Here is a 72,089-nt window from a genome sequence, read left to right as displayed (position 1 = left end):
GCTTACCATAGTTAGCCTTTGATTAGTGAAATGTATGTATGCGTAGAATTATGGGAGAAAGCATGATTAGGTCTTCGTACATGATGTTGGGATGAATATACTCTTAGGTCGGTATGACTTCTGATTATGTGGGCTTGTCGCCGTTATTTTACGCATTATGACATGTGATGTACTTGTTGATGTGATTGGGTGATGTGAGGTGATAGATTATCTATGATGATTGAAACTCTGAATTGTTCCCATTTCCATGGTTGTGATTTATGCAAGTCTTGTTATGACTTATGGTGCTTTGTGATCTCCATTCCATATTCTTTGGCTTTTGATTCATTGATATCTCATTCTTGCATTCATACATTCATGAATGACGGAAATGTTGTGGAAAACAGTGTGATAAAAGAATCATGGAGCAATTGATGGAAAAAGACTTTGGAAACATTTTATAAAAGTTGAAGATGAAAGTCACCTCTAGGCTTTGTGCGGAGTGGCTGGTTTTATGAAAGTGAAAGATGAAAGTCAACTCTGGGCTTTGTGCGGAGTGACTGGTACATGGACACCATGGGTCCCCTGCAGGTCACGACTGTCGTGACGTCGAGATTCCGTCCGGAGCATGTGTGTACAGGTTGTGTTATTGTCCATTGCATTGCATTGACATCCATCTCATTGCATTGCATATATTATCATCTTATTTTATATCTATTGATCGGAATGGTTGTACTTGTGCTGTGGCTATTCTGAGGAAATAGTGAAAGACTTGGCAGACTTGTATTTACTTACTTCACCATAGGCTATGACTCAGCTATTGATCATTTGTGATCTGTGTGGACGTTTGTCCCTGACTGATTCTGTGTTTTATATGCGTGAGCTAATCTTAGTCGACCTATGATGCTTACCAGTACTTGTAGTTTGTAGTGATGCTACCTTGCTACATTCTTTTTTGAGTATAGAGTTTGTTATAGATTCCACATCAGGTCCTCATGTGTGAGCTTCCCGAGGCAATCAGTTGGAGTTTTCAGGGTGAGCCATGTTCCGATCCGCTACCCGAAAAACTCTTCTATCATGATATTTTTCCCTTGTATTCGAGACAGAATTGTTCAGACTTGATGTACTTCTACTATTCAGACTTATGCACTTACTTAGTAGGTCTTGTACTGTGACTTGAGAAAATTTCTTGGGTAGTTGTTGTATTTCCACACTTACATACTTTATATGATGTAGAGACTGCGTAGAATATTCTGTTCCTTTTGGTATGCTTAATTTGAATATTGAATAAGGGAAGGGTTTTCCTACGAAGGGGGCTAGTATGGGTGCCCGCTCGACCCATGAGTTGGGTCGTGACATAGTGTATGGCTTTGCTTCACTCTCAGCTACTCAGCCCACGATGACCGTAAAGGAACAGGAGATGCTTGATCGATTTAGGAAGATGGATCCTTCCTGATATGATGGAGACCCATAGGATGGTACTTATGAGTTCCTGATTAGATTTCATGAGGTTGCACAACCTCGGGTTAGTGGAGTCCCATGGAGTGGACTACAGTACTTTTCAGATTACTGGACCCACCAAGCAGTGGTGGAGGTCGTATGTTGAGACCAGAGCAGCAGGGTCCCCTCCTTTTACTTGGGGTTCATTTACTCAGGCGTTTTTTAGGAAGTTCATACAACATAGTCTGAGAGAGCGGAGGATGGCTCAATTTGTGGAGCTACTCTAGGAGCGCATGATTGTGACAGTGTATGAGGCACAGTTTCATGCATTATCTCACTATGCTTTGAAAATTCTTCTAGATGAGACTAAGAGGGTAAGGAGGTTCACCAATCGATTGAGTTGTCCTCTTCGTTCGATTGCAGCACAGATAGCTGCAACAAGGTTTTCTTTCAAGCAAATAGTGGATGCAGTTTGAGAGGGAGTTCATTAGTCGTGAGGATTATGAGGAGCGGATGGTCTAGAAGCCCTACTTCAGCACTTGTGTTGGTACATCATCTAGAGGTAGTGGTCACTTTGGTAGGAGTCGTCACCATCAATTCAGCAAACTCGTTTATGCAGCCATGCTAGTATTTAATGGAGGAAGGTATAGACGTACTTCTTATGGTTCAGGGCAGTTGTCCCAGAGTTCTTATAGGCCAACTGGCCAAGGTGGGCATTCGGGTGCCGGTCATTCTCAGGGATCAATGTCACGACCCAAATCGTGAATCGTGATGGCACCTACATTGTCCACCCAGGTAGGCGAACCATTCCCAAATAATTTTAGTCATTTATAAGAATTGTGCGGAAATAAACAATGATTTTGCTAACCGATTAAAATTATATAAATGATAAGGGCGAAAGTAATAATAATCTTAAAATCTGGTCTGGACTAGCACAAGAGCCACTATTACATAGATACAAGCCTGATAGAAAGTACAAATCTCAAATATCAATACTGTCTCAGGAAATACAAAGTAGACAGTTAAATACAACGAAGAGTCTCTGGGTTGCGGATCTAGCCCAAAAGCTCACTCTGGAATCTCTTCCAAGTAGACTCAGATCATTCTCGAGGACGGGAACTGAAACTAGTAACAAACTATGTACTCAAAGGAAGAGTACATCAAGAGTAGCTTCAGTAAGAAATCAACAAGTAGGCAGATAGGCAATCAAGCATACTCACAAATCATATTATCATAATAATCAAGGACTTCCACCCATACATACGTCATACAGAAAATCACTTTCCAAGTCATAAGCCTAGGGGAAGCTTCCAAACCAAAAGTCTGTCGAGTCTTAATACTCTCAAACCGATAATCACGAATCCAAGTTCTGAACATAGGAAGAGTCACTAATCTAAAATCTGGTCCAGTCCGTAGTCAGATCTATGCCAAAACAATGGTACAAACAACCCATACTAAATCAGAAATAAAGAGCCATATGATTATGCGGGATGAAATATAATGATATGCAATGCGATACAATGCAATGCACTGGACAAAAATCTCAAACCTGTACACACATGCAAAAGGCTTTGTTCGCACAATAGTGCTCAATCATGGAATAAATCAACGAACCAGTTCAATCAGCATAGAGAGTCTATCACACCCTTTACTTCTAAATATAGCAAGTGCCCCTCACAACTAAGTCTTGTGTCACAAAGTGCCCCATTTTCTCATGTATCATCATCAGTACCAAGTCATAATTCGATATCATTATACACGTGAAATGAGAATGTATGCCATGCATGATATTATCATCAACAGTAAATCATAATCAAGATTTCAATCGTGTGTTTTCATAATTATAAAACACGATTCAGGCTTAATCTCATTATCCTTCCTTTCTCCGATGATAAATGACACAACAAGAGAGAAATGAGTGCAACACGTATCACAACACATCAGTTAAGGCAAAAAGCCTAATCACAATGACAGGGCAACAAGCCACAATCAACAACAACCAACCTAATAGAATTCCATCCCAACTCCATACCCGAAGGCCAAGCATGCTTTCCCCATCAATATCTAACTCCCCTATATGTTTCAGAGTCTAACCGAAAGGTAAGCCGTAACCTACCTCGATACCGAGCTAGTGCCACAAACTGCCTAACCTAAGCTTTGCCCTTCCGAAGTGCCTTGGATCGCTCGTAGTCTAACAATCATCAATGCTAAGTAAGCAAATGACTACAATAAACCAACTAATCGGAAGAAGAATCGATTTGGGAAAAAATGCCCAAAATACCCCTATAGAATCATACCGGTAAAATAAAAAATTAAGGGTGAAATTATCTTACCCATTGTCCCAACAATCATAATCCTTAATTACATGGGTCTTTAATCACATTAGACCCTTCAATTTCATCAATTAGTCAAAAACCCCAAATTTGGGTTTAACCCTAAGTCTCATCATTAGATTCTTGACCTATAGAGAAATTCCATCCTAGAATGTGTTAATCTACAATTTTAGATGATATAAGCAATAATTAAAGCAACACTTAATCAATTTATAAAAAGGGATCATGAATAATACCTTAAGTCTCATCACCCCCATACTAGGACCATAAACTACCGTGGAAACTCAAAGAAGAAGGTAGTAAAGCTAGATAGTAGATTGGAACTAACCGCACGTGATGATTTCCCCTAATATCTTCAAGCATCGCCTCTCCTAGCTCTTGGAATTAGGTTTTACGCGTTTTTGGACTAATGATTCGAACTTAGGAAGCTAAAATAAGGATCTGGTCCAGTCGATCCGCCATGGTGGTCACGAGGATCGCTAAGGCAGTCCGGCCCTAGTGGTCAACCATCCGCCATGGCAAAAATTCATTAAAACATAAGCCTTCGCCATACGGTCAAGACCCGCCATGGCGGTCCGGCTAAGGCGGCGCTAAGCCCGCCATGGCGAACACGCCAGAAGCCAGAAAATATGTTTTTTTACAAGTCAACCCCAAAATCCCGACATCAATCTGAGGCCTCCCATACACAAACCAGATATGCGCACACACGTAAAAATAAGCTACTAACTCACTCGTGGCCTCGGAATTCTCAATGGAGGATACCAAGTCAACCCCCAAATAGATAAAATCAAGTTTCCAACAAAGTGCCCAAAACGCTACCAAAGTCCTCGGGAACTGAACCATCCACCCCACAAAGTCATAATTGACCCTCCGGACTGTCATGACCCGATTAGGGGCCATGACGGGTACCCGAGGATAACCACCGAGCACCGCTTGTACCATTACTCATCGTATTCATTAAGCGTACATTTATTTATTTTATACTCATATCATAGGAAAACCGTTTTTCATTTGGAAACATAACTACTTTTATATACATAAGCCCTTCGGCTATCAAAATAATAATATATATAAGATAGTAACATCATGAGACCATACTACCCACACATGCGTATCTACGAGCCTCTACTAGAGTACTAGACATATGGACGGGAAAACACCCCGTCGTGCCTAAAGTACATATATATATACACAAAAGAATCAACCAAATAGCACCTCCGGAGTAATGGAGTGCTCCTGTAAATCTGCTGATAACTTCTACGAGTCTGGATCACCTCCTTGTCTACCTGTGGGCATGAACACAACGTCCAAAGAAAACGGACGTCAGTACGAACATTGTACAAAGTATGTAAGGCATGAATGAAATGAACATGATAGAGAAATCATAAGTCATAAGGTGAAGATACAACCTGCGTAACTCTTAAGGGTGGATACATTTCATACATATATCATATATATATAATTATAGTACATGTATCATCATAGCGCATACATCATCGTATCATATAAATCATCATCGTTAACCCGCGTCAGGGTAACCATCATATGCCGCCCACTAGTGGTGATCATGCCTGGCCCTCTAGGCTCGGTGTAAACATAGCAGTCCGCCTTAGCGATGACATGCCCGGCCATTTAGGCACGGTGGAATCGTATGCAGCCCTCCTTCGCGGTGACATGCCCAGCCAACTAGGCACGGTGGAATCGCATCGTCATATAATCAATCATAAACTCATCATTATTACATGTTATACCCCGTATTTTCAGAGCATGATCATGACACGTACCTCACCGTAGTAATGGAGTGTCAGAGACGTCCCATGATGTTTTGGAAGGCACAAGCCATGGAAAGTACGTAACAATGAAGAAAAAGGGTGAATTGCGATCTCGTAAGTCGTAATCGGGAAAGAGTATTTTGAAACACGAGAAGATGGCCATTATTAGTATAATAAGTGATAAATATCATGTATGGAGAGTTTCGGAATATTTCGAGATCGAGCAAATTGAAGAAAATTAGTTCAACGAAAATTTAAGAAATGCCGGGCGAATTTTTAGTCAACTTTGGAGGCGTATATCTCATAGTATATGTGGATTTTTAAGGTGTTTCAAAAGCCTAAAATGAAGTTCGTCGAGTCTAGTTTGTAATGCAACAAACCGCTCATCGATAGGACGTCGGAGTAGAGAATTATAGACGTTACAAACTGAACTGTCGCGCAGAAACAGCACTGCTACAGTACTGCTACAGTACTGTAGCTACAGTGATGCCGACTTTGGCCACTTATAAAAGGGATTAAAATCCCATTTTTCAGCATCAAAAACTCCAAAACCTTCCAGAAATTTCAGCAAAGGAAAAAGGGTTCTCATATCACCAAAAGTGAGGATTTTGAGTTAAATTAAAGCTACGGAGTATTAATCGAGGTCCAAGCAACGTGTGGTGGTGATTGTAGTATTGTCTTGCGGCGGAATTGGCTTGGATTCAAGGTGAAGGAGTGAAGATATAGTATTATTATCAAGATAAAGGTATGAATCTCTTGCCATTAACGTTAATATTGGATTATTTATGGAAAAGGTGCTGTAAATTGTGAAAATTAAGTCCGTTGGTGGAAGTATGGAACAAACACCATGTGGGATATTTTATGGAATAATTTGATATGGGAAATGATTTTATTGATGTTGGTATTGGTATTGTTATTGTTATTCTTATGGAGTTGGGAAGATTTTGGGTGGAATGGTATATTAGTGGGCTATTTTGAACATTGTGTGGATTGTATGAAATGTTTTTAAGTCTTGTTTGAGTGGGTTTGGATTATTACCTAAATGTGTGAGCATTGGTGCTAGCTTGATCGTATGAGGTTGATTTGAATGAAAAAGGGAATGTTGTCAAATTATGTAGGAAAGATTGTTGGAGTTGGAATCATGATTGTTGGTAATGTTGGGTTGTTGTTGTTGATATTTTGGGTCGAGATAATTCTAGGGGACGTTGAATTTACAGGGGAAATGCTGCCGAAATTTCGGTAGACAATATGAATTTAAGCTTGAAACTTACATTTGGCAACTATGACCAATTGTAGATTTTGGGCGAAACGGGAATTGAATCTGGACGAGCGTAATGCGCAACTAAGGTATGTAAAGTCTTGCCCTTCATTCTTTGGCATGTTCTAAACATAATAGGCTCAGCCGCGAGCCTTAGACACGACCCTATTCCTAGAAATCCGAGATTGAAATTGGCTCCATTTCATTCAATGAGAGTGAATTGGTCTCTTAATATTTCGTCGGCAAAATGACCTATATGTATGCAGCCTTCACAAATGAAGTCGGAATGCCCTAAAACTCTCACGGATGACTCCATATGACCTATGATCCATAAATTTACGTACGCCACCTCGGTTCGGCCCAAGGTGGACCCACAAATCCTGATATTTTCTATATGGCTTTAGCTAACTCAATTCTGTCCGGAATTCACGGGTAGCTTTTGGTTATTATTCTGTTTACTATGTGATAAGTGTTATAACTACCTTTATGAGTCTTATAAAATATTTTTGACATCTGGAACGTTTTTGGAAATCTTATTCTGATATTCTGGATAACTTAAGTACCTTCTGTATTTTTCGGATATACGATTTTGGCATACATGAATCTTGTGTGATGCATGATTCTGGCATGTGTGATTTATGTTCGGAAAGTAATAAATTTGGCATTCTGTTATTACCTCCGTTGCCAAGTCCCGAGCCGGTTATAGTATTGTGCGCACTGTGTGATATTGACCGCTGGATTCTTGACCGCGGTATGCCGTATTTGTGATATTGACCGCTGGATTCTTGACCGCGGTGTGTGCGACATTGACCGCTGGATTCTTGACCGCGGTATGCCGCATTTGTGATATTGACCGCTGGATTCTTGACCGCGGTATGCTGCATTTGTGATATTGACCGCTGGACTTCTGACCGCGGTATCTGCGACATTGACCGCTGGACCCTTGACCGCGGTATGTCGGGTTTGGGATGTTAACCGCTGGATACTTGGCCGCGGCATGTGTGATAGTGACCGCTGGACTTTTGGCCGCGGCAATTGTGTGTTTGATTTTCTATGTGTATGAGACGGGAATGTTTTTAAAAAAAAAAGGTAAAGCAGTTTGGCATTCTGATTGTCGTATTTGTCTTCCGGGATCTGATATATATGATATCTGTATCTGTATATGCTTATGACTCTGCATGCAAGATTCTGTCTGTTACGCTTCTGTATGTCTGATCTGGATTATGACTCTGTCTGTTACACTTCTGGAAGTCTGATTCGGATAATGATCCTGTCTGCCTCACCCCCGTATGTCTGATTCAGACTATGATTCAGTCTGTTACGCTTCTGTACCTCTGACTCTGATTACGATTATGTCAGCTATATTCTGTGCCCCGATCCGTATGGTGATTCTGCTCGCTATACCTCTGTACTTCTGGTTCGGACTATGATTATATTCGTTATATTTCTGCTTTACATACTCAGTACATTTTCCGTACTGACCCCCTCTTCTTCGGGGGCTGCGTTTCATGCCGCGCAGGTACTCCCAGGTGAGTCGAAGACAGTATAGAAGATGTTTCAGTGCAGATGGCGAGCTCCATTTGCTCCCGGAGTGCTGCCGAGTCAGAGTTTGTATGTTATGCTTTCTGGACTTATGTTAGAGACTTTGCAGACAGCGTCGTGGGTATTGGTTGTCAGTATGTAAGCGGCTCCGTCAGCCGATATGTCGGTTTGTGTTATGTACTGGATTTTGTATGATCATAGATTTGTTCGACTTGGAAGCTACGAGAAAGAATATTTCAAAAAAAAATTACTATGTATTTTATCTTATTTGATTTAAAAAGTTTGATGTGATTTTATGTGCAGCAAGAGTCTGAGGGTTCGCTCGGCCCTAAGTAAGGGTCGGGTACCCATCACACCCTAGTAAGGTTGGGGTGTGACAAAACATATCTCATAGGCATATCATAATCTTATCATAACTTAACATCATCATACATTCATCATTAATCCTACATTAGAACATGGAGGTAACCATGGCTATGTCATGGTGACATAAGGTCGTGAACCCCCGACTATGTTATGGAGTGATCATAATCGTCATGTCTCACCTTGGAAGGACTAGCATTTTAAAGTCAGTGTACACAAGGAAAATCATCAATGGAATTATACTTAGCATCATTAGCTTCATGGACATCTTATATTACTTTAGGATTCTTCATACTTATATTCTTCATCACCATTATCATGCTCGTATCGTATCTCCTTTGTTTATCGTGTGCATAGGTGGCTTCTTATAGTCATGGACTCATAATTTCCATTATTTATGAAGATCACAGAAGAATACGAAAAAATCTATGTCATAAGAGTCATGCCTTAGAAAGAAAAGATTAGCCTTACATACCTCTTTCGTTTATCTATTCTATCGTTTGATCACTCTTCTTCGTTGCTCGCGTTTCTACCTTCAAGAAAGTTCATAATCATATAAGCGAATCGATAACATAAGCGCGTTTGAACTAAGCTGGAGAAATTTAAGCAGCGTCTCCTTTATTTATACTACTTTCTCCATATCATATATCAACTCCCAAACGTCAATAACAACATTCATAATATCATCACCAATATCTTTTATCAAATTTATCATTATCCAATCCCCACAATTTCCTCTCAAGGTCATCCATAATCATGATCACAATACAACTTTACATTCGTTCTCATCTAACGTTTCTATCATGCTCTTAACATCATTCATAACATAATTACAATCACAACATATCAACATTCATGATTCATTCCAAACTACTACTCAAAATTTACACTATTCTCACTTTCGTGACCCATTTCCTATACCCTTCCACAATCCAAGTGTTTCAACTTTTCAACACCTTAAATAAGATGTAAATACCATAAAACATACCTTTGATAGTGTGGGAATGAGCTTTAAGTGGAAATACTTCACTTGAACAAAACCCTAGTTCCACTTCCCATGGAATTTCTTGACTTGGATGAACTTTGATGTGTTTCTCACACTTAGTTTTGTTCATTTGATGAAGTTGATCATCCATTTCTCAAGAGTTCTTGTATATGGAGTTTGTGGAAGGTTCTAGAGAATTCTTGAGTTGTGGAGAAGAAAAATGAAATGAATTAAATGTGTTGAGGTCCTTATATCAACTTTTAAAAATCTGTCCCGACGAAATTTTACGGTCCGTATAAGTGACTGTGAAATTGGTTCAGCAACCACCCCTTTATGTGTCAATTATGCGGCACATTATACGGTTCGTATAATTTTATACGGTCCGTATAAGTGACCGTGAAATCACCCCATCAAGAACTCATTCTATGACCATTATACGGCACATTATACGGTCCATATAATTTAATATGGTCCGTATAAGTGACCGTATAATCCCAGCAGTGAGGGACATTCACTGTGATGGTTCTGCGGACCATTATATGGACCGTATAATATTATACGGACTGTATAATTGGTTGTATAATCTGTCCCTTCTCCGATGTTGTTTCTCATCACTTCGTTTGACCCCAAATCCTTATGGGACCTTTCTTATACTTGTTTAACACCTTGTTAACAGTCTAAGGGACATTATAAATTTTCTCAAAAACATCATTAAGCTATCATTAATTCGATACTCACAAATTCTGTCCGGTACGCAACATATATCTTGCTTTCCTTGACTACTTTCATCTCCTACCTCAATGTCCTTGAAATCTTATTTAAAATCATCAAATGGTATTTATTTCTTATCGAAACATCGTATACATCGTGCCCTTCGTTAGTCTACTCACTGTACGTTAACGAAAATTTTTCGGGGTGTAACATTCTTCCCCCCATTTCGGAACATTCGTCCTCGAATGTTAAGCACTCGGGAATTCTATGAAAATTTCGCCAGAGTTTCCCCTGTAATATGGTATTACCATCCTATCACAACAACCCATAATAACATTTCCTCATAGGGCTATAACACAATAGCAATTTAAGTTGGCCACTCACGACCAATATGCATAAAGATAAAACGTACATACCTCATAATGTTGGTGTCTCATCGTGGATTTCTTCTGGGGGATGAAATAAATGCGGGTATTTGGATTTCATACTCTCTTCCGCTTCCCAAGTCATTTCTTCTCGGTTTTTATTTCGCCATAAGACTTTAACTGAGGCTACTTCCTTATTTCGAAGTCTTCGTATTTGCCTGTCTAATATGGCAATGGGCACTTCTTCATAGACTAGCTTCTCTGTCACTTGAACATCATCTATTGGGACAATTCTCGTAGGATCTCCAACGAACTTGCGGAGCATTGAGACATGGAAAACTGGATGGACCGATTCAAGTTATGGAGGCAAGTCCAATTCATAAGCTACTTGTCCCACCTTACGGATAATCTTATAGGGTCCAATGTATCGAGGACTTAACTTTCCTTTCTTGCCAAATCTCATCACACCTTTCATCGGTGACACCTTCAAGAATACCCAATCATCAAATTGAAATTCCAAGTCTCGTCGGCGGTTGTCCACATAAGATTTTTGGTGACTTTGGGCTGTCAATAATCGGTCTCGGATCACCCTGACCTTTTCTACCGCTTGCTGAATCAACTGAGGGCGTATTAGCTGTACTTCTCCTATTTCAAACCATCCAATTAGGGATCCACACTTCCTTCCATATAAAGCTTCATATGGAGCCATTTGGATACTGGAATGGTAGCTATTGTTATATGCAAACTCAATAAGAGGTAAGTGGTCATCCCAACTACCACAAAAATCTAGAACACATGCTCTTAGCATATCTTCCCAGGTCTGAATAGTACGTTCGGCTTGCCCATCAGTCTGCGGATGGAATGCCGTGCTGAGCTTTACTTGAGTACCTAGACCTTCTTGGAAGGATTTTAAGAACTTGACTGTAAATTGAGCTCCTCTATCTATGATAATGGATACCGGAATACCATGGAGTCGCACAATCTCCTTGAGAAACAACCTCGCATAATCTTCTGCTGAGTATGTGGTTCTGACTGGAAGGAAATGAGTCGCTTTCATCAATCTATCCACAATCACCCATATAGAATCATACTTGCCTCGGGAACGAGGTAACCCCACAATAAAATCCATGTTGATCACTTCCCATTTCCAAGTAGGGATTTCCATTGCTTGCAATAATCCTCCTGGCTTTTGATGTTCGATTTTTACTTGCTGGCAATTTGGACATTGAGCTACAAATTCTGCTATGTCTCTCTTCATGCCATCCCACCAATATATCAACTTGAGATCATGATACATCTTTGTTGCACCTGGGTGAATAGAATACCGAGAATAATGGGCTTCTTCTAGAATTCAATGGCACAATTCTACAACATTCGGAATGCATAGCCTGCCTTGGTATCTATGAATTCCATCCATAGAAGTTTCAAAGGGAGAATTCTCTTTTTCATGAAATGTGTCTCTGTAATGGCTGAAATGAGGATCTTCATGTTGACGCTCTTTTACCTCCATGTTCAGGGACGAGACTGTGGGATCTTTAATACCAATCCCTGCACTACCCGAATCAATTACACGTACTCCAAGATTAGCTAGTTGGCGGAGCTCATGAATTAATTCTTTATTTTCCGGAGCAATTGTAACACCTCGTATCTTAGAACTCGTGTTAGACTTGCAACATTAGAGTTTTAGAGAAAAATTTGAAAGTTTGTACGTATTGCGAAAGTGGTTGACCAGCCTACTTCGGGCACCCATAACTCCTTGATTATTTGATAATTTGAGAAAACTTAAAACATGAAAGTTGTATCCCTTTGGAATAGCTTTCCAACGGTATCTTATGGAGCTCAAACGGAGCCCTGTGCTAAGAGTTATGCCTGTTTTACTATCACTGGTCGGAGCAGAATTTTCAGATTTTGGGTTACGTTTTTAGCCTTTTCCTACTCGAATTGGGGCTCCTTATTTTATTATTGTATGAAGTAAAAATGTCCCTAACACTATTATTAACACTAAGAGACTATTATTTTTCTCTCTACCTCCATCCCTAAAGAACCTAGACACTTCAATCTTGCAAGAAACTCATTCTTGCAATCAAGAAAATTCAAGAAACCTTCAAGAATTTGGTTTGACAATCTAGTTTCCTAAGGTTTCCTCCAAGGTAAATATTTTAATCAAGAACCTTTGTGTTCTACAAGATTTATCATTTATAAAGACTAGAATAAATCCATCCATCCCGTTACCCTATAAAAATCAAGAGTTGTAAACAGTTAGAGAAAACTCTAGTATTTTTCTGTTGAGTTTCATTCCTACCAGCCATATTAATTTGGTGTTTTCGGATAATCTAACCGTTGGATCAAGCCTAAATTTTAACGGAGTGTTCATAACATATAAGTATAAAATATGAACGGTAGAGATTCGATTTGGAGGTCCGGAGCAGAACCCTTTGAGCCACGAACAGTAGCTACGAAAACCAGTGAAAATCCTCTCAAGGTTTCCAAATTCAAAGCTTTTGGAATTCTTCTTCAAAGATTCAGACTTTTCTTCAAGTTTTGGAGCGATTAAGGTATGTAGAGTTTCTATCTACGTGTGGGAACATCATTGTTCTTCCCCACGCCTCTTAATCCATAAAGTATGAATCCTTATGAAAACTAGAGTTTCTATACCATGCTCATGATAACCCTAGTGTTATATCCCGTATTTTTGCATATTCGGCAAATTCGAAATAATTTTGACTCGTAAGAAATAAGGCCATATTTTGATTTTATTAAATATATATGTGTTGTTCATGAAAAAAGTTGATCCGGAAATATGGAGGAAGGCCAAGGGTAAAATTGGAAATTTTAAAAATTAGTTTCGGGAATTACAAAATAAGACCCATAACTAATTGGGCTCAAAAGAAATGAAAAAAAAAAAAAGAAACAAAGAGGCCCAAAAAAATAGTAGTGGCCGGCCATGGGCAACAAATATGGGCCCAAGTCCATGAAAATTTTAAAAATTCATGTATTAAATAAACAAAAAGAGGCCACAAACTTTCATTTCAAGAACAACTTGAGAGAAAAAGAAAAGCAAGACTTGAGAGCACAAAAGGGGGCCATTCGGCCAAGACAAGGAGAGGAAAAAAATAATTTTTGCCCATCAATCTTTGATCCAAAAATCCTAATTTTCTAGTATTCCTACTAAGCTCAAGACCCCCTTCAACGTGATATAAATTTTGAGGCAAGAAAGTACCTTTTGTGGCAAGTGGAAAATTTTGAAAAAGGTAAAGATTATATCCTTTTTGTGTTGGAAGAATTATATATATATATATATATATATATATATTGTAGTATATGGAAATGAATGTAATGTAGGAAATTTGTGTGTTATGGATGTGTGGGTGTGTGGCCGTGTGTGGGTATAGTGAAGGGAGAAGAATGACATTTATTTAGTATGTTAAATTATGTTGTTGTGGCCTTGTGATGTAAATAGAAGAATAATGGTTCAAGATTGGTATGAAAATTAGTTGTAAGTTGTTGTAGGAAATTATGTGATTTTATTATAGTTTTATGTAATTATGAAAATGGAATTGCTAAAATATGAATTGTTGTTGTTGTTGATGAAATTGGAAGAAGAAAATGTGACGTTGTGACCTTGTCGCATTTGTGGAGATTTCGAATGGAATATGGTGATAGTGGAATTGTAGAATATTTGGTAGAATTGTATGAAATGCTTTTGAATTGTATTTGGTTGATCTTGAATGAGTAATGAATATGTGAGCATTGGAATCGGCTTGAAAATACGCAGTTGAATTGAATAATGATGAACTATGTAGAAAGGAAGGTTACTAGTGTTGGAATGCATTTTAAATTGGTTTGATGTTATTGGTATGGTTGTTGGTATTGTTGGTATGGTTGTTGATGAATTTGGCCGAGTTAAATTCTCGGGGATGTTGAATTTACAGGGGAGATGCTGCCGAAATTTCTGTAGACAAGTACTAGTTAGAATTGGATTTCTAAGTACTTGTAGCTAATAATTGGTAATTGATAATATTATTGTAGATATTGGAGAGCCCGAGACTTGATTCGGTAATTGATTAGCGAGCGATCGAGGTATGTAAAGCCTACCTTTCTTTCTTTTGGCATGACCTTTATGAAATGAACGAATGACATATGTGTATGCTTCTAAAGAAAACTCTATTCTTAGAGCCACTAGGATGGCCAACGTCTTTGATCCCCATAAGCTGTTCCATATGGTTTGCTACGCATTTGTGATGTTTGAAAGATTCTAGTTGGTATACTTCCGAATGATGTCCGAAAAATATTTGATATGGCTAAAGTTTGGATAAATGTATTTTGATATGTACATATGATTCTAAGACCCCATTTGATTTGCTCTTTAGCGATAGTTGGAAGTTTCCTAATATGATTGCTACTTGAAATTTCCAAAAGAGCTTCTGAAATGCTTTTAGAAAGTTCTGTACTTCAAAAGTTTGTAACTTTCACATACTAACTCCGATTGACCCAAAACTGATTTCTGAGCCTTCGGATGTCGTAAATAAATTTGTCCATCGAGTTTTGAAATTTGTTATGTATTTATATGCATATGGTTTCCTCACTACTCCGCTCGTGCATACTACTATGATATCGTTCGCCGGATCCCGGGCCGGTTTTGTGATCGTGCGCACTATGTTATATTCGGCAGTATGATGTGTTACGGTTCCCGAGACCTCGCCATAAGGCCGGGTACCGCTTATATACGGCGTTATGATGTGATATGGCATATGATGTGTTCTGGTGTTGTGATATGTTATGATGATACGATATGTTTGGGGATTTTACGGAGATATGAAACCTTCTGGAGTATGATGTGTTGTGGCGTCAGCGTCGGAGTGGCGACCACGTTCCTGAGCCCTAAGGATGATTTTTTTTTTATTTGCATCATATATATATATTTTCAGCACAGGTTTAGATATACTAATTCTGTATCCATTTTCTGTACTCCTCACTTCAGTTATGATTCAGATTTCTGTATTTCATGCTTTGCATACTCAGTACATATTTCGTACTGACCCCCTTTCTTCGGGGGCTGCGTTTCATGCCCGCAGGTGCAGACGTTCGTTCGTGTGACCCGCCAGTGTAGGGTACATATTCTGCTGTTTGGAGTACTCCTTTTTGATCCGGAGCTCATATTTTTGGTACATACCTTCTGTTATACATGTTCTGTATATATGACTATTTGGGTATGATGGGGCCCTGTCCCGTCGTATGTTGTTGTTATGGTTTGTAGAGGCCTGTAGACATATATGTGGGTCATGGGTCATGTTTGTTCGTTTATGTTTATGATTTGTGCCGTAGGCGGTCCCGTTTGCTATTATGGCCAAAACGGCCCATATGTTTGTATATCTGGGCGATGTGTATTCCGCCAGCCTACCAGATTTGATATGATGTTTCTGTACGGGCGACCGCTTAAGATGATATTTGTTTTCGGTATCTGTTTAAAAGAACGTGTGTTAAGTTTGAATAAATCTTTGATATGTCGATCTGGTACGTAAGTCTGTTTTGGTGTCCAAATAGGGTACCAGTCGCGGCCCACGGGGCTCGGTCGTGACAAAAGTGGTATCAGAGCGCGGTTTGTCCTCGGAATGTCTAGAGCCGTGTCTAGTAGAGTCTTGTTTATCGGTGTGTTGTGCACCACATCTATAAACAGGAGGCTACAGGACATTTAGGGTGTTACCTTTTTTTGGATCTTAGATCGTGCGATAGAGCTGTGCTATTAGGATGATTTCTTTTTCACTGATTGTCATGTTTACAGTGATACCTCCGAAGAAGGCAACGACTGCCCAGAAGGGCAAAGCAGTGGCAGGAGAGACCAGCCAGATACAGAGTGTTACTCGGGCTCGTGTTCAGACTATGCCAGTCAGAGGGTTCTGCTACACCCCCACCAGAGGATCCTGGAGCGGCTCCACCATTAGCTCCAGAGGATCCAGCGCCCGAGCCTCCAACTCCTCAGCCAGGGGCGGAGGACAGGGCGATGAGAGAGGCTGTTCAGTTGTTGATGACATTAGTAGCAGGACAGGTTCGCAGACGCAGGCTAGGGGGTGATGATGGTGACAGACGTGACAGTTTGAGGGTCCGTGATTTCTTGACCTGTAATCTCCAAGAGTTCTACGGGTCTAAGCCCGAAGAGGACCCCCAGGATTTCATCCGACAGATGCAGCGCACACTGAGGCTGGTAAGGGCTTCTGAGACTGAGTCTGTCGAGTTAGCTTCACATAGATTACGGGATGTAGCGATTAATTGGTACGAGTCTTGGGAGCTGTCCAGAGGCGAGGATGCTCCTCCAGCCGTGTGGGACGAGTTTGTTGCCGCCTTTCTCAGCCACTCTTTGCCCCCAGAGCTGCGGCGGGCGAGAGTTGACAGATTTTTACAGCTGCGGCAAAGAGGCAGGAGTGTCCGAGAGTACAACTTGGAGTTTGATTCTCTGGCTAGATATGCACCTACCATAGTAGCTGAGATGGCTGACCGGATGCACCGGTACATGATAGGGTTGGATCGCTACTTGATTGACAGCTGTATGGCGATGGCATCGCAGACTGGTATGGACATTGCCCAATTACAGGCTTATGCGCAAGGGATGGAGGACCGACACAGAGAGGATCAGTCGGGTAGAGATCGTGACAGGACGCAGCCCAAGAGGGCTAGATCAGCCAGTTATTCAGGGGAGTCTCGAGGCGGGCAGCCTCAGCAGCAGTATAGCAGATATCCCCCTCAGTCAGGCCGGAGTACACGTCCACAGTCTACAGGTAGACGATTTGACGGTGAAGGGTATTCTGGGACAGGCCAGAGCTCCAGAGCCTCGGGTTCGCAGACGAGCAGGGGTCCCAGTCAGTCAAGGCCACCTATGCCCCGGTGTTCTTATTGTGGGAGGTCGCACCCAGGAGAGTGCTATAGAGCTATGGGTGCCTGTTTTTCTTGTGGCCGCCAGGGCCATATTATGAAAGACTGTCCGTTGGCGGGTGGTTTTGGTGGTGCAGCTCAGCCGACGAGATCAGCTGCTAGTTCGTCTTCCACTCCTTCAGTTATGCGCCTTGCGGGGCGAGGTATGCCAGCACCAGCGGGCCGCGGTAGAGGCCGTGGTGGGGTTTCTGATTCTAGCGGTCCTTCGAACCGCATATATGCATTGGCTAGCCGACAGGATCAGGAGGCGTCGCCAAATGTAGTCACAGGTACATTGTTGGTCTTTTCTAGAGCCGTATATGCATTGATTGATCCAGGTTCTACTTTATCATATATTTCTCCCCTCGTTGCTAGTAAAATTGGGATAACACCTGAACCTATAGAGCCGTTCGAGGTAGCTACATCGGTTGGGGATTTTATTATAGCGAGGCAGGTATATAAGGATTGCTCTATGACTATATGTGGCCGTTGCACTAAAGCTGATTTGGTAGAATTAGATATGATGGAATTTGATGTTATTATGGGCATGGACTGGTTAGCCTCTTGTTAAGCTAATGTAGACTTCCAGAAAAAGGTAGTACGCTTCCAGTTTCCAGGGGAACCAGTTATTGAATGGGCAGAAAATACAGCATCGCCGAGAGGTAAGTTTATTTCATACCTCAAGGCCAGGAAGATGATTCAGAAAGGGTATATTTATCATTTGGTCCGTGTGCATGATACTAAAGCAGATATACCTACTCTCCAGTCAGTTCCGGTCGCTAATGAATTTCCAAATGTATTTCCGGACGAGCTTCCAGGTCTTCCCCCTGAACGGGAGATAGACTTCACGATAGATGTGCTGCCAGATACTCAGCCTATATCTATTCCTCCTTACGGAATGGCACCTGCAGAATTGAAAGAATTGAAAGAGCAGCTGAAAGATCTATTAGAAAAAGGCTTTATCAGACCCAGTACGTCACCTTGGGGAGCGTCGGTATTGTTTGTAAGAAAGAAAGACGGGTCGCTGCAGATGTGCATTGATTACAGACAGTTGAATAAGGTGACTATAAAGAATAAATATCCCCTCCCCCAGATTGATGATTTATTTGATCAGTTGCAGGGTGCTAAATATTTTTCGAAGATAGATTTGCGTTTGGGCTATCATCAGGTGCGGGTACGAGAGGCTGACATTCCAAAGACTGCTTTCAGGACCCGGTACGGGCATTATGAGTTCAGAGTGATGTCTTTTGGGCTAACTAATGCTCCAACAGTGCTTATGGATTTGATGAATCGGGTATTCAGGCCGTTTCTCGACATGTTCGTGATTGTATTGATTGATGATATTCTGGTTTATTCACGATCAGCAGAGGAGTATTCAGATCATCTGAGGACAGTACTTGGCACACTTTGGCAACAGAAATTGTATGCTAAGTTTTTCAAGTGTGAATTCTGGTTAACTTCAGTTGCGTTTTTGGGGCATATCGTCGGAGCAGATGGTATTCGGGTCGACACACAGAAGATCGAGGCTGTAGGCCTAGGCCCATGACACCGACTGAGGTACGCAGTTTTCTGGGATTAGCCGGATATTATAGGAGATTTGTGGAGAATTTTGCTTCTATTGCGGCACCATTAACAAAGTTAACTCAGAAGGCAGCAAAATTTCAGTGGACCGATGCTTGTGAACGCAGTTTCCAGTTGCTGAAGGAAAAATTAATTTCAGCTCCAGTTCTAGCTCTTCCAGAGGGGTCAGACTGGTATGTCATTTATTGTGATGATTCTGGTATCGGGATAGGTTGTGTATTAATGCAGCATGGTCGAGTTATAGCCTATGCTTCCCGGCAGCTCAGACCGCACGAGAGAAATTATCCTACTCATGATCTGGAATTAGCCGCGGTGATTCATGCTTTGAAGATATGGCGGCATTAATTATATGGGGTCCATGTTGATATCTATACGGACCACAAAAGCCTTCAGTATATTTTTAAGCAAAAAGAGTTGAATTTGCGGCAAAGAAGATGGCTTGAATTATTGAAAGATTATGACGTCGATATTTTGTATCATCCTGGAAAAGCTAATGTTGTGGCAGATGCACTTAGTCTCAAGTCTATGGGATGTTTGACCGACGTGCAGCCAGAGAAGAAGGAATTAGTTTGTGAAATTCATCAGTTAGCCAGCCTTGGAGTCCGTTTGGCCGATTCTGGAAATATTGGGATTTCTGTCCGAGAAGCTGCTGAATCATCTATTATGGAAAAGGTAAAACGATGTCAGTTCGAGGATCCTATTCTGGTACAGTACAGAGATGTGGCCCTTGATAAGGAAAAAACCCAGTTAGAAATTTCACCTGACGGAGTATTATTATATAGAGGTAGATTATGTGTACCTGACATAGCAGGGCTGCGCCGACAGATTATGGGAGAGGCACATTATGCTTGGTATTCTATTCGTCCTGGATCTGCTAAAATGTACCATGATCTCAGATGATTATATTGGTGGGATGGTATGAAAAGAGATATCGCAGAGTTCGTTGCTCAGTGCCCAAATTGTCAACAGGTTAAGATCGAGCATCAGAAGGCCGGTGGATTGTTACAGGAAATGGAAATTCCAGCTTGGAAATGCGAAATAATCAACATGGATTTCATTACAGGTTTACCACGCACTCTACGAAGGTATGATTCTATATGGGTTATTGTTGATAGGCTGACAAAATCAGCCCATTTCCTTCCAGTCAGGACTACTTATTCGGCTAAGGATTATGCCAGATTGTATATTAAAAAGATAGTAAGGCTTCACGGAGTTCCTATATCTATTATAACCGACAGGGGTGCCCAGTTTATGGCTAACTTCTGGAGATCGTTTCAGGACGGATTAGGGACTCAGGTGAGTCTTAGTACAGCATTCCATCCTCAGTCCGACGGGCAGGCCGAGCGTACTATTCAGACGCTAGAAGATATGCTACGGGCCTGTGTTATTGATTTTAGAAGTAGTTGGGATGATCATTTGCCGCTTATTGAATTTGCTTATAATAATAGTTATCATTCCAGCATCCAGATGGCTCCGTATGAAGCCCTATATAGTAGAAAGTGCAGATCTCCGATTGGTTGGTTCGATGTGGGTGAAACTAAATTGATCGGGCCAGATATAATTCAACAAGCAGTTGATAAGGTGAAACTTATCCGGGAGCGGTTGTTAACAACCCAGAGTCGATAGAAATCATATGCAGATAAACGACGTCGACCGTTAGAGTTCCAGATTGGTGACTGGGTATTCTTGAAAGTGTCACCTATGAAAGGTGTAATGAGATTCGGCAGAAAAGGAATGCTCAGTCCGCGATATATTGGGCCTTATCAGATTATTTGGAAGATAGGCGAGGTCGCCTACGAGCTAGACTTACCATCCGATCTAGAGGCAGTACATCCGGTATTTCATGTGTCAATGATCCGTAAATGTATTGGTGATCCTTCCAGAGTATTCCCCATAGAAGATATTCAGGTAACGGAGGAATTGTCTTATGAAGAACAGCCTGTAACTATTTTGGATCGTCAGGTGAGGAGACTGCGCACCAAAGATGTACCTTCTGTTAAGGTCTTGTGGCGAAACAATAACAGATAAGAAATGACCTGGGAAGCAGAGGACAAAATGAAGAAGAAGTACCCTCACTTGTTTCCTATGCCTATAGGTAATCTAAATTCCGTTATTGGTTATATTGATTAATGAACGATTTATATGTGCTGTCCAAATAAAGAACCTTCCCCAAAATGCTTGTAAGAACTATAAGGCTAATTTAACATTCGATGACGAATGTTCTAAAGGGGGGGGGGGGGGGGGGGAGGATGTTATATCCCGTATTTTTGCATATTCGGAAAATTCGAAATAATTTTGACTTGTAAGAAATAAGGACATATTTTGATTTTATTAAATATATATGTGTTGTTCATGAAAAATGTTGATGCGGAAATATGGAGGAAGGCCAAGGGCAAAATTAGAAATTTTAGAAATTAGTTTCGGGAATTACAAAATAAGACCCATAACTAATTGGGCTCAAAAGAAATGAAAAAAAAAAGAAACAAAGAGGCCCAAAAAAATAGTAGTGGCCGGCCATGGGCAACAAATATGGGCCCAAGCCCATGAAAATTTTAAAAATCCATGTATTAAATAAACAAAAAGGGGCCACAAACTTTCATTTCAAGAAGCTTCAAGAACAACTTGAGAGAAAAAGAAAAGCAAGACTTGAGAGCACAAAAGAGGGCCATTCGGCCAAGACAAGGAGAGGAAAAAAAAAATTCCATCAATCTTTGATCCACAAATCCTAATTTTCTAGTATTCCTACTAAGCTCAAGACCCCCTTCAACGTGGTATAAATTTTGAGGCAAGAAAGTACCTTTTGTGGCAAGTGGAAAATTTTGAAAAAGGTAAAGATTATATCCTTTTTGTCTTGGAAGAATTATATATATATATTGTAGTATATGGAAATGAATGTAAAGTAGGAAATTTGTGTGTTGTGGGTGTGTGGCCGTGTGTGGGTATAGTGAAGGGAGAAGAATGACATTTATTTAGTATGTTAAATTATGTTGTTGTGGCCTTGTGATGTAAATAGAAGAAGAATGGTTCAAGATTGGTATGAAAATTAGTTGTATGTTGTTGTAGGAAATTATGTGATTTTATTATAGTTTTATGTAATTATGAAAATGGAATTGCTAAAATATGAATTGTTGTTGTTGTTGATGAAATTGGAAGAAGAAAATGTGACGTTGTGACCTTGTCGCATTTTTGGAGATTTCGAATGGAATATGGTGATAGTGGGATTGTAGAATATTTGGTAGAATTATATGAAATGCTTTTGAATTGTATTTGGTTGATCTTGAATGAGTAATGAATATGTGAGCATTGGAATCGGCTTGAAAATACGCAGTTGAATTGAATAATGATGAACTATGTAGAAAGGAAGGTTACTAGTGTTGGAATGCGTTTTAAATTGGTTTGATGTTATTGGTATGGTTGTTGGTATTGTTGGTATGGTTGTTGATGAATTTGGTCGAGTTAAATTCTCGGGGATGTTAAATTTACAGGGGAGACGCTGCCGAAATTTCTGTAGACAAGTACTAGTTAGAATTGGATTTCTAAGTACTTGTAGCTAATAATTGGTAATTGATAATATTATTGTAGATATTGGAGAGCCCGAGACTTGATTCGGTAATTGATTAGCGAGCGATCGAGGTATGTAAAGCCTACCTTTCTTTCTTTTGGCATGACCTTTATGAAATGAACGAATGACATATGTGTATGCTTCTAAAGAAAACTCTATTCTTAGAGCCACTAGGATGGCCAACGTCTTTGATCCCCATAAGCTGTTCCATATGGTTTGCTACGCATTTGTGATGTTTGAAAGATTCTAGTTGGTATACTTCCGAATGATGTCCGAAAAATATTTGATATGGCTAAAGTTTGGATAAATGTATTTTGATATGTACATATGATTCTAAGACCCCATTTGATTTGCTCTTTAGCGATAGTTGGAAGTTTCCTAATATGATTGCTACTTGAAATTTCCAAAAGAGCTTCTGAAATGCTTTTAGAAAGTTCTGTACTTCAAAAGTTTGTAACTTTCACATACTAACTCCGATTGACCCAAAACTGATTTCTGAGCCTTCGGATGTCGTAAATAAATTTGTCCATCGAGTTTTGAAATTTGTTATGTATTTATATGCATATGGTTTCCTCACTACTCCGCTCGTGCATACTACTATGATATCGTTCGCCGGATCCCGGGCCGGTTTTGTGATCGTGCGCACTATGTTATATTCGGCAGTATGATGTGTTACGGTTCCCGAGACCTCGCCATAAGGCCGGGTACCGCTTATATACGGCGTTATGATGTGATATGGCATATGATGTGTTCTGGTGTTGTGATATGTTATGATGATACGATATGTTTGGGGATTTTACGGAGATATGAAACCTTCTGGAGTATGATGTGTTGTGGCGTCAGCGTCGGAGTGGCGACCACGTTCCTGAGCCCTAAGGATGATTTTTTTTTTATTTGCATCATATATATATATTTTCAGCACAGGTTTAGATATACTAATTCTGTATCCATTTTCTGTACTCCTCACTTCAGTTATGATTCAGATTTCTGTATTTCATGCTTTGCATACTCAGTACATATTTCGTACTGACCCCCTTTCTTCGGGGGCTGCGTTTCATGCCCGCAGGTGCAGACGTTCGTTCGTGTGACCCGCCAGTGTAGGGTACATATTCTGCTGTTTGGAGTACTCCTTTTTGATCCGGAGCTCATATTTTTGGTACATACCTTCTGTTATACATGTTCTGTATATATGACTATTTGGGTATGATGGGGCCCTGTCCCGTCGTATGTTGTTGTTATGGTTTGTAGAGGCCTGTAGACATATATGTGGGTCATGGGTCATGTTTGTTCGTTTATGTTTATGATTTGTGCCGTAGGCGGTCCCGTTTGCTATTATGGCCAAAACGGCCCATATGTTTGTATATCTGGGCGATGTGTATTCCGCCAGCCTACCAGATTTGATATGATGTTTCTGTACGGGCGACCGCTTAAGATGATATTTGTTTTCGGTATCTGTTTAAAAGAACGTGTGTTAAGTTTGAATAAATCTTTGATATGTCGATCTGGTACGTAAGTCTGTTTGGGTGTCCAAATAGGGTACCAGTCGCGGCCCACGGGGCTCGGTCGTGACAAAAGTGGTATCAGAGCGCGGTTTGTCCTCGGAATGTCTAGAGCCGTGTCTAGTAGAGTCTTGTTTATCGGTGTGTTGTGCACCACATCTATAAACAGGAGGCTACAGGACATTTAGGGTGTTACCTTTTTTTGGATCTTAGATCGTGCGATAGAGCTGTGCTATTAGGATGATTTCTTTTTCACTGATTGTCATGTTTACAGTGATACCTCCGAAGAAGGCAACGACTGCCCAGAAGGGCAAAGCAGTGGCAGGAGAGACCAGCCAGATACAGAGTGTTACTCGGGCTCGTGTTCAGACTATGCCAGTCAGAGGGTTCTGCTACACCCCCACCAGAGGATCCTGGAGCGGCTCCACCATTAGCTCCAGAGGATCCAGCGCCCGAGCCTCCAACTCCTCAGCCAGGGGCGGAGGACAGGGCTATGAGAGAGGCTGTTCAGTTGTTGATGACATTAGTAGCAGGACAGGTTCGCAGACGCAGGCTAGGGGGTGATGATGGTGACAGACGTGACAGTTTGAGGGTCCGTGATTTCTTGACCTGTAATCTCCAAGAGTTCTACGGGTCTAAGCCCGAAGAGGACCCCCAGGATTTCATCCGACAGATGCAGCGCACACTGAGGCTGGTAAGGGCTTCTGAGACTGAGTCTGTCGAGTTAGCTTCACATAGATTACGGGATGTAGCGATTAATTGGTACGAGTCTTGGGAGCTGTCCAGAGGCGAGGATGCTCCTCCAGCCGTGTGGGACGAGTTTGTTGCCGCCTTTCTCAGCCACTCTTTGCCCCCAGAGCTGCGGCGGGCGAGAGTTGACAGATTTTTACAGCTGCGGCAAAGAGGCAGGAGTGTCCGAGAGTACAACTTGGAGTTTGATTCTCTGGCTAGATATGCACCTACCATAGTAGCTGAGATGGCTGACCGGATGCACCGGTACATGATAGGGTTGGATCGCTACTTGATTGACAGCTGTATGGCGATGGCATCGCAGACTGGTATGGACATTGCCCAATTACAGGCTTATGCGCAAGGGATGGAGGACCGACACAGAGAGGATCAGTCGGGTAGAGATCGTGACAGGACGCAGCCCAAGAGGGCTAGATCAGCCAGTTATTCAGGGGAGTCTCGAGGCGGGCAGCCTCAGCAGCAGTATAGCAGATATCCCCCTCAGTCAGGCCGGAGTACACGTCCACAGTCTACAGGTAGACGATTTGACGGTGAAGGGTATTCTGGGACAGGCCAGAGCTCCAGAGCCTCGGGTTCGCAGACGAGCAGGGGTCCCAGTCAGTCAAGGCCACCTATGCCCCGGTGTTCTTATTGTGGGAGGTCGCACCCAGGAGAGTGCTATAGAGCTATGGGTGCCTGTTTTTCTTGTGGCCGCCAGGGCCATATTATGAAAGACTGTCCGTTGGCGGGTGGTTTTGGTGGTGCAGCTCAGCCGACGAGATCAGCTGCTAGTTCGTCTTCCACTCCTTCAGTTATGCGCCTTGCGGGGCGAGGTATGCCAGCACCAGCGGGCCGCGGTAGAGGCCGTGGTGGGGTTTCTGATTCTAGCGGTCCTTCGAACCGCATATATGCATTGGCTAGCCGACAGGATCAGGAGGCGTCGCCAAATGTAGTCACAGGTACATTGTTGGTCTTTTCTAGAGCCGTATATGCATTGATTGATCCAGGTTCTACTTTATCATATATTTCTCCCCTCGTTGCTAGTAAAATTGGGATAACACCTAAACCTATAGAGCCGTTCGAGGTAGCTACATCGGTTGGGGATTTTATTATAGCGAGGCAGGTATATAAGGATTGCTCTATGACTATATGTGGCCGTTGCACTAAAGCTGATTTGGTAGAATTAGATATGATGGAATTTGATGTTATTATGGGCATGGACTGGTTAGCCTCTTGTTAAGCTAATGTAGACTTCCAGAAAAAGGTAGTACGCTTCCAGTTTCCAGGGGAACCAGTTATTGAATGGGCAGAAAATACAGCATCGCCGAGAGGTAAGTTTATTTCATACCTCAAGGCCAGGAAGATGATTCAGAAAGGGTATATTTATCATTTGGTCCGTGTGCATGATACTAAAGCAGATATACCTACTCTCCAGTCAGTTCCGGTCGCTAATGAATTTCCAAATGTATTTCCGGACGAGCTTCCAGGTCTTCCCCCTGAACGGGAGATAGACTTCACGATAGATGTGCTGCCAGATACTCAGCCTATATCTATTCCTCCTTACGGAATGGCACCTGCAGAATTGAAAGAATTGAAAGAGCAGCTGAAAGATCTATTAGAAAAAGGCTTTATCAGACCCAGTACGTCACCTTGGGGAGCGTCGGTATTGTTTGTAAGAAAGAAAGACGGGTCGCTGCAGATGTGCATTGATTACAGACAGTTGAATAAGGTGACTATAAAGAATAAATATCCCCTCCCCCAGATTGATGATTTATTTGATCAGTTGCAGGGTGCTAAATATTTTTCGAAGATAGATTTGCGTTTGGGCTATCATCAGGTGCGGGTACGAGAGGCTGACATTCCAAAGACTGCTTTCAGGACCCGGTACGGGCATTATGAGTTCAGAGTGATGTCTTTTGGGCTAACTAATGCTCCAACAGTGCTTATGGATTTGATGAATCGGGTATTCAGGCCGTTTCTCGACATGTTCGTGATTGTATTGATTGATGATATTCTGGTTTATTCACGATCAGCAGAGGAGTATTCAGATCATCTGAGGACAGTACTTGGCACACTTTGGCAACAGAAATTGTATGCTAAGTTTTTCAAGTGTGAATTCTGGTTAACTTCAGTTGCGTTTTTGGGGCATATCGTCGGAGCAGATGGTATTCGGGTCGACACACAGAAGATCGAGGCTGTAGGCCTAGGCCCATGACACCGACTGAGGTACGCAGTTTTCTGGGATTAGCCGGATATTATAGGAGATTTGTGGAGAATTTTGCTTCTATTGCGGCACCATTAACAAAGTTAACTCAGAAGGCAGCAAAATTTCAGTGGACCGATGCTTGTGAACGCAGTTTCCAGTTGCTGAAGGAAAAATTAATTTCAGCTCCAGTTCTAGCTCTTCCAGAGGGGTCAGACTGGTATGTCATTTATTGTGATGATTCTGGTATCGGGATAGGTTGTGTATTAATGCAGCATGGTCGAGTTATAGCCTATGCTTCCCGGCAGCTCAGACCGCACGAGAGAAATTATCCTACTCATGATCTGGAATTAGCCGCGGTGATTCATGCTTTGAAGATATGGCGGCATTAATTATATGGGGTCCATGTTGATATCTATACGGACCACAAAAGCCTTCAGTATATTTTTAAGCAAAAAGAGTTGAATTTGCGGCAAAGAAGATGGCTTGAATTATTGAAAGATTATGACGTCGATATTTTGTATCATCCTGGAAAAGCTAATGTTGTGGCAGATGCACTTAGTCTCAAGTCTATGGGATGTTTGACCGACGTGCAGCCAGAGAAGAAGGAATTAGTTTGTGAAATTCATCAGTTAGCCAGCCTTGGAGTCCGTTTGGCCGATTCTGGAAATATTGGGATTTCTGTCCGAGAAGCTGCTGAATCATCTATTATGGAAAAGGTAAAACGATGTCAGTTCGAGGATCCTATTCTGGTACAGTACAGAGATGTGGCCCTTGATAAGGAAAAAACCCAGTTAGAAATTTCACCTGACGGAGTATTATTATATAGAGGTAGATTATGTGTACCTGACATAGCAGGGCTGCGCCGACAGATTATGGGAGAGGCACATTATGCTTGGTATTCTATTCATCCTGGATCTGCTAAAATGTACCATGATCTCAGATGATTATATTGGTGGGATGGTATGAAAAGAGATATCGCAGAGTTCGTTGCTCAGTGCCCAAATTGTCAACAGGTTAAGATCGAGCATCAGAAGGCCGGTGGATTGTTACAGGAAATGGAAATTCCAGCTTGGAAATGGGAAATAATCAACATGGATTTCATTACAGGTTTACCACGCACTCTACGAAGGTATGATTCTATATGGGTTATTGTTGATAGGCTGACAAAATCAGCCCATTTCCTTCCAGTCAGGACTACTTATTCGGCTAAGGATTATGCCAGATTGTATATTAAAAAGATAGTAAGGCTTCACGGAGTTCCTATATCTATTATAACCGACAGGGGTGCCCAGTTTATGGCTAACTTCTGGAGATCGTTTCAGGACGGATTAGGGACTCAGGTGAGTCTTAGTACAGCATTCCATCCTCAGTCCGACGGGCAGGCCGAGCGTACTATTCAGACGCTAGAAGATATGCTACGGGCCTGTGTTATTGATTTTAGAAGTAGTTGGGATGATCATTTGCCGCTTATTGAATTTGCTTATAATAATAGTTATCATTCCAGCATCCAGATGGCTCCGTATGAAGCCCTATATAGTAGAAAGTGCAGATCTCCGATTGGTTGGTTCGATGTGGGTGAAACTAAATTGATCGGGCCAGATATAATTCAACAAGCAGTTGATAAGGTGAAACTTATCCGGGAGCGGTTGTTAACAACCCAGAGTCGATAGAAATCATATGCAGATAAACGACGTCGACCGTTAGAGTTCCAGATTGGTGACTGGGTATTCTTGAAAGTGTCACCTATGAAAGGTGTAATGAGATTCGGCAGAAAAGGAATGCTCAGTCCGCGATATATTGGGCCTTATCAGATTATTTGGAAGATAGGCGAGGTCGCCTACGAGCTAGACTTACTATCCGATCTAGAGGCAGTACATCCGGTATTTCATGTGTCAATGATCCGTAAATGTATTGGTGATCCTTCCAGAGTATTCCCCATAGAAGATATTCAGGTAACGGAGGAATTGTCTTATGAAGAACAGCCTGTAACTATTTTGGATCGTCAGGTGAGGAGACTGCGCACCAAAGATGTACCTTCTGTTAAGGTCTTGTGGCGAAACAATAACAGATAAGAAATGACCTGGGAAGCAGAGGACAAAATGAAGAAGAAGTACCCTCACTTGTTTCCTATGCCTATAGGTAATCTAAATTCCGTTATTGGTTATATTGATTAATGAACGATTTATATGTGCTGTCCAAATAAAGAACCTTCCCCAAAATGCTTGTAAGAACTATAAGGCTAATTTAACATTCGATGACGAATGTTCTAAAGGGGGGGGGGGGGGGGGGGAGGATGTTATATCCCGTATTTTTGCATATTCGGAAAATTCGAAATAATTTTGACTTGTAAGAAATAAGGACATATTTTGATTTTATTAATTATATATGTGTTGTTCATGAAAAATGTTGATGCGGAAATATGGAGGAAGGCCAAGGGCAAAATTAGAAATTTTAGAAATTAGTTTCGGGAATTACAAAATAAGACCCATAACTAATTGGGCTCAAAAGAAATGAAAAAAAAAGAAACAAAGAGGCCCAAAAAAATAGTAGTGGCCGGCCATGGGCAACAAATATGGGCCCAAGCCCATGAAAATTTTAAAAATCCATGTATTAAATAAACAAAAAGGGGCCACAAACTTTCATTTCAAGAAGCTTCAAGAACAACTTGAGAGAAAAAGAAAAGCAAGACTTGAGAGCACAAAAGAGGGCCATTCGGCCAAGACAAGGAGAGGAAAAAAAAAATTCCATCAATCTTTGATCCACAAATCCTAATTTTCTAGTATTCCTACTAAGCTCAAGACCCCCTTCAACGTGGTATAAATTTTGAGGCAAGAAAGTACCTTTTGTGGCAAGTGGAAAATTTTGAAAAAGGTAAAGATTATATCCTTTTTGTCTTGGAAGAATTATATATATATATTGTAGTATATGGAAATGAATGTAAAGTAGGAAATTTGTGTGTTGTGGGTGTGTGGCCGTGTGTGGGTATAGTGAAGGGAGAAGAATGACATTTATTTAGTATGTTAAATTATGTTGTTGTGGCCTTGTGATGTAAATAGAAGAAGAATGGTTCAAGATTGGTATGAAAATTAGTTGTATGTTGTTGTAGGAAATTATGTGATTTTATTATAGTTTTATGTAATTATGAAAATGGAATTGCTAAAATATGAATTGTTGTTGTTGTTGATGAAATTGGAAGAAGAAAATGTGACGTTGTGACCTTGTCGCATTTTTGGAGATTTCGAATGGAATATGGTGATAGTGGGATTGTAGAATATTTGGTAGAATTATATGAAATGCTTTTGAATTGTATTTGGTTGATCTTGAATGAGTAATGAATATGTGAGCATTGGAATCGGCTTGAAAATACGCAGTTGAATTGAATAATGATGAACTATGTAGAAAGGAAGGTTACTAGTGTTGGAATGCGTTTTAAATTGGTTTGATGTTATTGGTATGGTTGTTGGTATTGTTGGTATGGTTGTTGATGAATTTGGTCGAGTTAAATTCTCGGGGATGTTAAATTTACAGGGGAGACGCTGCCGAAATTTCTGTAGACAAGTACTAGTTAGAATTGGATTTCTAAGTACTTGTAGCTAATAATTGGTAATTGATAATATTATTGTAGATATTGGAGAGCCCGAGACTTGATTCGGGAATTGATTAGCGAGCGATCGAGGTATGTAAAGCCTACCTTTCTTTCTTTTGGCATGACCTTTATGAAATGAACGAATGACATATGTGTATGCTTCTAAAGAAAACTCTATTCTTAGAGCCACTAGGATGGCCGACGTCTTTGATATCCATAAGCTGTTCCATATGGTTTGCTACGTATTTGTGATGTTTGAAAGATTCTAGTTGGTATACTTCCGAATGATGTCCGAAAAATATTTGATATGGCTAAAGTTTTGATACATGTATTTTGATATGTACATATGATCCTAAGACCCCATTTGATTTGCTCTTTAGCGATAGTTGGAAGTTTCCTAATATGATTGCTACTTGAAATTTCCAAAAGAGCTTCTGAAATGCTTTTAGAAAGTTCGGTACTTCAAAAGTTTGTAACTTTCACATACTAACTCCGATTGACCCGAAACTGATTTCTGAGCCTTCAGATGTCGTAAATATATTTGTCCATCGAGTTTTGAAAATTGTTATGTATCTATATGCATATGGTTTCCTCACTACTCCGTTTGTGCATACTACTATGATAACGTTCGCCGGATCCCGGGCCGGTTTTGTGATCGTGCGCACTATGTTATATTCGGCAGTATGATGTGTTACGGTTCCCGAGACCTCGCCATAAGGCCGGGTACTGCTTATATACGACGTTATGATGTGATATGGCATATGATGTGTTCTGGTGTTGTGATATGTTATGATGATACGATATGTTCGGGGATTGTACGGAGATATGAAACCTTCTGGAGTATGATGTGTTGTGGCGTCAGCGTCGGAGTGGCGACCACGTTCCTGAGCCCTATGCATGATTTTTTTTTTATTTGCATCATATATATATATATTCAGCACAGGTTTAGATATACTAATTCTGTATCCATTTTCTGTACTCCTCACTTCAGTTATGATTCGGATTTCTGTATTTCATGCTTTGCATACTCAGTACATATTTCGTACTGACCCCCTTTCTTCGGGGGCTGCGTTTCATGCCCGCAGGTGCAGACGTTCGTTCAGGTGACCCGCCAGTGTAGGGTACATATTCTGCTGTTTGGAGTACTCCTTTTTGATCCGGAGCTCATATTTTTGGTACATACCTTCTGTTATACATGTTCTGTATATATGACTATTTGGGTACGACGGGGCCCTGTCCCGTCATATGTTGCTGTTATGGTTTGTAGAGGCCTGTAGACATATATGTGGGTCATGGGTCATGTTTGTTCGTTTATGTTTATGATTTGTGCCTTAGGCGGTCCCGTTTGCTATTATGCCCAAAACGGCCCATATGTTTGTATATGTTTGTATATCTGGGCGATGTGTATTCCGCCAGCCTACCGGATTTGATATGATGTTTCTGTACGGGCGACCGCTTAAGATGATATTTGTTTTCAGTATCTGTTTAAAAGAACGTATGTTAAGTTTGAATAAATCTTTGATATGTCGATCTGATACGTAAGTCTGTTTGGGTGTCCAAATAGGGCACCAGTCGCGGCCCACGGGGCTGGGTCGTGACACCTAGGTCCATGTCCATGATTATATTATGTATGAATTGCTATTATTCTATCACTGTGTTCTTAATAACTCCATATGATTATTGAGAATCTGTCCCTAATCCATGAAAAACCCATACTTTTTATTCCATGGGTTCCTACATGCAAGTTATAAATTATCATCTTATTTTCCAGAAAACACTCTACATGCTTTACACGTTTTCATGCAAGTATATCATTTAACTATATTGTTCAAATCTATGCTTTACAAGCTATTTGATATGAAACCATATTTTTCCTATATCATGTCCGAACATGCCTATAAGTTATTTCATGAAACCATGTTTACAAGTTAATTCGTGAAATCATGATTAAAAGACAAGTACAAGTTAATTCACGAAAATCATGGGCTACTTAACCAATTATATCATATTCATGTTTTTGGGAGTTGCACTGTCACGACCCAACCCCGTAGGCCGTGACTAGTGTCCGTGCTGGACACCCAAACGTACCCAAACCCCATACCAGTATTTTAGCAGAAATTATCAATATAACAATTAGTAAGCGATACTAAATAGTGCAGGGGAACAGATATAGCACGTGGAAGCCGATAAGGCCATCACACATCATAATAACTCAAAACATATACAGAACCCACACAGATATATCTACAGACCTCTACAGAGCATAACGGAATCATAAGACGGGACAGGGCCCCGTCATACCCCTGAATAGTGTACATATATACAATAGTGACAGACTGTACCAAAAGATGGACTCTGAATAAAAGAGCGCTCCAAATGGCAGAAACGATATCCTAACCGGGCGAGTCAGCAAACCTGTCATCGGTACCTGCGCGGCATGAAAACGCAGCCCCCGAAGAAAGGGGGTCAGTACGAAATATGTACTGAATATGTAAAGCCTGAATTACAGAAACAAAATCTTAACTGGTACAGGACGTACAGAAAGTGAGCAGAAAATCCAAAGTATCAAATTCATATTTTCAAAACATGCAGAGTGTGTACAGAAACATATGTCATATCAAATCCGGCCCCTGCCAAGGAACTCGGCAGACAGAACGTGGCCACCCTCCCGACGCTGGTGCCACAACTCAGAAGAATCAGAATAGGGGCGTAACCCCGTAACATAGTATGCCATATTAGATGGCCATAACAAATCATATCAGAACATATGTACATGGCACAGCATACTCCACAAACCCATGTACACGTATACCTGCCCCCTCACATCGCGGCACGGCGAACAATGCAGAGGATTACGCTTGACAACATATCCTGGCCCGGGCTCAGTGTGGGAAACATTGGCGCATCCACGAAAGGAGTAGTGAGAGACTAAATGCAATTAAAATATCATAAATATTTTCAGAGACTCGATGAGGCATATCAATGACAAACAAATCCAATGAAGTCAGACGGAATCATAATACGTGGGGTTCGGATGTCATAAAGAATCACAGAAGCATAATCTTTCTGAAATCGTTCCGAGTGCCAAAACAATTTATAAGACTTAATGGAATATTTAAAACAGTTTTTGTTTAATAATTAAAAGAGTAGTTAGGACATTTCTTTCAAAAACTGCTCCAAAACAAACCTTAAGTACAATAAGGGTAAAACCGGGAATAGTGGGCCCACCTCGGGACAAGCAAGGCGGTGGGCTCAAATTTCGTATGTTAAGCTTATGGGATCATACGAAGGTTCTGCGGACATTCTATAACTTTCCAAGTAATTTGGGGAAAGTTTGCATAACTTTCCAGAAGGCCTACAAAAAGGGTTCAATTCTATTGAACGAAAATGTGACAATTTCAGACGCGGATTCCGATGAGCAGAATATTCTCCGAGGCGTGAATCCGATCCTAGTACTTCTAGGGCATGCCAAAAGAAGAATCGGGATAGCTTTACATACCTTTTGAGCTTCTTATACCTTTCCAAGCTCAGTTCCCGTTTCGGCAGAAATCTGCAAATGGTCACATTTGCCAATTGTAAATCATGGTTTCTACGAATTCACTTAAGTTCACATTTGTCTACCGAAATTTCGGCAGCACCTCCCCTATACATATAGCACCCCCGAGAATTCAACTCGGCCAAAACAATCACTAACAACCCAACAACAACACCACCAACAACAACATTCAATATAAAACGCAATATGACATAACTAGTTCTACTTTGCGACATAATACGATAACTTCCATTCCGACTTCACACTTCCAACCCAAGTTCAATATTTTCATATTCATCATTAATCAAGATCGTCACCATATAGTTTAGAAGCATTTCATATCATTTCCTCAAAATATTCATACGATATACATAATATACAAACTTTCCGCTAAAGTCATAATTCATTCAAAACTTCTAATCTTTGGCATACATATTCATAACATGATTCCATCTTCCAAATCTATCAATGATCATCATAATTTGCAAACTAACAACTTCGTTTTTCATAATGTCACAAGATTACACTAAAACGACATAAGCTTCTACATTCCGTTTCAATACAAACTTACGTCATTTTATCTTCATTTACATGCAAGGATTACTACAACTCAACTAACACGCCAAATAAAATTAATTCATTGCCATCTTCCCAACACCATACCACACGACCAACTTCCATATTCCAACTTCAACCAAATTTATTCAACTTTCATTTCTAATGTGAATTTCACCATAATCACAACTAGAATACAACATAATTTTAACTCACCATACATATACAACACATATACACACACGGCCATATACTATATTTCATAATCACTTTACGAACTTCAATTTTTCCATACAATTAACTCATTCCCACATACTACAACACAAACAAAGCTTTATAACACAAAAAAAAGGAATCAAATCTTACCTTTTCCTCCTATCTTCTTTACTTGCCCAAGTGGTTAAAACGACGAAACCGGTGGTCTATCTTCCGAAATAACTACGCCACGTTGTAAAGAGACCTTGAATTAGTAGGAATTCAACAAGAAACTAATTTTAGAAGCAAGATTTTTTATGGTCAATTTTCTATGGCCAAACCCGAAATGGGTTTCTTCTTTTGCTCTTGGTTTCTTTTTTTTTTCTATTCTTTCTCTTGAAACTTCTAAGGGGCGATGACTTATATAATATAATCCCTTTATTAATTTAACACATGGGGAATTAATGGAAACATGGGCTTGGCCACTATGTTGGTCGGCCACCCCTTAGCATTGGGCCTTAATTTTTCAATTGAATTATTTTGGCCCAATGACTTATAAGTCACCTTGTAATTTCCGAAACTAATTTCCGAAATTCCAATTTTGCCCTTAACCTTATCCCACACTTCCACGACACTACTCTTTCATAAACAACTCATGTTTTGCAAGGAAATCAATTATGAGCTTATTTCTTACAAGTCAAAGATATTTCCAATTCTTTCCAAACGTGTGAAAACACGGGATATAACATCACGAATTACCGAGAAGGCTCAGATAGCCTGAAACTATGTAGCCACCGTAGGACAAGGATCGCTCCGCCCAGTTAGGACGATTCCTTAATTTTACACTGAATGGAATCCATCAGGCACGTTACCACCTTATACCCTGGCAAGGTATGGGGGCTCTGCTAGTCCGACGAGGTACCAGACTCCACGTACCCACGTGGTGATATCATGTTGTCGGTTTATGAAATGCTCTCCCTACTTATCATGTTTTACTTATGTTATATATATATATATATATATGTACCCATGCTCATGCTCATGCTCATGTTCATGTCCAGGTTTTCAGTCTCAGTTATTATCATGTTATTCCATGTCCCATGTTTTTTCTTTCAGTTGCTTTACATACCAGTACATTCAATGTGCTGACGTCCCCTTTTATTGCCCGGGGGCCTGCATTTCACGATGCAGGTATTGATTTACAAGACGACGCATCTGCTCAGTAGGACAACATTTGTATCAGCTTATTGGTGAGCCCCATCTCATTCGGGGTTTAGTCAACTCTTTATTTTCTGATTAGCTATGCATCTAAGTTATGCTGGGGGGCCTTGTCCCAGCGAGTATGTTTTCCATGTTCAGACTTATGTTAGAGGTTTCATAGACTGGACAAGTCAATTATGTCAGGTCACACTTTCGGAGTCGTATACCCATTTTGGCTCATTCATGTTATTTCCGCACTCATGTTTAAATAAGTATTTTGATTAAGTATTATGACTTATTGCATTTTATAAAGGCTCATCATGCATTCACGTTGTATTCCATTCATTTTATGCCTTATGATGATTCAGCAAGCCATGTGGTTTGCTCGGTCACATGCAGTAAGGCACCGAGTGCCGTGTTACACCCAAGCCATGGTTCGGGGCGTGACAGGAACTTCACATAGGCTGCCCATTGATCGGCGGTTAAGCGCATTAGGTACTACATTTTCCTTTCCAGGGTGGTATAAAATACTTACATCATAATCTTTAAATAATTCTAACCACCGCCTCTGCCGCAGATTCAACTCCTTCTGTTTGAAAATGTACTGAAGACTCTTGTGATCTGTATAGATATCAACGTGCACACCATACAAGTAATGTCTCCACATTTTTAATGCATGAACAACTATAGCCAATTAAAAATCATGAGTTGGGTAGTTCTTTTCATGTTTCTGCAGCTGTCTCGAAGCATAAGCAATGACTTTACCATGTTGCATTAACACACATCCTAACCCAACACCGAAAGCATCACAGTATACAACATAGCCATCTGGCCCTTCTGGGAGTGTCAAGACTGGGGCTAAGGTTAATGTATCCTTCAACTCTTGGAAGCTACGTTCACAAGCATCATTCCACTGAAATTTAACTGACTTTTGGGTTAGCTTCGTCAATGGGGCTGAAATAGAGGAAAATCCCTCTACAAATCTTCTATAGTAACTTGCCAATCCCAGAAAACTACGGACTTCTGTAGGCATCGTAGGCCTTGGCCAAGTCTTCACAACTTCACTTTTCTGAGTATCAACTCGATTGCCATCATCCGAAATAACATGACCCAGAAATGTCACAGAATTCAGCAAAAACTCGCACTTTGAAAATTTTGCATATAATTCTCGAGTTCGAAGGATTCCAAGAACAATACTTAAATGATCTGCATATTTTGATTCTGTGCGAGAGTACACCAGAATATCATCAATGAATACTATTACGAATAAATCCAAGAGAGGCCTGAATACATTATTCATTAAATTCATGAACACTGTCGGAGCATTAGTCAACCCAAACGACATCACCCGGAATTCATAATGGTCGTATCTGGTTCTGAAAGCTGTTTTGGGAATATCTTCTTCTTTAACTCTCACTTGGTGATATCCTGACATCAAGTCTATTTTGAAAAACCACTTGGCACCCTGTAGTTGATCAAACAAATCATCAATCCTTGGGAGAGGATATTTGTTCTTTATCGTCACCTTGTTCAACTGCCTGTAATCGATACACATTCGTAGGGAACCATATTTCTGTCTCACGAATAGAACTGGTGCTCCCCACGGTGATGAACTGGGTCTAATAAACCCTTTCTCAAGCAAATCTTTCAACTGTGCCTTTAATTCTTTCAATTCTGCCGGAGCCATTCGGTAAAAAGGAATAGAAATAGGCTCGGTGTCCGGCAACACATCGATAGCGAAATCAATCTCTCTTTCCGGGGGAAGACCTGGAAGTTCATCGGTAAATACATCCAGGAATTCATTCACTACCGGAACGGATTGGAATGTTGGTGACTTTGCTTCGGTGTCATGAACTCGGACTAAGTGATTATAGCCCTTAGCTATCATCTTTCTCGCCTTAAGGTAGGAAATAAACATACCTTTTGGAGAGGCTATATTACCCTTCCATTCAAACATGGGCTCTCCCGGAAATTGAAATCGAACAACTTTCATTCGGCAATCAACATTTGCATAACATGAGGCCAACCAATCCATACCCATAATCACATCGAAATCTAACATCTCTAACTCAACTAAATCATCTTTAGTCTGGCGGTCGCATATCACAATTACACAATTTTTATACACTTTTCTAGCTATCACGGGATCACCAACCAGAGTAGATACCTCAAAAGGTTTAATTGGCTCGGGTTTCACCCCAATACGACCAACAACATACAGAGTAATATAAGATAGGGTAGAACCCGGATCTATCAATGCATACACATCATGGGAAAATAATGATAATGTACCTGTAACCACATCTGGGGAGGACTCAAGATCCTGTCGTCTGGCTAAATCATATTTACGTGGCTGAGTGGCACCTGAAGTAGATGCTCCCCCTCTACCTCAACCTCGACCTACTGAAATCTGGGGAGTCTGCCCTACCGGGTGCACTGAAGAGGAACCAGCCGTTGATCCTGTGGGCTGAACCCCACCTCTACCATACCTCGAGGGACAATCTCACATCACTGTCCACAAATATAACAAGCATCTGTGCCATGGCGACACGGCCCTAAATGTAATTTACCGCACTAATTACATCGCGGCACTGGTGGTCTCCTCTGGCTATGATCATCCCCAAACTGAGAGCCCGAAGCTCTCGAACTCTTACCCTGTCCTGAAGGAAAGGAGCGATCAAATCTCCTATCTGCAAATCGTGGAGGCACACTAGTCGCCGACTGGCCTGAATGTCTGGAATAGGTCTGCCTCGATCCCCCTCTATAGTCACTACCTGCCCCCATAGATCTGGCCCTCCTGGTTTGCCTTCTATCAATATCATGATCAACCCTTTGTGGATATTGTTGTCCTTCTAAATTCTGGGCATGGGCTTGAATTCGGGAAATATCCATCCCATCTTGCAACGAAGCTGTCAAGCAGACCTTGAACAAATGTGGCCCTAATCCACTCACAAATCTATGCACTCTATCCCCCATGTCGGCAACCATAGTCGGGGCATATCTAGCCAATGAATTAAATTGAAGGCTATACTCCCGGGCACTCATATTTCCTTGTTTCAAATATAAAAATCTATCCGCTCTAGCTCGACGGACCTTGGGTGGAAAATAATGGCGGATGAAGGCATCTACAAATTCTTGCCAAACGGGAGGAGGCGTATTCTGTTTTCTTGACGATATCCAATTATTATACCATAATACCGCCACATCTCGGAGTCTATAAGATGCCAACTCCACAGATTCAGTTTCGGAGGCATGAATAATCTTCAACGTCCTCAACATTTCATCAATAAAACTTTGCGGGTCTTCATTCGGCTTTGACCCAAAAAATTCCGGAGGATTCAAACTCATGAAATCACGGGCTCTGGTACTAGCTTCCCGATCACTTGGGCTAGCATTCTGCCGCTGTGCTTGGGTGGCAACTAACTGCGTCAATAGATGAATAGCCTCGGTCACTTGTTGACCCGAAGTAGCCGGTGGAGGAACAGGAGGCATAGAAGCTGGGGCTGAAGCCCCTTCTTGTTCTACTAAATTGGGCGGAGTGGAGGAAGTATTGGTTGGAGCCTCATTATGTGACTCGCCCTCTTCTACATTCATTGGCGGCTCTCTTTCTCCCCGCCTTTTCATCTTAGTCTTGCCCATCTGGGCGGCTGTAGCTTTTCCCTTTGGCGGCATTTCTGAAATTATAGCACACTATTAAGGAGGAGAAAATCTTATAACACAGCTCTAGCGCACGATCTCTTAAGATGAAAGATGGTCATTTTTCCTAAATGCCCTGTAGCCTCCTGTTTATTAGTATGGCGCGCAACACACCATAAACAAGACTCTACTAGACACGGCTCGTAGACACTTCCTAGGACTGAACTGCTCTGATACCACTTTTGTCACGACCCGATTAGGGGCCATGACGGGTACCCGGGGCTAACCACCGAGCACCGCTCGTACAATTACTAATCATATTCATTAAGCGTACATTTATTTATTTTATACTCATATCATAGAAAAACCATTTTTCATTTGGAAACATAACTACTTTTATGTACATAAGCCCTTCGGCTATCAAAATAATAATATATATACGATAGTAACATCATGAGACCATACTACCCACACATGCGTATCTACGAGACTCTACTAGAGTACTAGACATAGTGATGGGACAAGACCCCGTCGTGCCCAATGTACATATATATATACACAAAAGAATCATCCTAATATCACCTCCGGAGTAATGGAGTGCTCCTGTAAATCTGCTGATAACTTCTATGAGTCTGGATCACCTCCCTCTCTACCTGTGGGTATGAACACAGCTTCCAAAGAAAACGAACGTCAGTACGAACATTGTACTGAGTATCTAAGGCATGAATGAAATGAACATGATAGAGAAATCATAAGTCATATGGTGAAGATACAACCCGCGTAACTTTTAAGTGTGGATACATTTCATACATATATAATATTTATGATTATAGTACATGTATCATCATAGCGCATACATCATCGTATCATATAAATCATCATCGTTAACCCGCGTCCGGGTAACCATCATATGCCGCCCACTAGTGGTGATCATGCCCGGCCCTCTAGGCTCAGTGTAAACATAGCAGTCCGGCTTAGAGGTGACATGCCCAGCCATTTAGGCACGGTGGAATCGTATGCAGCCCGCCTTCGCGGTGACATGCCCAGCCAACTAGGCACGGTGGAATCGTATCGTCATATAATCAATCATAAACTCATCATTATTACACATCTCATAGGCATATCATAATCTTATCATAACTTAACATCATCATACATTCATCATTAATCCTACATTAGAACTTGGAGGTAACCATGGCTATGTCAAGGTGACATAAGGTCGTGAACCCCCGACTACGTTATGGAGTGATCATAATCGCCATGCCTCACCTTGGAGGGACTAGCATTTTAAGGTTAGTGTACACAAGGAAAATCATCAATGGAATTATACTTAGCATCATTAGCTTCATGGACATCTTATATTACTTTAGGATTCTTCATACTTATATTCATCATCACCATTATCATGCTCTTATCGTATCTCCTTTCTTTATCATGTGCGTAGGTGGCTTCTTATAGTCATGGACTCATAATTTTCGTTATTTATGAAGATCACGGAAGAATAGGAAAAAATCTATGTCATAAGAGTCATGCCTTAGAAATAAAATATTAGCCTTACATACCTCTTTCGGTTAGCTATTCTATCGTTTGATCGATCTTCTTCGTTGCTCGCGTTTCTACCTTCAAGAAAGTTCATACTCATATTAGATAATCGATAACATAAGCGCGTTTGAACTAATCTAGAGAAATTTGAGCAGCGTCTCCTTTATTTATACTACTTTCTCCATATCATATATCAACTCTCAAACGTCAATAACAACATTCATAATATCATCACCAATATCTTTTATCAAATTCATCATTATCCAAGCCCCGCAATTTCCTCTCAAGGTAATCCATAATGATGATCACAATACAACTTTACATTCGTTCTCATCTAACGTTTCTATCATGATCTTAAGATCATTCATAACGTAATTACAATCACAACATATCAACATTCATGATTCATTCCAAACTACTACTCAAAATTTACACTATTCTCTCTTTCATGACCCATTTCCTATACCCTTCCATAATCCAAGTGTTTCAACTTTTTAACACCTTAAATAACATGTAAATACCATAAAACATACCTTTGATAGTGTGGGAATGAGCTTTAAGTGGAAATACTTCACTTGAACAAAACCCTAGTTCCACTTCCCATGGAATTTCTTGACTTTGATGAACTTTGATGTGTTTCTCACACTTAGTTTTGTTGATTTGATGAAGTTGATCATCAATTTCTCATGATTTCTTGTATATGGAGTGTGTGGAAGGTTCTAGAGAATTCTTGAGTTGTGGAGAAGAAAAATGAAATGAAATAAATGTGTTGAGGTCCTTATATCAACTTTTAAAAATCTGTCCCGACAAAATTATATGGTCCGTATAAATTTATACGGTCCGTATAAGTGACCGTGAAATTGGTTCAGCAACCACCCCTTTATGTATCAATTATACGGCACATTATACGGTCCGTATAATTTTATACGGTCCGTATAAGTGTGACGACCCAACCCCGTAGGCCGTGACTAGTGCCCGATCTGGGCACCAAAGCACACCTATCAAATGCTATCTCAAATTTTTATTAAACGCATTCAAGTTTGTAGCAGAAGCCGACAAGGCTATATTTCAATTTTTGATAATTTCCAAAAAAATTTCGACAGAGTTTCCTTTGTTTTACGGACTATCCAATATAACCCTGTACACAGAAAATACCAACAGGGGCCACCCAGGGCCAACAAGGCAACAATTAAACATATGCAGACCGGCCGCCGCGGCGAATGGGATCGCCCACACACAACATATACACATATTCATACAGAAAGACCCCAACCCACAAACATGTCCACAAACCTCTAAACAGACCGACAGAATCATATGACGAGACAGGGCCCCGCCGTACCCCAGATAAACATATGTACAGAATATACAACAGCAAAAGATATATACCAAAATTATAAGCTCCGGATCAAGGGGAGCAATTCCCAAGTAGCGGAACAGGTATCCTAAGCTGGCGGCGTATCAAAAGGTGCGTCTGTACCTGCGGGCATGTAGCGCAGCCCCCGAAGAACAGGGGGTCAGTACGAAAAATGTAACGAGTATGTAAAGCGGAAATGTAACAAATATAATCATAATCCAAACCAGAGATACAAAATATAGTGGATAGAGTCGAGCCCGAATTCGAGTCAGAAATACAGAGTATAAATATATACAGAGTACCGGGTATAACAGACAGAGCCGTAATCTGAATCAGAGGTACAGAGTATGGCTGACAAGGTCGTAATCTGAGTCAGAAGTACAAAGCGTGACTGACTAAGTCATAATCCGAAGCAGACGTACAATAGTAAAGCAGACAGAATCTGAATCAGTAATCGAATCAGACTTTCAGAAGTGCAACTGACAGAGTCATAGTCCAGACCAGATATACAGATGTGTACCAGACAGAATCATGCATGCAGAGTCATAAGAATATACAGATACAGATAGCATATATATCAGATCCCGGCCCTCTAACGAGGGATGCGGTAACAGAACCCAGCCCTCTTAGTACGGGACGTGGTGGACAGACAAATCAGATCATATGCCATCCTGGCCGCCATCCCCATACTATCACATTATCAAATCATATACAGATGTAAACAGAACCCGGCCCGCACACCGAGGGACGCGGTGAACAATGCAGTGGTATATGCACGAATAACAGAACCTGGCCCGGGCGCAGTGAAGGAAGCATTGAGTCATCCACGAACAGATTAATGAGAGACCATACACATACCTATCATTATACAGACTCAATGAAACGGAAGTAAACCAAACAGTGGGTCAAATCAGAGTAATCGGACATTGTTCATAAAATACGCATATATGTCATTTGGGATGGCACGACAGACTACATCGGAATAAAATGTCCAGAACCGCTCCAGCCGTCAGAATATATTATACGACTCATAACTATAGTCATAACACTGGTCATATAGCAGACAGACTAATAACCAAAAGTTACCTGAGATTTTCGGACAAAAGTGAGCTAATTTGAGCCGTACAGAAAGTATTAGAATATTTTTTGGGCCCACCTTGGGCCGAACTAAGGTGGCGTACGTAAAGTATGGATCATAAGTCTTATGGAGCCACCCACGAGAGTTTTAGGTCATTCCGACTTCATTTGTGAAAGTTGCACACATATAGGTTACTTTAACGACAAATCACAAGAAACTAGTTCAATCTTACTGAAAGAAATGGGGCCAATTTGAATCTTGGATTTCGAAGAGCAGAGTCGTATCTGAGCTCACGTTCGAGCCTATCATGCTTAGAACATGCCAAAGAATGAAGGGAAAGACTTTACATACCTTAGTTGCGCCTTACGCTTGCTCAAATTTAATTCCCGTTTCGCCCAAAATCTACAAATGGTCATTTTTACCAATTGTAAGTTATAGTTTCTAAGAGTTCAACTTAAGGGCATATTTATGTACCGAAATTTCGGCAGCATTTCCCCTAAACATATAACGTCCCCGAGACTTAGCTCGGCCTCATATAACAACAACAACAACCCAACAATCCAACAACATCAACAATTATCATAAAACGCACTTTATCACAAATAGTCCTCTTTATACATAAAACAACACTTTCCATTCCAACTTCATCATATCAAGCTAATATCATTATTCTCATATTCATTCACTAACTCGAGATTATTCAAACGTATTCCAATAACATTCCGAACAATATTCACGAATTCAAGTATTTCCACTAACTCCATATTCCATCCGAACTTCAACAAACGCAACAACATTACCAACTTACATTGTTTTCTTCCAAATTCATTAACGACAACCATTATCCACATCTAGAATCTTACTTCCATAATTACATAAAAATCATACAAAAATCACATAATTTCCCATAATAACATACAACCCTTTTTAACACCAACCTAGCTTATTAAACCTTTATTTACATCACAAAGGTCACAACGACATAACTAACCAACTAAATGAAATTTTATCCAGCACTTTCTACCACCACCATAGCACACGGCCATGCACCACCACACACACACACATATCACAACTCCACAATTCTCATCAAATTCCAATCATTACAACATACATACTTATTCTATAACATAAAAGAGTAGATTTTTACCTTTCTTCCAACTTCAATCTTCCGCAAACGTCGCTCTCTCGCTAAACCAATTATATCACGTCGGAGAGCATCTTGAGCTTACTATAAATACAAGAAGAACAAGATTTTTGGACCAAAGATTGATGAACTAATTTTTTTTCTCCCTTTTTTTTTTTGTTCTTGGCCGAAACCCTCTTTCTTGCTCTCCTCTCTCACTTTTTTTTTTTTTGTATGTCTTGAAACTTCTAAAGTGTTCAAGACTAATGGTCCTTGCTTTATACAACTTAAGATTAATAATTACATGGGCTTGGCCCATTTAAGCCCCTCATGGCCGGCCACCATTAAATTTTTGGGCCTCTTTTGTTTGTTTGTTTTTTTTTTTTGGGGCCAACCCGGTTGGTCACGAGTTGGGCCTAGCCCACTGACCTTTCGACCTTAAAACGTCCATATCTCCTTGTACCGACGTCTCCTGGGAACCCACGACCTACCGTTGGAAAGCTATTTCAATTATCTACAACTTTTATTTCTGGGCGTTTTCCCAAATTCCAAACGTATAATGCCGAGTTTGCCCCTCCAAGTCAGGTCATCCGAAAACGTCTTCTTGAAAATATCCGTTTGGAGGGCTTTCACTTTGATTTGGCCCCAGGGCCCTTCACGAGTTGTGTTTAACTTTACATATGCGATTCATATAACTTGTCACATGTCCCAAAAAAACATCTTGACGTGCGGGCCCCACCTCGACTTACAAATAATCCGACGTTCGAAAATACAGGATATAACAATAAGTGACCGTGAAATCACCCCATCAAGAACTCATTCTGTGACCATTATACGGCACATTATACGGTCCGTATAAGTGACCGTATAATCCCATCACTAAGGGACCTTCACTATGATGGTTCCGCGGACCATTATACGGACCGTATAATTGGTCGTATAATCTGTCCCTTCTCCGATTTTGTTTCTCGTCACTTCGTTTGACCCCAAATCCTTATGGGACCTTCCTGATACTTGTTTAACACCTCGTTAACAGTCTAAGGGACATGATAACTTCTCTCTAAAATATCATTAAGCTATCATTAATTTGATACTCATAAATTCTGTCCGGTACAAAACATATATCTTACTTTCCTTGACTACTTTCATCTCCTACCTTAAATGTCCTTGAAATCTTATTTAAAATCATCAAATGGTGTTTATTTCTTATCAAAATATCGTATACATCGTTCCCTTCGTTAGTCTACTCACTGTACGTTAACGAAAAATTTTCGGGGTGTAACACGGACCTTGCAGAATCATTAGAAATCCTAAAAAGGTCCATTTACGCAAAATTCAACTATTGGTCAACGCTTACACTTAAGGATTCTAGATCCTTCAGTTTTCACTAGAATCGCTTTGTAATCTCGGGAATTGTTCAAATGGGGGTAAAATGGTCAAAAAGTGCATATTGTTATATCAGATACCAATTAAACAATCATTCATCCTCGAACGAAGTAGGAGAGTACGAAAGCTAACGGTAACCAAAGAACCTGTATTATAACCACCCGGAAGCCTTTATGGCAAGAAGGACACCAAACACACTGCCTGTTCACCTTATCAGTCAGACTTAATTTAGCTCAAAGATCCAATTTTCCATACTCGAATTTCCTTCACCACTGATCCCCGAATATAAGAACTATTTTTGCTAGAATTCTCTGATTCAATATAACCATACCTCTGAATGCGACCAATAGGTCCCACAACATTTCTCAAAATTTCACGAACCTTAGATATAGACACAATCATAGCCCACTCTGAATCGGTAAAATACTCTAATTCTGCTAACCTGTCTTTCACCCTTCTAAAGTCGTTCTTCACACCACGATTTCTTAGAAACACACTAACACGAGTCTGAAACCATGACTTACTCTAGCCAGAAAAGAATACTTGCTTTATCGGAGCAACTTAAAGAAATTCTCTCAAACTGATCTTACTCATAGCCGACTTCGCTAGTTCCAAGTCTTCATAAATCTTCAACTCACCATACTAGAAGCACACCCACAGAATACCTCGCCAAGCCAAGTTCGTAGGAAACCATCTGATCACTCTAAACACCTCTCGCAACCATGGTACTTCCTTGAATCGTTACTAAGACTGACGTAAACCACTGTAATTGTCTGAATAACTGACCCTGGTAAAACATCATCAAGTCTTTTCGCAAATCCTGATAAAGCTCAGTAAACCTATCATACTTCAAATCTGAACTGTAACCCATCGAATTTGTGAAGGTGATTTTCTAGGAAACCCATAAGTCCCTCTAGAAAATATACATAGTCCATCAAGATTAATTCGAACAATTCTAACCCTGAATGAATGCACAACCCTTGAATACCACCAGTAGTCACTCAAACCGACTCCAAACTTTCTGAAACCAATCACAGTCCTATCACCCATCTGGGGAGACTAATTCTATCCCTTTAATATTCTGAAAATGCTTGTAAAGTTTTGCATTTTGCGGTCGGAGTTAGTGCTCAAAAAGCTACTTCGAACTTGTTGGTGCTCTTTCGGACTTGTTTTGAACAAGCATCACCACCTAATTTTTAGGACATTAGGAAAACCGGGCAAAGGATTTATTCAAACGCCATGAAAAACCCTTTGTAACCAAAGTTCTAGGTAAGGGTTCTGGTGATCGCCTAGGGAAGGTGTTAGGCACCCTGATATTAAGGATTCGTAGCATACGATTGACCTTCGAGCTTCAATGTGTGATTTTGTATGAACTGCTTATGCTTTGTTTAGTTTCCCGTATAAAAATACTGTCATGGCATATCATTTTTTCTTTAAAAGAGTTAAACAAATTCCCTTTAAGTAAGGGTACTTTGAGTTCGGATTTAAATATCCAGGTAAAAAGTAGTTTGTCCTATTACTTATAAGGATAGTAATATCGGGTATGCCCCGTCTGAAACTAATTCCATGTGTTTATTTGTAAGAAAATACATATGTATTGTTATACCCCGTATATTTATACGTCGAATTATTCGCAAGCAAACAGACTCAAGTTAAAGGCGGAGTTATTTTCGGACACGAAATAGAAATCTTTAATTTTCAATTTTAATTAAAACATAAATTGTTTATAAATTTTATTTAGTGTAAAAATATTATAGGAGATTAGGAATTAATTAATTGTGATTACATTACTAAGTAAGAATTAGTTATTAATTAATTTAATTATTGAGAGTGGGCCCCACTCGAAAAAAACACAAGTCAAGAAAATAATTTAATGAGTCACAAGGAGGGGGGGGGGGCACGTCTCTACACATGGGAAACCATATATAGGTTGTTGGCAAGTGAAGAAATCAACACTTGATTTCATTTTTGCAAACAAATTAGCTTAAGAAAAACAAAAGAGAGCAGCCATGGCTGCTACTGTTCACGGCCAGCCATGGCTGTTTTAAAAAAATAAATTGCTTTGATTTAATTCCAAGGTGATTTACAAGTTCAAGGAGGTAGTAGCAATATTGGATATTGAATCGAGGAAGAAGAAATTGCGAAATTGGCGCAATTAAGAGTAGAAATTCCTCCGAGAAAATTAAGGTAAGATTTTCTTTTTTTATGGTGTAATTGTGTTAATAGTGTTGTGATGGAGTTATTAAAATTGGATTGGATGAAATTGGAATTAAGAAAATGCAATAAATCGATGTTATAGGGAATTGTGGGTTGAAATGGATTTAGAAAGGTTGTTGGGTTGTTAGAATTGTTTTGGGCTGAATTGTGAGTATTTTATATATATATTTCTGTTGTTGGTATTTCTGTGTTAACAGGAGAATAATTGGAAATTCGGGTTAGGCGAATATATAGGGGAAATGCTGCCCGATTTTCGTTAAATCCTTAATAATGAAAAACCCTAAACGAGAATGTATAGGTTAAAGAACAAGTTCTATAAAGCGATGGGCTACGAATTTACGAGCTAAAAAGTATAGCTACTGGCGATAACATTGCTTTTATGTTAAATAGGCTAAAAGAGCGACAAGCGAACGGTTTTGCGATTAGTCGTCAACAGGTATGTAAAGTTGTCCCTTCTTTCTTTTGGCAAGTCTTAGATTTAAGTGATGAATGATATGAACTTTGGGATAACTCTATTCATAAGTTCCGAGTGTGATTCATGATTCTTATTTACTTCTTGATGCTAGAACTCTGAAGTGATTGAGTTTCCCCTCGAGTCCTCTATACGTTGGATAGTAGTTGGTGTGTGAAAGTTCCTATTCTTAAAGACACTATAATTATTAATGTCCTTGACTTCCAACAATTGTTTTGCATTATCTTGGCACATGACGTATGATTCCTGAGGCTTTATTTGGTATAGTTCTTATTGACATCCATACTTACCATGACTATTGTCTTGATATTCGAGTGTTAGTTAGTCCACTAATTCTGTTGAGTCTCAGATGATGATGTAGTTGCATATAGTTGCTCATGATATTCTACTCATGCTTACTGTTATTGTATAATTCACCGAGTCCCGGGCCGGGTATGTTATCATGCACAGTGTCGCTATATTATTCACCGAGTCCCTTACTAGAGGGTCGGGTACGGTATATGTATATGATGATATGATTATGGCACCGAGTCCCATGATGGGCCGGGTACGGTATACGTGTACACGACTTTATTCACCGAGTCCCTTACTAAAGGGCCGGGTACGATATATATATATATATGATATGATGATATGATGATATGATGATATGATAATATGACTTTATTCACCGAGTCCCATAATGGGCCGGGTACGGTATATGATGATATGATGATATGATAATATGATCTTATTCACCGAGTCCTATAATGGGTCGGGTATGGTATATGATAATGATAAGCATGATGGTATTTCGTAAGGCACAAGTACAGTGAGTTCTTGAGTATCATACTTGTCCCCTGGAATCTCTACTTCAGTTATGATCTTTTTTACTGTATTTCATGCTTTATATACTCAGTACATATTCCGTACTGACCCCCTTTCTCCGGGGGGCTGCGTTTCATGCCCGCAGGTACAGATAACCGGATGGTGACCCCTCAGCATAGGACTCCTACTCAACTATTTTGGGAGAGCTCCGCTGTTCCGGAGCCTAGACTTTTGGCATAAATCTTATGATATATGTATATATGTTTATCCAGGGGTACGGCGGGGCCCTGTCCCGTCATATTTCGCTATTCGTACTCTTAGAGGTCTGTAGACATATGTGTGGGTTGTGTATGAGTTCTGTTCAGCTATGTCTATACGATGTGCTGTGGTATGATGTTCGTCTATAGTGGCAGCCTTGTCGGCTTGCATATGATATTGATATGTGATGGCAGCTTTGTCGGCTTGCGTATTATTTCATCATATGATTAGTTGTGACTCCTCAGGAGACAGTTGATCTGGAAATATATATATATATATATATATATATGACGATGTTACGAACTTTGGAGTTCCTTTACAAGTTTCCGTATTGTCGTAGTTTCAGTTTGATTATTTTTAACAGGTTCATGTACGGGTGTCCAGTTCGGGCACTAGTCACGGCCAACGGGGTTGGGTCGTGACATGTATAGTCTTTTGTTAATTCATACGTTATCCACATTTTGTCTCTTTGGTCAACCATATCCTTAGAACTATTTTCCCAAACTCGGGCTTTGAAAGAAATCCCATTCATTTGAATTCATTAAGTTGGGTCTAGCCCAAATATTTCTTTTTACTTTCTTTTCTTATGTTTCTCAAATTATGAAATGTACTTTTAAAGATATATTAAAAAATAATCAACGTTTTGTATAAGAAAGCAATCTTTCACTTTTAATTACTTTAATCAAATGGAATACAACTCTTTCATCGTTCGAGTACAATTTGAAATATGGTCTACCTGAATCCTAGGTTCCAACTTATAAGGGTTTCAATATCTATACAAATATTTACAACAAAAAGCATGTTCATACAAAGTGAATGTAAACATATAAGAAAAATAAAGAAGGGAAGAAAGTTTAGCTTTCTCGGCCGTGGGCCCAAATCCTATACTCTTCTAGTCTTTGTCTGAAGCTCTAAGCATCCGATCCTTTTACTTCGTCCTTAAGCTTTGCTTTCCGTGCTTGTTTTATTGCTACCTCGCACTATGAAAAGGAAAATGGTTAGTCAAATTGATACGCCACCCCTTAGGGTGACGTTTAGGAACATAAATAATAATATCTCTCGGACTCGGATCAAACTTTGAGAGCTTTGATTACGGAGGCTCAGACTCACGGTTCCGAATATGGCAAAGGAACCCTAATCATGTCGCGGCAGCAAACTAGTGGCCGTTATAGTTGCCTTGCAAAGCACATGTTATTTCCTACCTCGTGATATCACTGTGAGATCATCATTGCCTCAACCGAGGGATGACCTTTCCGAACAAGGCATGGCCTTAAATTAAATGTTCTCATCGGCCCAAGTATAGCATTGTGTTCAAATCAATGATCTCTGACCAAGTATAGTAATATGTTCTTTCAAAGGAAACAACAGCTCATTAGTGGCATATTGCAGCAACAAGTGTTAGTAAAGAGCAGTCGTACCAAGAAACAAGGTAGAACTATATTTCAAAAAGCTACAATGGTCCCAAAATGCAGCAGCTGTTAAACTCAAAAACATAGCAGCAATTGACTCTAAGAGCTCAGAATGTAGTAGCTCTTTTGCAACATGACAGCAAGTCAAACATCAGTAAATTACAACAACCAATTTTCAACACAACAGTAACACAAATGATCTCAAGGCAGCACCAAAAGTTAATTCAAATTCGCAACAGCAACCAAGCTAAATACAGCAGCCAAAGTGCAACAATAGCCTCAAAAGACAGTAACAACTTATCCCAAAGTGTGGCATTTATTGGCCTTAAAGTGTATCAACATCTCTCAAGAGGCAGCAACATATGCCGAACATAGCAGCAGGCAAGTCAAGGTCTCAAAGTACAGCAATAAGCCAACAACAAACTCATAGTAACAGTAGCCTTAAAACAGGTCAAATTCCAACTCATTTCTGCCAAAATGTGCAGCACATTTGTAAGTATAACAACAGGTAACAGCATCTCAAAATAGCAGCAATGGCTTCTTCAAATGTGCGACATCATTTAAGGTTTGAAACTCCCCTCAAACCATGCAAAGAAAAAAAAAGGTGGGGGGGGGGGGGGGTAAAGATATTAGCATACGTAAATAACAACTATTGCATTTGAGAAAACCTCATATGCATAAGTATCCTCACAATACTGCCAAGTATATAATGATATACAATGAGATAGCTAGTATACACTCAAAGACAATGGCTTGGAAGGATGCTTTAATACAATGAGATCTTACAGTAAAAAAAGAAACAAAAAGGCTCGGGATATACAAAATATACCATCTAAATCTATAAACTCTCACAAAGACTTGTGCATTCTCCAAAGAGGCAATCGTTTAAAACCAGAGCTACTGATCATAGCCTAATCTCTCTAATCCTATTCCAAGTTTTAACAATTTTATGCACTTGATAAACACTACTGATTATTGAAATAGGTTTCACACTTAAGTAAAGATTCAGGACTTTATGCTTTTATTTTCCAAGAAAAAAATCGCACTGGCATAGGCCAAATAAGGATCCCTAGCTTCACATATAAAAAATGGAATAATCTACTGTTGTAACTTCAGTGCACCAACAAGCAGATTAAACTTATACTTGAGCATTTTTTTAAAGAATGGAGCACACCAGAAACTGAATCCAGTCAATTGTTGAGTTAAAACATTTAAAGTTAAGAAGGCCTTGATAGGAGACTTTGCTTAACAAAGGAGGGTAATTCACTGGCAGATTAGCAAATAGCTATGTTACATCTAATGTATTCAAAAGTACCTCAAATGACTCAACTGACTAGCTTGGTAACTAAAGGAAAAGAAACCTCTAACATTACTTGATGATAATTCACTACACTTTGTGAGGTGGACAAACAAATATACGCCCATTTCTAAGGTGGATGAGCACGTATTCGTCCCTTTCTAAGGTGGATGAGCACGTATTCGTCCCTTTCTAAAGTGGACAAGCACATATACGTCCCTTTCTAAGGTGGATGAGTAGATATGTCCCTTTGTGAGGTGGAAAAACAAATATGCACCCATTTCTAAGGTAGACAAGCAAGTATGTCCCTTTCTAAGGTGGGCAAGCACATATATGTCCCTTTCTAAGGTGGACAAACAAATATACGGCCCTTTCTAAGGTGGACGAACAAATATACGCCCCTTTCTAAGGTGAACGAGCAAGTATGTACCCTTCTAAGGTGAACGAGCAAGTATGTCCCCTTCTAAGGTGGACAAGCAAGCATGCTGAAAGTAAATATCCCACTTCTGGGTAAACAAGCAATAAAATCCCACTTTTGGGCAAATAGCAAATATCCCACTTCCGGGCAAATAACAAATCCCACTTCCAGGCAAATAGCAAATATCCCACTTCCAGGAAAGTAAATAGCAGATATCCCACTTTCGAGCAAAAATAAATTGATATACAGAGAACCAAGTGTTTGATATGGTTTATGATTCTTTTGATACTTGTTGATGTGGATCGAGTTGTCCCAGCTTGTGGTCAAGGAAAGTCATCGTTGACTTGGCGTAGATTCCGCTTGTGCCATCAGATAGGCTTTGTTTGATATATCTGGTCATCATCGAAGACTTCATTTCTATCTCTTCTAGAATATCGAGCATCTCTTCAGTTTGATCGAGAGACTTGATGCTTGGTGGCATTCCTTGGTCTTGATGGGCGCTTTTGACAACGTCCTGTTGATTTGGAGGTGTTATTTCGTAGCTCATCACGTGTTGAAGAATGGTTTTGATAGTGAAGGCTAATATAGCCGATTTCGGGATGTCACATAAGGTGTGTCCCTACTTTGTTTTGATTTCACGAAAAAAGGGGAGATGTTTGCTAGAAGTGCTTTAGACATTGGAGAGATTTGATTGTGTTATATCTCGTATTTCGTACATTCGAATATTTAAAGGAAGTCGTGGTAAGTTAAAGGCGAGACTATTTTTCAAAATTATTTTAATGTACAAGTTGTTCATTAGTATGGAAATATTGAGAAAGGCTAAGGGTAAAAAGGGAAATTCGCAAAGTAGTTCATGGTAATATTATGGAAGGCTAGGGGCAAAATGGGAATTTCACAAAATATTCAAGAAGGTTTTTGAAGGGGGGCCATGTTGGCCGTGTGGCATATAATCATATGTCCACATTTTTATTTAATGGGGGCTAATTATATATATATATATATATATATATATATGTCTGTGGACCAAAGTGTCACGACCCAACCCCGTGGGCCGCGACTGGTATCCTTACTGGATACTCGTACGTTCTTACCTAACAGAGTTGGCGTACCAAACAGATAATCCATATTAGACATACATTGATTCAGACTGATATAAATACAGCGCACGGAAATATACGAACACATAAACACACTTAGACTTACACATAAGCCATTGAGGCTATCATAGCGGACAGAATCGCAAACTCGTACATACCTACCTGTACAGTAACAACCCATAACCCACATGCATGTCTACAGGCCTCTAACGGTCATAACAGAATCAAATGGCGGGACAGGGCCCCTCCGTACCCCAAGTTACCATATATACAGAATGAGTAAATAACCGAAGATATATACCAAAAGTACATGCTCCGGGTCAAAGGAGCACTCCAAACAGCAGAATAGAAGTCCTAAACTGGTGGCGTATCGCGCGGTGCGTCTGTACCTGCGGGCATGTAGCGCAGCCAACGAAGAACAGGGGGTCAGTACGAAAAATGTACCGAGTATGTAAAGCGGAAAGGTAACAAATATAATCATAATCCGAACCGTAAGTATAGAAATATAGCGGTCAGAATCGAACCCGAATCCGAATCAGAAATACAAAGTATAAATATGTATATAGTGAGTGCATGGTATAACAGACAGAGTCATAATATGATTCAGAGGTACAGAATATGGCTGACAAGATCATAACACGGATCAGGAGTACAGAGTGTGGCTGACAAAGTCATAATCTGAGTCATAATCCGAATCAGACGTACTGAAGTACAGCAGACAGAATCAGTATCCGAATCGGACTTTCAAAAGTGCAATAGACGGAGTCATAATCCAGATCAGATATACAGATGTGTACCAGACAGAATCATGCATGCAGAATCATGAGCATATACAGATACAGATAGCATATATATCAGATCCCGGCCCTCTAATGAGGGACGCGGTAACAGATCCCGACCCTCTTAGTGCGGGACGCGGTGGACAGACAGATCACATGCCATCCTGGCCGCCATCCCCGTATCATCATATCATATACAGATGTAAACAGAACCCGGACCGCACACCGAGGGACGTGGTGAACAATGCAGTGGAATGTCCACGAGTAACAGAACCTGGCCCGGGCGCAGTGAAGGAAGCATTGAGACATCCACGAACAGATTAATGAGAAACCATGCGTATACAGATCATTATACAGACTCAATGAAACGGAAGTAGGCCAAACGGTGGGTCAAATCAGAGTAATCGGACAATATTCATAAAATACGCATATATGTCATTTGGGATGGCACGACAGACTACATCGGAATAAAATATCCAGAACCGCTCCAGACGTCAAATATATTATAAGACTCGTAACTATAGTCATAACACTTGTCATATAGCAGACTGAATAATAACCAAAAGTTACCTGTGAGTTTCGGACAGAAATAAGTTAATTAGGGTCGTACAGAAGGTATCAGAATTTTATGGGCCCACCTTGGGCCGAACCGAGTGGCGTATGTAAAATTATGGATCATAGGTCTTATGAAGTCACCCATGAGAGTTTTAGGGCATTCCCACTTCATTTGGGAGAGTTGCATACATATAGGTCATTTTGTCGACGAAATAGTAAGAAACCAATTCAATCTCATTGAATGAAATGGGGCCAATTTCAATTTCGGATTTCTAGGAACAGGGTTGTATCTAAGGCTCGCGTCCGATCCTAGTATGTTTAGAACATGCCAAAGAATGAAGGGAAAGACTTTACATACCTTAGCTGCGCCTTACGCTCATCCAAATTCAATTTCCGTTTCACCCAAAATCTACAAATGGTCATATTTACCAACTGTGAGTTATAGCTTCTAAGAGTTCAACTTGAAGTCATGTTTATCTACCGAAATTTCGGCACCATTTCCCCTATACATATAGCATCCCCGAGACTTAGCTCAGCCTAATATATCAACAACAACAACCCAACAATCCAACAACATCAACAATTATCATAAAACGCACTATATCATAAATAGTCCTCTTTTTACATAAAACGACACTTTCCATTCCAACTTCACCATATCAAGCTAATATCATTATTCTCATATTCATTCACTAACTCAAGGTTATTCAAACATATTTCAATAACATTCCAAACATCATTCACGAATTCAAGTATCTCTACCAATTCCATATTCCATCCGAAACTTCAACGAATGCAACAACACTACCAACTTACATTGTTTTCTTCCAAATTCGTCAACAATTACCAAAGTTCACATTTAAATTCTTATTTTCACAATTATACGAAAATCATATAAAATCACATAAATTCCCCATAACAACATACAACCCATTTCAACCAAATTCATTCAACTTTCACTTCCAATATAAATTCCACCATAACCACAACTAGATTACAACATAAAATTCAACTCATATTATCTATACCATATTGCACATACACGGCCACACATATACACACACTTACACACGTCTCACACACACCACACCACAATTCCATGATTTTCATTCAATTCTACTCACTCTAACATCAATAAATCTTCCATAACATAAAAGAAACAAGAAATCCTTACCTTTTTCCAACAAATTCTCCTTGCCACCAAAGTCACCTTTATGCCAAAATAATTATATCATCTTGAAGAGAATCTTGAACTTAGTAATAATTCCAAAAGAGATGGATTTTTGAACCAAAGAATTGAGCTCCAAGATTTTTTTTCTATTTTCCTTTCTCTTTCTTTCACTTGGCCGTGCCTCTCCTTCTCTTTTTCTCTCAATTTCTTTTGATTTCTTGAAGCTTCTTTGGATAGAGATGAAAATATAACCCTCTTTATCATATTTAGCACATGGAAAATATTAGAGACCATGGGTTGGGCCTCACAATGGCCGGCCACCCCCCTATCATTTGGGCCTCATTTTTCCTTTCATTGTTTTAGCCCAATTGGTTAAAATTCTTGTTTTGTAATTCCCGAAACTAATTCCCAAAATTTCAATTTTGCCCTTGGCCTCCTCCCGTATTTCCACACCAATGTTGTCATAGCCGACACATTCATACTAAGTAAGGTCCAAATATAGCCTCATTCGTTACAAGTTAAAGTTTTCTCGAATTTTTCCGAATGTGCAAAAATGCAGGATATAACACAAAGCTTACATAACAAGATAATTAGTCTTCTTTGTTTATTTTAAGAAACTTCAAGAAAAAGGGAGAAGGGACATGTGTCCACATTCTATTTGATGAGGTTAATTATATATATGGACAATTGCTCACAAAGCAAGACAATTATTCATGAAAACTCCAAGAAGAAGACTTGGAGAAAGAAAACAAAGGCCATTCGGCCATGGTTCCAAAATATGTGTCCATGGAAATTGATCAAGAAAATTATTTTCTTCTAGTATTCCAAGCAATTGGAAGGTCCTCTTTAACATGGAGTGATTGTTGGAGTAAGCAAAGCATTTGTTGTGCAAGTTGTGAACCTAGCCGAGCAAGAAGAGATAAGTGGAGAAAGGTATGTGCTCGATCTTCTTTTACATGTGTTATGGATGATTTGTGAATGTTGTAGTATGTAGAAATGGATGAAACTCATGAAATATGTGTGCAAGGGTTGTGGCCGAATAGGGGTGTTATGATAAGATGTGATGACTTGATTTTATTTAGTATTTTGATTGTTGTGTTGTGGATTCCATGATGAAAATGAAGGTTTGATGAATTGAAATGAAGTTGGAATCATTGTGGGATTGTTGAAGAAGTTAATGTGACATTAGTATGGTTTCTTATATTTGTATGAATGATATTGCTATTGTGTAGGTGGTAAAAATAATTCATGAATTTAGAAGTGAGACATGCGTTTGGAAGATTGTAAGTTGGGTTGTTGTGATTGTATTCAATATAAGCAAAATGTTGTCGAATTATGTACACGAAGTTACTAACGTTAGAATGTATTTTGAATTGATTGATGAAGTTGTTAATGTGTAGATTGTTGGTGTAGTTCATGAATTTGGAAGAAAGCAATGTGTTGTTGTTGTCCTTATTAAGTTTGGAAGATTTCAGATTATTGTTGATAATGTGGCCGAGTGAAATTCTCGGATTATTGTTGATAAATTGGCCGAGTTGCATTCTCGGGTTTGTTGTTGATAAATTGGCCGAGTTAGATTCTCAGGGATGGTGTATTTACAGGGGAAATGCTGTCGAAATTTCGGCAGATTATAAATGAATTCATTTGAAGGATCAAGACAAGTATATGATGATGAGTCTAATGATTATGTCAATCTTCTTGAATGTAGACTAGCGATAGCGAGCTTGGACAATTAAGCGTAGCTAATAGGACGTGGGATAGGTATGTAAGGCTTACCCTTTCTTTCTTTTGGCATGATCCTTATGAAACGAGCAGATGACGTATATGTATGATTTCAAAGAAATTCCTATTCTTAGAGCCACTAGGATGGCTATTATTCTTGACTTCCATAAGCTATTTCATATGGTTTTGATGCGTATCTATGATGTCCGAAGATCTATGTGATATGTTTTTGAATGGCATTCGAAAGATAATTGATATGACTAAAGTCTAGATTTTCAAATGCTAGCACGTTCGATTATTCCATTGAGTCTTTGATATATTTTGATACGTACATATGGTTCCAAAAGCTTTGTCTGATTTGATCCATAACGATATCCGAAAGGTACTTGATATGATTGTTGCTTTGATTTCCCAAAAATGGCTTCTGAAACGTTCATAGAAGGTTCTGTACTTAAACGTCCATAACTTTTTCATACTAACTCGGATCGACTTGAAACGTGTTTATGACTCTCAAGTGTCGATTTGTGTTCCTACCTATCGAGTCTTGATTTATGTGCATATAGTTTCTCACTACTCTGCTCATGGATGCCTCAATATGTCCTTCACTGAGCTTGGGCCAGGATACGTTCTCGTGCATACTCCACTGCATTGTTCACCGAGTCCCTCTCACTTGCGAGCCGGGACACGTTATATGTATATGTATATGATGATATGATGATACGGGGATGGCGGCCAGGATGGCATATGATGACTTCATTCACCGAGACCCGCAATAGAGGGCCGGGACACGTTATATGCATATAAGATATCTGATGTTGACATGCATGATTTTATCCATCGAGTCCCTCACTGTAGGGCCGAGACACGTTACGCATATTTGATATATGATGTGGACATGTATGATTTTATCCACCGAGTCCCTCACTGGAGGGCCGGGACACGTTATATGTATACATGATATATGATGTGGATATGCATGATTTTCATTCAAAAAGGCAAGTGTATTGATATTTTAAAAGTCATATTTGTTCTGGTAAATCTCTGTCTCAGCTATGATTCTCTTTTCTGTATTCCATGCCTTACATGCTTAGTTCATATTCTGTACTGACCCCCTTTCTTCGGGGGCTGCGTTTCATGCCGCGCAGGTACACCCAGATGGGTGGAAGCCATTATAGAAGATGTTCCAGCAATGTTGGCAAGCTCCATTTTCCTCTGGAGTGTTGTCGGGTAAGAGTACTATGCTATGATGTCTTGGTTGAAGTTAGAGACTTTGCAGACAGAGTCGTGGGTATAGGATGTCAGTCTTGTAGGCGGCTCTATCAGTCGATATGTCTTATATATTATGTTACAGATTCCATATGGTCACAGATTTTGTTTGATTTGAGAATGATAAAAAGATTGTTTCTGAAAGCTGTACTGTGTATTTCTGTTATAGCCCGTATTTCATACGTACGAATGATTTGAAGAAGTCGTGGAATGTTGAGGGCAAGATCGTTTTCCAAAATTATTTTAATGTGCAAGTAGGTTATGAAAAAGACTAAGGGCGAAAAGGGAAAATTCACAAAATAGCCCGTGGTAATATTATGGAAGTCTAAGGGTAAAATGGTAATTTCATAAGTATTCAAGAAAATTCTTTAAATTTGCAAGATGGACGTGTGGCATGGGTGGAATGTGCTCACATTTGAATTAAATGGGGGGCTAATTGTAAATTATAAAAATTCCATGGACAAAGCTTGTACAAGAAGACATTAGTCTTCTTTGACTAATTAAGAGAAGTTTCAAGAAAATGAAAGAAAAATCTAGAGAGAGAGCATGTGCCCCTCACATGCATGGTACATATATATATATGAGGGGGAGGTCATCATCTTATTGAAGAGAAAGCATGAACAAAAAAAAAAGAGAAGGGGAAACTATAAAGGCCTATTCGGCCATGCAGGAAAAATATGGGGTTTCCAAATTTGATCCCAAAAATTATTTTCTTCATGTATTCCTACTAATTCAAGGATGCTCTCCAACATGGTATGATTGTTGAAGCAAGAGAATTACTCTTTGGTGAAAAACTCCAATTTTAGCTAAGTTGAGAAGTTGTGAAGGAAAGGTAAGAATTCATCTCTTTGTTATATTATGGATGGTTTGTGAGTATTATAGTGTGTGAAAATGGATGAAATTCATGAAATGCATGCATGTTGGTTGTGGCCGTGTGGGTGGTTGAGTTATGTAGAATTGATGAATTAATTTTACTTAGTACTATAATTGTTGTGGTTATAGATGGTTCATGCATGTTGTGGTATGTTGAAGTGAATGAAACTCATGAAAATATGTAGTGTGTATGTGGGCCGTGTATGTGTGACTTGGTGTAGAGAAAATAGACTAATTTTATGTAATGTGTTGGTTGTTGTTGTAATGTGTAGAAACGAATAAAATTCATGAATATGGTGCTTGTAGTTGTGGTGGCCGAATATAGTAGTGTATGTGGAAGTGATGAATTAATTTTATTTAGTAGCTTGACTATTGTGTTGTGGATTCCATGATGTAAAATGAGGATTTGATGACTTGAAATGAAGTTGAAATCGTTGTGGTGTCGTTGTGGAAATAAATGTGACACTAGCATGAATTCTTATAATTGTATGAACGATAGTATAATACGTAGTTGTTGGTGAAGTTCATGAATTTAAAAGGAAGAAATGTGTTGTCATTGCCTTGTTGCATTTTGGAGATTTCGGGTTAAGTGGCATGTTGGCTAGACTAATTTGAGTGTCGAGTGAATTACTTGGAGTGTTCTTGAATATTATTTGAATGGTTTTGGAGTAGTATTTGAATATGCAAGCAATTGTATTGGCTTGGTTGTATGCGGTCGAATTGAATATAATTGTTGGTATTGTTGTTGATAATGTGGCCGAGTTCCATTCTCGGGTTTGTTGTTGTTGAATTGGGCAAGTTAAACTTTGTGGGATAGAGTAATTACAGGGGAAGTGCTGCCGAAATTTCGGTAGCCAAGTGTCATCTTAAGAATCCAATCCTAAAGCACTAATCAATGTTTGGTAAACATGACCAATTTGTAGATTTTGGCAGATTTGTAGCTTGAATTTGGAGTCGCATATGAGGCGGAAAAGGTATGTAAGGCTTCATCCTTCTTTCTATGGCATGTCTTAGACGTATTAAGTTGGATACGAGCCTCGGGGACAACCCTATTCCCCGAAATTCGCACCTAAAGTTTCTCCTTTTTCATTCAGTAGAATTGAATCAGAAATTGTACAAAATGTTGAAAAACCTTCCTAAACCTCTAGGACTTGCATAACTAAGACTCGACTACCTTGATACCCTCACAAGTAACGCCATTACATGTAACACATGTAAATTTAGTACGCCGCCTCATTTGACCCGAGGTGGGCCCCTTGTTCCCGGTTTTCCTTATTGTTCCGCTTGATTTTCTTTGAAGCAAAATCCAAGGAAAACTTTTGATCCTTATTCCGTTCATCGAATGACAAGTACTGTAACTATGCTAACGAGGATACTTATTGTCACGACCCAGCCCCGTGGGCCGCGACTGGCACCCTACCTGGGTACCCAGACCAAATCACATATTCATTTACCAAATCCGAACGTATTTCAGAATTTCATAAAAGTCATATCGACATAGGTTATATCAAAATATGTCTTAAGCGGTCGCACAAATCAAAATGTCATATCGAATCCAAACGGAGCGGCGGAATAGACATCGCCGGTCATAAGTGCATATATAAGCATAAGGGCCATTTAGGGCCATCATAACAAACTGACCGCTGTAAGACCAGAAAACAAAATCAAACAAACATACATAGGACCCTCGCCCCACATATATGACTACAGGCCTCTACGAATTCAAAACAAAGACATATGGCGAGACAGGGCCCCGCCGTACCCAAATAGTCAAATGTACAGAATATACATAGCAAAAGAAGTCTGTACCAAAAGTGGACTCTGAGTCAAGAAGGAGTACTCTGAAATAGCAGAGAGTGAAGCCTACAGTGGAGGATCACCAATGTCTGTACCTGCGGGCATGAAACGCATCCCCCGAAGAAAGGGGGTCAGTACGAAATATGTACTGAGTATGTAAAGCACGGAGTACAGAAATATGAGCCAAAACTGAAAGCAAACCGGATATCAAAGGGAAGTACCAATCAGTATGTCAAAATCCGTATCAAATCATATACATATACATAATGCAAACGAAATCATGCAAACGCTCAAGAACGTGGTTGCCACTCCGACGCTGGCGCCACACACAACATAACACCAGAAGGTTTTGAATCTCCGTACATCCCCGAACACAAACATAAGTGAGCGTATCGCATCACTAGCCATATCACAGCATAACTCCAAACGGAACCCGGCCCTATGGCGAGGCCTCGGGAACCGTAACACAGCATACGACCGAATTATCATAGGGCACACGAATCATAACCGGCCCGGGAACCGGCGAACGAAGTCATAAGGAGGCACGAGCGGAGTCGTGAGCAAACAAATGCAAATCATATTTCAAAATAGCCTTTCAAAACATAATGATTTCATAAGTCATTTCATAACCCAAAATAATCGAGTACTTAGCTGATACGAAGGTTTATTTCCCAAAATGTTCCCAAAGTGGTACGTATGGCTCAAAACAAAACTTAACATATCATAATAGTCAAAACATGATTCATAGAGGGAAGTCTCAAAGTCGAAGATCTCATATCGAAGTTCATCCAAAAAGAGAGCCCGATTGGACAAATAGGGCGTCTCGGGGTTAGCGGGCCCACCTCGAGTCAAATTGAGGTGGCGAACATAATTTACGAACATTTAAAGTCCAAAAGATCATACATAATGATTTCAAAGTGACCCGATCACATTTCGATAGGTTTCGAACATTTGGTTGCATTCTTGCCAAAATAGAGCCTTTAGGCTTCAATTGAATTGAATGAATAGTAGTCATTTTGTAGATCGGGTTTCGAGGAGCAGAAATGCTCCGGAGGTTCCAATATTCACCTAACATGCTAAGACATGCCAAACGAAGAAGTGGAAGCTTTACATACCTTATAGGCGTCTTATGCTCTCCTTAAAATCAAATCCCGTTTCGTCCAGAATCTGCAAATGGTCAAAGTTACCAATTAGAGATTCTTAGGCTTAAGATTTCCATTAACTTGATTTTTGTCTACCGAAATTTCGGCAGCATTTCCCCTATAAATCTAACACCCCCGATACTTAGCTCGGCTCAAAATACATCAACAACAACAACCCAAACATCACCAAACAACATAAACCACAATCAAACCATTCTAACTTCAAAGTTCTACCTTACTACACAAGTTGACAATTTTCATTCAAACTTCACAATTCCAAACTTACATCCACATTATTGTATTCATTCACTCATTCAAGATTATTCAATCACATCCCAAATATGTTCCAAGCCATATACAAAATTTCCCGAAGTTCATTACTTTCCATATTTCATTTAAAACATCAAAAGTCACGACGAACATTCTAACTCTCATTGTTTCACTCCAAATTCATTAACATCAACCATAAGTCATATTTAAAGTCTTTAGCATCATAGATATACAATGATATACACAAATATACCAAACGTATACACTTTCCCATAATGTTCCGAAATCATTTTCCAACACCAATTCAATTCATTAAACGATCATTCACGTCATAAATGTCACAACGACGCACTAAACAAACTAAACAAAAATCAAATTCACCTCCCTTCCACACTATCATGGCTCACGGCCAAACACCCCCCCTATACACACACACGCCATTCACAAACACCACAAAATTCCATAATCTTCATGCCACTTTAATCACTATAACATATATATCCATTCCCTAACATAAAAACATAGAAATCTTACCTTTTTCTTGAAATTCCGACTTGCCGCAAACGCCGCTCTTTCACCAAACTAATTGTATCACGTCGGAGAGCGCCTTGAACTTACTACAGCACAAGAAGGAAAAGATTTTTAGATCAAGATTGGAGGCTAGAATTTTTTTTTTCTTTTCCAAAGGGTTCGGCCGAGAGCTATCTTTAGCTCAAAGTTGAATTGTGAATTTTTTTCTTGATAATTCCAAAGGCAATCTTGATATATATCTTCTACATGGTCACATGCATAACACATGACCATTAAAAATGGGTCTTGGGCCTTGGCCTTTGGCCGGCCACCCCATTAATCTTGGGCCTAAATTGTTGTTCAATTTTCTTGGCCCATTTCATTAAAAGTCCCGTTTTGTAATTCCCGAAACTAATTTCCGAAATTCCAAATTTACCCTCGGCCTTCCCCAATGTCTTAGCACCAATAATTTCATAACCAACATAGTCATATCCACTAAAATCAAAATATTTCCTCATAACACACAAGTCTACATTATTTCGCGATTTCCAATTATGCCAAAACACGGGACATAACATTCTCCCCCCCTTAAGAACATTCGTCCCCGAATGTTAGATTAGTCTTATGAGCGTAACGGGGGAGTCTCTCTTTAAAACTAGCACATATGATTTATTCGTCAATTAATGCAACAAACTTAAAAGTTTAGATTACCTGTGGGCGTAGGAAACAAGTGGGGATATTTCTTCTTCATCTCGTCCTCCGCCTCCCAAGTCATCTCCTCCCGATTATTGTTGCGCCACAGGACTTTGACGGAGGGCACTTCTTTAGTGCGTAGTCTCCGCACCTGTCGATCCAGAATAGATACAGGCTGCTCGTCATAGGATAACTGCTCCGTCACCTGAATGTCATCAACTGGGAATATCCTGGAAGGATCACCAATACATTTCCGCAACATAGACACATGAAACACCGGGTGTACGGCTTCCAAGTCGGATGGTAAGTCTAGCTCGTAGGCGACCTCGCCTATCTTTCGAACGATCTGATACGGCCCAATGTACCGGGGGCTCAACTTACCCTTTCTACCGAATCTCATGACACCCTTCATGGGCGACACCTTCAGGAACACCCAGTCGCCAATCTGGAACTCTAACGGTCGACGTCGTCTATCTGTATAAGCTTTCTATCGACTCTGAGCAGCCAATAATCGTTCTCGAATAGGCTTTACCTTATCTACAGCTTCCTGGATCACATCTGGCCCAATCAGCTTAGTCTCGCCCACGTCAAACCAACCAATAGGAGATCTGCATTTTCTGCCATAAAGGGCTTCATACGGTGCCATCTGAATGCTGGAGTGATAACTATTATTATAGGCAAACTCAATAAGCGGCAAATGATCATCCCAGCTGCCCCTGAAATCAATAACGCAGGCCCGCAACATATCTTCTAGTGTCTGAATAGTGCGCTCGGCCTGCCCGTCGGACTGAGGATGAAAAGTTGTACTGAGGCTCACCTGAGTCCCTAATCCCTCCTGGAATGACCTCCAGAAATTTGCCGTAAACTGGGCACCTCGATCGGTAATAATAGATATAGGGACTCCGTGAAGTCTGACTATCTCTCTGATGTACAATCTAGCGTAGTCCTCAGCCGAATAAGTAGTCCGAACCGGAAGGAAATGGGCTGATTTCGTTAATCTTTCAACAATAACCCAAATAGAATCATACCTGCGTGGAGTGCGCGGTAACCCAACAACGAAATCCATATTAATTATCTCCTATTTCCAGGCTGGAATTTCCATCTCCTGTAATAATCCACCGGGCTTCTGATGCTCGATCTTAACTTGCTGGCAGTTCGGGCACTGACTAACAAACTCAGCAATATCTTTCTTCATGCCGTCCCACCAATACAAACACCTGAGATCCCGATACATTTTAGTGGAACCAGGATGAACAGAATACCGTGCATTATGGGCCTCGCCCATAATCTGCCGCCGTAAGCCCGCAACATCCGGTACACAGAATCTGCCGTCACATAATAATACTCCTTCAGGCAAGATCTCAAACTGAGTCTTTGCTTTATTAAGGGCCACATCTCTGTACTGAATCAGGAGAGGATCTTCAAACTGGCGCTGCTTTACCTCCTGAATAATAGATGATTCAGCAACTGGACGAACAGAAATCCTAGTATCTCCAGAATCTGCCAAACGAACTCCGAGGCTGGCCAGCTGATGAATATCACGAACCAAATCTCTCTTATCAGATGGTACACTAGCCATACTGCCTACGGACTTGCAGCTAAGCGCATCAGCTACCACATTGGCTTTCCCCGGATGGTACAGAATATCAACGTCGTAATCCTTTAGTAACTCAAGCCATCTCCGCTGCCGCAAATTTAGCTCCTTCTGCTTAAAAATATACTGGAGACTCTTATGGTCCGTATAAATATCAACATGGACCCCATATAAATAATGCCGCCAAATCTTCAAAGCATGAATTACTGCGGCCAACTCAAGATCATGAGTGGGATAGTTCTTCTCGTGCGGTCTGAGCTGCCGGGAAGCATAGGCTATGACTCGACCGTACTGCATCAATACACAACCTATCCCAATACCAGAGGCGTCACAATAGACAACATACCCGTCTGATCCATCTGGAAGAGTCAATACTGGGGCCGTAACCAATCTCTCTTTCAGCATCTGAAAGCTGCGCTCGCAGCCATCGGTCCACTGAAATTTTGCTGCTTTCTGAGTAAGCCTCATCAGTGGTGCTGCAATAGAAGAAAAATCCTCCACGAACCTCCGATAATATCCGGCCAATCCCAGAAAACTGCGCACCTCCGTCGGTGTAGTAGGCCTGGGCCAATTCTGTACAGCCTCAATCTTCTACGTATCGACCCGAATACCGTCTGCACCGACAATATGGCCCAAGAATGCCACAGAAGTTAACCAGAATTCACATTTGGAGAATTTAGCGTACAACTTCTGTTGACGAAGAATACCAAGTACCGTCCTCAAATGATCTGAATGCTCCTCGGCTGATCGCGAGTAAATCAGAATATCATCAATAAACACAATAACAAACATGTCCAGAAAAGGCCGAAATACCCGATTCATCAGATCCATAAATACCGCTAGAGCATTAGTCAGCCCGAAAGACATAACTCTGAACTCATAGTGCCCGTACCGGGTCCTGAAAGCAGTCTTCGGGATATCTGACTCCCGCACTCGCACCTGATGATAACCTGAGCGCAGATCTACCTTCGAAAAATATTTAGCACCCTGCAGCTGATCAAACAAGTCATTAATCTGGGGGAGGGGATATTTATTCTTAATAGTCACCTTATTCAGCTGCCGGTAGTCGATACACATCCGCAGTGACCCATCTTTTTTTCTAACAAACAATACCGGCGCTCCCCAGGGTGATGTGTTGGGTCTGATAAAGCCCTTATCCAACAAATCTTTCAGCTGCTCCTTCAACTCTTTCAACTCAGCCGGTGCCATCCTATACGGGGGAATAGATATAGGCTGCGTATCCGGCATCAACTCTATAGTAAAATCAACCTCCCGCTCAGGCGGAAGGCCAGGAAGCTCGTCAGGAAATACATCTGGAAACTCACTGACGACCGGAACAGACTGAAGGGTAGGTATCTCCGCTGCAGTATCGTGCACACGAACCAAATGATAGATATAACCCTTCTGGATCATCTTCTTAGCCTTGAGGTATGAAATAAACTTACCCCTCGGTGATGCTGTGGATCCGAACCACTCTATGACTGGTTCCCCTGGAAACTGAAAACGGACTACCTTTTTCTGGCAGTCAACATTAGCATAACAGGAAGACAACCAGTCCATACCCATAATGACATCAAACTCAAGCATATCTAACTCTATCAGATCAGCCTTAGTGCAACGATCATAAATAGTCACAGAACAATCCCTATAGATCTGTCTCGCTATAACAAAATCCCCAACTGGCGTAGCTACCTCAAATGGCTCTATAGGCTCAGACACTATCCCAATCTTACTAGCAACGAGCGGGGAAATATATGATAAAGTAGAACCAGGGTCAATCAATGCATATGCAGATCTGGAGAAAACCAGTAATGTACCTGTGACGACGTTTGGTGAAGCCTCCTGATCCTGGCGGCTGGCCAAAGCATATATGCGGTTCGAGGGACCGCTAGAACCTGAAACGCCACCGCGGCCTCGACCGCGTCCTGCCGGTGCTGGCATACCTCGCCCTCCAGGGCGTGCAACAGATGGAGCAGATGATGAACCGGCGGCTGACCCTGTCGGCTGAGCCACACTACCAGAACTGCTAGCCAACGGACAATCTCTCATAAAATGACACAGACCACCACACGAAAAACAAGCTCCAGTGGCTCGATAGCACTCCCCAGGATGAGACTTCCCGCAATGAGAACAACGGGGCCTGGGTGGTCTGGCCTGGCTGGGGCCTCTGGATACCTGTGAACCTGCCGCCCTGGAGCTCTGACTAGCCCCAGACGGTCCTGCACTGTCAACTCTCCGGCTGCCTGACTGAGTACTCCGGCCGGCCGGAGGAAGCTGTCTCCCTGACTGCTGCTGTTGAGGCTATCCGCCTGGAGAATCCCCGGAATAACCTGCGGACCTAGCCCTCTTGGGCGGCCTCCTGTCCCGATCTCTACCAGAATGATCAGACCTGTGACGATCCTCCATACCCATCGCATAGGCCTGAAGTCGGGCAATGTCCATATCTGTCTGCAATGACACTGCCATACAGCCGTCGATCAAATACCGATCCAATCCCATAACATATCTGTGCATCCGATCGGACATATCTGCTACCACGGCCGGTGCCTATCGGGCCAGAGAATCAAACTCAAGATTATAGTCGCGAACACTCCGACCCCTCTGCTGCAAATGTAAGAATCGGTCGGCCCGTGCCTGCCGCAACTCTGGGGGTAGAAAGTGGCGGGTGAAAGCGGTCACAAACTGGTCCCACGTAACTGGGGGAGCACCCTCACCCCTGGATAACTCCCAAGTCTCATACCAGTGAGTGGCAACATCTCGAAGTCTGTGCGAAGCCAGCTCGACCGACTCGGTCTCTGAAGCCCTGACCAAGTCCAGTGAGCGCCGCATCCCCCGAATAAAGTCGTGGGGGTCCTCGTCGGGCTTAGACCCGAAAAACTCTGGAGGGGCACATAACAAAAACTCCCGAACTCTCAGGCTGTCCCGCCTGTCATCATCATCATCGTCCCTCCGCCCGCGTCGGCGAGCCTGTCCCGCCACCAGTGTAGTCAGCAACTGTACAGCCTCCCTCAGGGTCCTATCCTCCGCCCCTGGCTGAGGAGCTGGAGTCTCAGGAGCGGGTACACGGACCTCTGGAGCTGCTGAAGGTCCTGCTCCAGGCTGTACTAGTGGGGGTGTAGCAGACCCCTCAGAATGAGCCACAACCTCAGGCAAATCATAAACACGAGCCCGGGTAGCTCGCTGTGCCTGACTAGTCTCTCCCATCCTCGTTTTGCCCTTCTGGGCCACCGTTGCCTTCTTCGAAGGCATCACTGCAAACACAATAGCGAGTCAGATTAGAATCACCCTAATAGCACAGCTCTATCGCACGATCTAAGATTCCAAGAAAGTAACATCCTAAATACCCTGTAGCTTCCTGTTTATAGATGCGGTGCACAACACATCGATAAACAAGACTCTACGAGACACGGCCTGTAGACATTCCGAGGACAAACTGCTCTAATACCACTTTTGTCACGACCCAGCCCCGTGGACCGCGACTGGCACCCTACCTGGGTACCCAGACCAAATCACATATTCATTTACCAAATCCGAACGTATTTCAGAATTTCATAAAAGTCATATCGACATAGGTTATATCAAAATATGTCTTAAGCGGTCGCACAAATCAAAATGTCATATCGAATCCAAACGGAGCAGCGGAATAGACATCGCCGGTCATAAGTGCATATATAAGCATAAGGGCTATTTAGGGCCATCATAACAAACTGACCGCTGTAAGACCAGAAAACAAAATCAAACAAACATACATAGGACCCTCGCCCCACATATATGACTACAGGCCTCTACGAATTCAAAACAAAGACATATGGCGAGATAGGGCCCCGCCGTACCCAAATAGTCAAATGTACAGAATATACATAGCAAAAGAAGTCTGTACCAAAAGTGGACTCCGAGTCAAGAAGGAGTACTCCGAAATAGCAGAGAGTGAAGCCTACAGTGGAGGATCACCAATGTCTGTACCTGCGGGCATGAAACGCATCCCCCGAAGAAAGGGGGTCAGTACGAAATATGTACTGAGTATGTAAAGCACGGAGTACAGAAATATGAGCCAAAACTGAAAGCAAACCGGATATCAAAGGAAAGTACCAATCAGTATGTCAAAATCCGTATCAAATCATATACATATACATAATGCAAACGAAATCATGCAAACGCTCAAGAACGTGGTTGCCACTCCGACGCTAGCGCCACACACAGCATAACACCAGAAGGTTTTGAATCTCCGTACATCCCCGAACACAAACATAAGTGAGCGTATCGCATCACTAGCCATATCACACCATAACTCCAAACGGAACCCGGCCCTATGGCGAGGCCTCGGGAACCGTAACACAGCATACGACCGAATTATCATAGGGCGCACGAATCATAACCGGCCCGGGAACCGGCGAACGAAGTCATAAGGAGGCACGAGCGGAGTCGTGAGCAAACAAATGCAAATCATATTTCAAAATAGCCTTTCAAAACATAATGATTTCATAAGTCATTTCATAACCCAAAATAATCGAGTACTTAGCTGATACGAAGGTTTATTTCCCAAAATGTTCCCAAAGTGGTACGTATGGCTCAAAACAAAACTTAACATATCATAATAGTCAAAACATGATTCATAGAGGAAAGTCTCAAAGTCGAAGATCTCATATCGAAGTTCATCCAAAAAGAGAGCCCGATTGGACAAATAGGGCGTCTCGGGGTTAGCGGGCCCACCTCGAGTCAAATTGAGGTGGCGAACATAATTTACGAACATTTAAAGGCCAAAAGATCATACATAATGATTTCAAAGTGACCTGATCACATTTCGATAGGTTTCGAACATTTGGTTGCATTCTAGCCAAAATAGAGCCTTTAGGCTTCAATTGAATTGAATGAATAGTAGTCGTTTTGTAGATCGAGTTTCGACGAGCAGAAATGCTCTGGAGGTTCCAATATTCACCTAACATGCTAAGACATGCCAAACGAAGAAGTGGGAAGATTTACATACCTTATAGGCGTCTTATGCTCTCCTTAAAATCAAATCCCGTTTCGTCCAGAATCTGCAAATGGTCAAAGTTACCAATTAGAGATTCTTAGGCTTAAGATTTCCATTAACTTGATTTTTGTCTACCGAAATTTCGGCAGCATTTCCCCTATAAATCTAACACCCCCGAGACTTAGCTCGGCTCAAAATACATCAACAACAACAACCCAAACATCACCAAACAACATAAACCACAATCAAACCATTCTAACTTCAAAGTTCTACCTTACTACACAAGTTGACAATTTTCATTCAAACTTCACAATTCCAAACTTACATCCACATTATTGTATTC

This window comes from Lycium barbarum, chromosome 1, assembly GCF_019175385.1.
Source record: "Lycium barbarum isolate Lr01 chromosome 1, ASM1917538v2, whole genome shotgun sequence".
Classification (NCBI taxonomy): Eukaryota; Viridiplantae; Streptophyta; class Magnoliopsida; order Solanales; family Solanaceae; genus Lycium; species Lycium barbarum.
The sequence above is the reverse complement of the archived record's forward strand: the minus strand, read 5'-3'. Positions refer to the sequence as shown.